Source organism: Hyla sarda, chromosome 8 (genome assembly GCF_029499605.1).
Source record: "Hyla sarda isolate aHylSar1 chromosome 8, aHylSar1.hap1, whole genome shotgun sequence".
Classification (NCBI taxonomy): Eukaryota; Metazoa; Chordata; class Amphibia; order Anura; family Hylidae; genus Hyla; species Hyla sarda.
This window is the reverse complement of record NC_079196.1, coordinates 5,294,570-5,366,658: the sequence shown is the minus strand read 5'-3', so window position 1 is coordinate 5,366,658 and position 72,089 is coordinate 5,294,570. Positions and strand designations below refer to the sequence as shown.

General features: G+C 41.4%; 1 long non-coding RNA gene across 1 annotated transcript; it reads right to left on the bottom strand.

Moving 5' to 3' along the window:
* Nucleotides 1–33,767: 33,767 nt before the first annotated feature.
* On the bottom strand, nucleotides 33,768–45,928 carry LOC130284365 (uncharacterized). Its single transcript, XR_008847002.1, has 3 exons — nucleotides 45,720–45,928; nucleotides 34,723–34,888; nucleotides 33,768–34,092 (listed from the first exon to the last, which is right to left on the bottom strand). It is a non-coding gene; the product is annotated as an uncharacterized LOC130284365 (long non-coding RNA).
* Between the last annotated feature and the right edge of the window lie 26,161 nt (nucleotides 45,929–72,089).

Genomic DNA, 72,089 nt, shown 5'->3' with positions numbered 1-72,089 from the left:
GGTAATTTGTGTTTTCAGCCGGAGCTGGTGTATGTTTGGGGACAGTAATCTCGTTATTCGCAGCTTTTTGTCTACATCAGGCTTCTCTTTCTTCAGAGCTACCATTTTATTCCTAAGAGACGGCATTAAGTGGAACTCTACGTGTAACCCGTGATTACAGCCGAGCGGTTAACTGTCTTTGTGTCATGTCTGATGCCAATAGAAAGTCTTATCTACTGTTCATCTCTAGTCACATTCCCCTCCCACAATAGAAAATACTTTTTACAAATGATAAGTCTGCAGACAAGTTAAACAATTATCTATGGCTTTTCAAATACCATCTAAGTGGTTCTAAAGACAATCATTATGTTGGTGCTAGTGCGTGCCGCGGTTCACCATAATATTACAACCTCACATAAATGTCGCTGAACTGTATGAATTCTACTCATAAAAACATAATGAAAAAAATTAGGACATTGTGGCCCCTACCAAATGGTGGCAATACCTTAGATGCGAAGCCGCCCCACACATGAATGGTCTCAGGAGCCTATACTGGTGGCGACACAGGACTAACCCTTACTTCTCTCGACAATCTTTCGTCCAAATGTCCCAAACAGTGTGTAGGCTTCACCAGAGACAATAAGTACACCTCAGTCCTCTGCAGCCCAATCCATGTGCAAAGTAAAGTTATTTTCTCTGTTGAAACCTCCTTAAGAATGATCTCTGTCCTATTAGGAACCTGTGGTTAATTCTCAAAAAGCAGGTGGGCAAATGAGAACCCAGAAATTGTGATAATCTACAAGCAGCGATGAAGTGAGAAAGTGTCCCTCAAAGAGATCTTCACCTAACATAGAAAATAACTGTACCTCAGTCCTCTGCAGTCGAATCCCTGTACAAAGTAAAGCTATTTTCTTTGAGGAAACCTCCTTAAGAATGATCTCTGTCCTATTAAGAACCTGTGGTTATTTCTCAAAAAGCAGGTGGGAAAACCAAGAATGCAGAAATTGTGATAAACTCCAAGCAACGATGAGGTGAGAAAGTGTCCCTCGCAGAGATCTTCACCTAACATCTGTTATCTCTATAATACCTGCTGAAGATTTGTGCATAGGCTTTTATAGTGACATCACCTCAAAACTGCCTTCTTATTGGCTGAGAAAGCTATTTGGAAGGGAATATGGGATTTCCTAAGGTCATGTGACACATTTTCTCCTTCTCCTTTCTGCTATGTGGCTGATGTTAGTGGGTTCTTCCAAACCTCCCGAAGTTTAAGCTGTAACTTAACAAAACTTTTAGCAAGGTTCTGACTAAACTTGGGTTCTTCCGGTTTGGTTCGCTCATCTCTCCTTGTCAGCAGTCAGGATTGGGTCCAGAAACCGAGATCCAGCATGAGAGGGTGAACTGCAGAAGTCTTGAAAAAGAAGAAGGGTTAGTTCTGAAAAACTTCATGTATTTGTCAATAAAAGCTTGAAAACATATGAAATACTTATAATTACGCTTCAGTAACCATGGAAACATCTGGTTAAAAGAGCTAAAATCGCTGAAACAGCAAACTTTGTAAAAAAACAAAACCTAAATTTGTGTTTAAAACTTTTGCCCTTGACATCATAATGTTGGAAAGGTTGTATAGAGCCAACTCAGAAATTGAGCGCCAAGCTGACACCGGTTCATAGTGGTAAGGATCAGAGATAACTCAGATCCCAGCAGCTTAATCTCCATGGATGTTGCAGTTAAAGGGGTACTCCCGTGAAAAACTTTTTTTTTAAATCAACTGGTGCCAGAAAGTTAAACAGATTTGTAAATGACTTCTATTAAAAAAATGTAATCCTTTCAGTACTTATGAGCTTCTGAAGTTAAGGTTGCTGTTTTCTGTCTAAGTGCTCTCTGATGACACGTGTCTCGGGAACCGCCCAGTTTAGAAGAAAATCCCCATAGCAAACCTCTTCTAAACTGGGCGGTTCTCGAGACACGTGTCATCAGAGAGCACTTAGACAGAAAAGAACAACCTTAACTTCAGAAGCTCATAAGTACTGAAAGGATTAAGATTTTTTAATAGAAGTAATTTACAAATCTGTTTAACTTTCTGGAGCCAATTGATATATATAAAAAAAAAGTTTTTTCCTGGATAACCCCTTTAATGCTTCCAGTACTTATTAGTTGCTGAATACTAAAGAGAAAATGGTTATCTTTTTGGAACACAGAGCTCTCTGCTGACATCACGACCACAGTGCTCTCTACTGACATCTCTGTCCATTTTAAGAACTGAGTAGGAGAAAATCCCCATAGAAAACATATGCTGCACTGGACAGTTCCTAAAATGGACAGAGATGTCAGCAGAGAGCTTTGTGTGCCAAAAAGAAAACAATTTCCCCTGTAGTATTCAGCAGCTAATAAGTACTGGAAGGATTAAGATTTTTTAATAGAAGTAATTTACAAATATGTTTAACTTTCTGGCACCAGTTGATTAAAAAAAAAAAGTTTTCCACGGGAGTATCCCTTTAATAGCCTCTAACTAGACGTGTAGGTTTAGGAAAACTGTGGTAATATTCCTATACATGTCTTTGTTTTGTGTCATAAGCGGCGCCTCTAGAAGGTGTCGCCTGCACTATTCTTGTAGTCACCATATTCGCATCCTTACAAATAGGGTTGCCACCTGGCCAGTATTTTACCGCCACAGCCGGTACATTGGCTAAAATACATAGATATTACATAGAATTTACATAGACATTACATAGACATTACATAGATATTACATAGACATTACATAGAATTTCCATAAACATTACATAGCAATTACATAGACATTACTTAGATATTACATAGAATTTCCATAGACATTACATAGCATATCCATAGACATTACATAGACATTACTTAGACTTTTCTCTGCTTCCTCTTTTCCCTGTCTGACCCACGTTATTGAAATATTTCTCTTCCTCCAGAACATTTCTCCAGAACGGATCCCTCTAAACCTCTACAAAAGGCCTCCTGATCCGTCCCCTGGGGAAGCTCTAATTTGTAAGCTCCTCATTGCGGTAGCTTCTATCTCCAGGAAGATTTCATCAGCTCCACTTACAAATCTACATTTACAAAATGCAATTATAGGATTTTGTACCGAGATAACTAACCAAAACACCGGGGAGTCATGTTGCATAACACCAATATCTAAAACAACTCGACACTGTATACTCTAATGCATTGTGATTTGATAATAGAGCGGAATCTTATTTCAATCCTTTTATCACCTATAATGCTTTCCTGCCTATTCTGTGTCATTACACCCTATCTGCGTCCTTCAAACACCGGCTGGAAAAAAAAAAAAAAAACATAATTCAGGGCAATTTGATCTCTTGATGTCTTTAACACCTCGAGCGCTGAGTAATTCTGCACCTTGAGCCAAGTTCACCATCGCAGTGAATCATTGTAATAGATGGATGCGATAAGGTTGACGCCAGGCGGGTAATTTGTGTTTTCAGCCGGAGCTGGTGTATGTTTGGGGACAGTAATCTCGTTATTCGCAGCTTTTTGTCTACATCAGGCTTCTCTTTCTTCAGAGCTACCATTTTATTCCTAAGAGACGGCATTAAGTGGAACTCTACGTGTAACCCGTGATTACAGCCGAGCGGTTAACTGTCTTTGTGTCATGTCTGATGCCAATAGAAAGTCTTATCTACTGTTCATCTCTAGTCACATTCCCCTCCCACAATAGAAAATACTTTTTACAAATGATAAGTCTGCAGACAAGTTAAACAATTATCTATGGCTTTTCAAATACCATCTAAGTGGTTCTAAAGACAATCATTATGTTGGTGCTAGTGCGTGCCGCGGTTCACCATAATATTACAACCTCACATAAATGTCGCTGAACTGTATGAATTCTACTCATAAAAACATAATGAAAAAAATTAGGACATTGTGGCCCCTACCAAATGGTGGCAATACCTTAGATGCGAAGCCGCCCCACACATGAATGGTCTCAGGAGCCTATACTGGTGGCGACACAGGACTAACCCTTACTTCTCTCGACAATCTTTCGTCCAAATGTCCCAAACAGTGTGTAGGCTTCACCAGAGACAATAAGTACACCTCAGTCCTCTGCAGCCCAATCCATGTGCAAAGTAAAGTTATTTTCTCTGTTGAAACCTCCTTAAGAATGATCTCTGTCCTATTAGGAACCTGTGGTTAATTCTCAAAAAGCAGGTGGGCAAATGAGAACCCAGAAATTGTGATAATCTACAAGCAGCGATGAAGTGAGAAAGTGTCCCTCAAAGAGATCTTCACCTAACATAGAAAATAACTGTACCTCAGTCCTCTGCAGTCGAATCCCTGTACAAAGTAAAGCTATTTTCTTTGAGGAAACCTCCTTAAGAATGATCTCTGTCCTATTAAGAACCTGTGGTTATTTCTCAAAAAGCAGGTGGGAAAACCAAGAATGCAGAAATTGTGATAAACTCCAAGCAACGATGAGGTGAGAAAGTGTCCCTCGCAGAGATCTTCACCTAACATCTGTTATCTCTATAATACCTGCTGAAGATTTGTGCATAGGCTTTTATAGTGACATCACCTCAAAACTGCCTTCTTATTGGCTGAGAAAGCTATTTGGAAGGGAATATGGGATTTCCTAAGGTCATGTGACACATTTTCTCCTTCTCCTTTCTGCTATGTGGCTGATGTTAGTGGGTTCTTCCAAACCTCCCGAAGTTTAAGCTGTAACTTAACAAAACTTTTAGCAAGGTTCTGACTAAACTTGGGTTCTTCCGGTTTGGTTCGCTCATCTCTCCTTGTCAGCAGTCAGGATTGGGTCCAGAAACCGAGATCCAGCATGAGAGGGTGAACTGCAGAAGTCTTGAAAAAGAAGAAGGGTTAGTTCTGAAAAACTTAATGTATTTGTCAATAAAAGCTTGAAAACATATGAAATACTTATAATTACGCTTCAGTAACCATGGAAACATCTGGTTAAAAGAGCTAAAATCGCTGAAACAGCAAACTTTGTAAAAAAACAAAACCTAAATTTGTGTTTAAAACTTTTGCCCTTGACATCATAATGTTGGAAAGGTTGTATAGAGCCAACTCAGAAATTGAGCGCCAAGCTGACACCGGTTCATAGTGGTAAGGATCAGAGATAACTCAGATCCCAGCAGCTTAATCTCCATGGATGTTGCAGTTAAAGGGGTACTCCCGTGAAAAACTTTTTTTTTAAATCAACTGGTGCCAGAAAGTTAAACAGATTTGTAAATGACTTCTATTAAAAAAATGTAATCCTTTCAGTACTTATGAGCTTCTGAAGTTAAGGTTGCTGTTTTCTGTCTAAGTGCTCTCTGATGACACGTGTCTCGGGAACCGCCCAGTTTAGAAGAAAATCCCCATAGCAAACCTCTTCTAAACTGGGCGGTTCTCGAGACACGTGTCATCAGAGAGCACTTAGACAGAAAAGAACAACCTTAACTTCAGAAGCTCATAAGTACTGAAAGGATTAAGATTTTTTAATAGAAGTAATTTACAAATCTGTTTAACTTTCTGGAGCCAATTGATATATATAAAAAAAAAGTTTTTTCCTGGATAACCCCTTTAATGCTTCCAGTACTTATTAGTTGCTGAATACTAAAGAGAAAATGGTTATCTTTTTGGAACACAGAGCTCTCTGCTGACATCACGACCACAGTGCTCTCTACTGACATCTCTGTCCATTTTAAGAACTGAGTAGGAGAAAATCCCCATAGAAAACATATGCTGCACTGGACAGTTCCTAAAATGGACAGAGATGTCAGCAGAGAGCTTTGTGTGCCAAAAAGAAAACAATTTCCCCTGTAGTATTCAGCAGCTAATAAGTACTGGAAGGATTAAGATTTTTTAATAGAAGTAATTTACAAATATGTTTAACTTTCTGGCACCAGTTGATTAAAAAAAAAAAGTTTTCCACGGGAGTATCCCTTTAATAGCCTCTAACTAGACGTGTAGGTTTAGGAAAACTGTGGTAATATTCCTATACATGTCTTTGTTTTGTGTCATAAGCGGCGCCTCTAGAAGGTGTCGCCTGCACTATTCTTGTAGTCACCATATTCGCATCCTTACAAATAGGGTTGCCACCTGGCCAGTATTTTACCGCCACAGCCGGTACATTGGCTAAAATACCGGCAATGCAATGACCAGTATTTATCCAATCAATCCTCCAACTCGCGGAATGTTGCACTATAACCTATGCAAGTGTTTTCCAAACAGAGTGCCTCCAGGTGTTGCAAAACTACAACTCCCAGCATGCCCGGACAGCCAACGGCTGTCCGGGCATGCTGGGGGTTGTGGTTTTGCAACAGCTGGAGGAATCCCTGGGTGAGAAACACTGACCTATACTAAATACTACTATATGGTCCAACATGCTGGGAGTTGCAGTTTTTTGCAACAGCTGGAGGGACCCCTGGTTGGAAATCACTGACTTATACCATATACTACTGTATAGTCCAACATGCTGGGAGTTGTAGTTTTTTTCATTTGGGCAGCTGCTTAGCCCACAGGCTGTATTAGGGCATGCTGCGAGTTGTAGTTAGTAACTAACCGCAACTCTTGAATTTAGTAAAACAAAAACAACAACAAAAAATTTTTTCATTTGGGGCAGCGGCCACAGGCTGTATCAGGGCATGCTGGGAGTTGTAGTTTTGCAACAGCTGGAGGCACCCCTGGGAGGGAAACACTGACCTATACTAAATACTACTATATAGTCCAACATGCAGAGAGTTGTAGTTTTGAAACAGCTGGAGGCACCTCTGGTTGGGAAACACTGACCTATACTATATACCACTATATAGTTGTAGTTTTCATTTGGTGCAGCTGCTGAGCCACAGGCTGTATCAGGGCATGCTGGGAGTTGTAGTTAGTAACTAACTACAACTCTTGAATTTAGGGGGGAAAAAATTGAACAAAAAGTCACATCAAAACAAATAATGGTACTTTTAAAAAACTACAGACCGGGCGCAATTTTTTTTTGCCTTAAAGGGGTATTATTTTTATTTATTTTTTTTAAATCAACTGGTGCCAGAAAGTTAAACAGATATGTAAATCCAAAACCTCAAGGAGAGTGTATATAGTATTTATAATGAATGGAACAGACCGTGCTTCAATTAACAGTAGTATTTATTATAATATCACATTAATTATAAATGAATTATAAAAATTGTGGTATGATAAAGAAGATCCCCCCATAGGGCCCTGTGAGGGGATCTTCTTTATCATACCACAATTTTTATAATTAATTTATAATTAATGTGATATTATAATAAATACTACTGTTAATTGAAGCACGGTCTGTTCCATTCATTATAAATACTATATACACTCTCCTTGAGGTTTTGGGTAAACATTTTTGCTACTGAACTTTTTCCTCTTGCACCTAGGGTATAGGTGCCTACCCAATTTAACCTCGGATCAGTGAATTAATTGTGAGCTGCACTTATCCTTTTTCTTTAGATTTGTAAATCACTTCTATTAAAAAAATCTTAATCCTTCAAGTTCTTTTTAGGGGCTGTATACTAAAGAAAAATCCAAAGAAATCCAAGAAATGCATTTCCTGTGATGTCCTGACCACAGTGCTCTCTGCTGACCTCTGCTGTCCATTTTAGGAACTGTCCAGAGAAGCATATGTTTGCTATGGGGATTTTCTCCAGTTCCTAAAATGGACAGCAGAGGTCAGCAGAGAGAACTGTGGTCAGGACATCACAGGAAATGCATTTCTTTTTGGATTTCTATTTAGTATACAGCCCCTAAAAAGTACTGGAAGGATTAAGATTTTTTAATAGAAGTAATTTACAAATCTGTTTAACTTTCTGGCACCAGTTGATAAAAAAAAAAAAAAAAGTTTCCCACAGTAGTACCTCTTTAATAAGGAGAAATATAAAAGTTATAGGGGTCAGAATAGCATAACATTTTCCCTGGTTAGGCTGGGTTCTCACCAGGTTTTTGCCATACTGTTTTCAATCAGTTTTTCTAAAGAAAGCCTTATGGCAAAAAAAAATGGATGGAACCATATGGGAAAGGGTAAACCGTATGTGTTTTCAAACTGTAAATTGTTTTTGAAAGTGCATACAGTTCCGTCAGTTTTTAATAAAAAAAAAAACATATGTTTTTGAAAATTTTATTTAAAATAAAAAAAAAAATGTTTCATTTTAACTTAAAGGGGTACTCCGGTGAAAACCTTTTTTCTTTTAAATCAACTGGCTCCAGAAAGTTAAACAGATTTTAACATTACTTCTATTAAAAAATCTTAATCTTCGTGTACTTATTAGCTGCTGAATACTACAGAGGAAATTATTTTCTATTTGGAATGCTCTCTGATGACATCATGAGCACTGCTGACATTATAATAATAATAAGTCTTTATTTATTGTTGTCCTTAGTGGGATTTGAACCCAAGGCCCCAGTGCTAACCACTGAGCCACCATGCTGCCCTTAGCATACATCTGCTATGCATGGTTGCTAAAATAGACAGAGATGTCAGCAGAGAGCACTGTGCTCGTGATGTCATCAGTGTTCCAAAAAGAAAGGAATTTCCTCTGTAGCATTCAGCAGGTAATAAGTACTGGAAGGATTAAGATTTTTTAATAGAAGTAATTTACAAATATGTTTAACTTTCTGGCACCAGTTGATTTAAAAGAAAAAAGATTTTCACCGGAGTACCCCTTTAAGGATGCAAATGCGCATGTGCAAAGTAAAAACCGCATACAGTTTCCCGTATGGAACCGTATGCATGTGAATTTCCCATTGACATCTATGTTAAAAAAAAAAAAATGTATGCAGTTGCATTACGGTTTTCAACCCGGAGACAAAACCGTGGTCAACCATGGTTTTGAGTACGGGAAAAAAATGTATTGCAATCAAAGCGTACGCAACTGGATGCATCCGGGGGCATAGGTTTTCAATTGTTTGTCTATGTAAACTGTTTTCAATACAGTTCCATACGTTTCTAATATGAAAACGTATACAGGAAACGTACTTGAAAAACCTGGTGTGAATCCACCGTTATGTGTGTCCTGTGACGTCACGCCTACATAATTAATTATGCAAATTAGCATGGCCGGTATTTTTTTTGCAAGAAAGGTGGAAACGCTACTTACAAATCCCAAGTCTGGACACAAATGTAACAAGTCCTGGTGGTCGATGTGCGGAGTTATATAAGCAGCGCCCGGTGGCATCGCTGACTGGCACCTCTTGCCATAGACACAGCTGCAGATATCCAGAGTTTGGGGACTTACAATCTTTTCAGGACCCGGAATTGATGTAAAGTTATATTGGAAGTGACAGAAAGAAGTGTAGACAACAATGAGAAGTGGAATGACCCTCTCCTAGGAATGATATTTTATGCATCAAAACTCTACAGTGTCACCTAATGTCATAAAGTCATACGTCAACTGGAGGCGCCGTTCTCTTTATACATTGTGATAACTCATTTACCTGCAGTTCTGTATAACCCACAATGCACTGTAATATCACAGCGCATACCGAGACCGGCTGCATTGCAAACACAGCTCTGCTATATCTGTCACCAGAGTCATCCCCATGAGAAATTTCTTCAATGTTTCCGCTCTGTTTACAATAACGTGTATGTTTCTTATTCATGCCTTCCCAAGCCGGGTTACAGCATCTGCCATGTTCTCAAAACTATGGGAAGCACCAAGTCAGGACCAAGGGCGGCTGAAGCTGCCACGACCTATGGCCTACACTGACCACCAACTGTGATCTCCACCACTATGCAGGCTCCATTGTGTCACTTCTTGATGCCTGCGCCAGATCGGAGGCAGCGACTCAGTGGTGCGGCTCTGTGTGGGAGAGGAGGTGAGTATTTTTTTGTAAGTTTTTTTTTGTGTTTTTTTTTTTTGTGGCACAAATGGGGATGTCCGTCTTTAGTTTGGGGGTTAGGGGAAATATAACTATAGACAAAAAGACCAAGCAGGAACCTCAGCACCGCTGTAGCTACAACTGTTGGACCCATGGTATCCAATCTTGCTGCAAAACCTTATTGGTGCACTGCTCGCATGAAAGACAGGTAATCTTCAAACAGGTACAAAGTAGAAAATACGGAGCACTCACCCGGTCAGTCACTTGAATATCTTGTTACTTTATTTCTTATTCAGATACATTCGTACAGGGGAGCAGACAGGAGTGGTAGCATGGGGGGTGGATGGGCAACACACCGTATCTCATTGTGTGGCGCAATATGGGGTCTGAGTAAGCGCCACGCCGCACGATACGGTCCGTTGCCCATCCACCCCCTACCTTACCACCCCTGTCTGCTCCCCTGTATGAATGTATCTGAATAAGAAATAGAGTAACAAGATATTCAAGCGACTACCCGGGTGAGTGCTCCGTATTTTCTACTTTGTACCTGTTTGAAGATTACTATACAAAAAACCTACCCTCTGGGGGATATTTTCTTTTTTTGCCTGCTTACTTTTTGTGTTAGTAATTCTTTTTAACCTTGATTGAACCTGTATTCTGACCTTTCTCCAGTTACCTGTTTGTCAGTCCTCTGTATATACCTGCTGTTATATCTTATTGGTTCCCTGTCTGTCAGTCCTCTGTATATACCTCCTGTTATATCTTATTGGTTCCCTGTCTGTCAGTCCTCTGTATATACCTGCTGTTATATCTTATTGGTTCCCTGTCTGTCAGTCCTCTGTATATACCTGCTGTTATATCTTATTGGTTCCCTGTCTGTCAGTCCTCTGTATATACCTCCTGTTATATCTTATTGGTTCCCTGTCTGTCAGTCCTCTGTATATACCTGCTGTTATATCTTATTGGTTCCCTGTCTGTCAGTCCTCTGTATATACCTGCTGTTATATCTTATTGGTTCCCTGTGTGTCAGTCCTCTGTACATACCTGCTGTTATATCTTATTGGTTCCCTGTGTGTCAGTCCTCTGTATATACCTGCTGTTATATCTTATTGGTTCCCTGTCTGTCAGTCCTCTGTATATACCTGCTGTTATATCTTATTGGTTCCCTGTCTGTCAGTCCTCTGTATATACCTGCTGTTATATCTTATTGGTTCCCTGTCTGTCAGTCCTCTGTATATGCCTGCTGTTATATCTTATTGGTTCCCTGTCAGTCCTCTGTATATACCTGCTGTTATATCTTATTGGTTCCCTGTGTGTCAGTCCTCTGTATATGCCTGCTGTTATATCTTATTGGTTCCCTGTCTGTCAGTCCTCTGTATATACCTGCTGTTATATCTTATTGGTTCCCTGTCTGTCAGTCCTCTGTATATACCTGCTGTTATATCTTATTGGTTCCCTGTCAGTCCTCTGTATATACCTGCTGTTATATCTTATTGGTTCCCTGTGTGTCAGTCCTCTGTATATACCTGCTGTTATATCTTATTGGTTCCCTGTCAGTCCTCTGTATATACCTGCTGTTATATCTTATTGGTTCCCTGTCAGTCCTCTGTATATACCTGCTGTTATATCTTATTGGTTCCCTGTCTGTCAGTCCTCTGTATATACCTGCTGTTATATCTTATTGGTTCCCTGTGTGTCAGTCCTCTGTATATACCTGCTGTTATATCTAATTGGTTCCCTGTTTGTCAGTCCTCTGTATATACCTGCTGTTATATCTTATTGGTTCCCTGTCAGTCCTCTGTATATACCTGCTGTTATATCTTATTGGTTCCCCATGTGTCAGTCCTCTGTATATACCTGTTGTTATATCTTATTGGTTCCCTGTCTGTCAGTCCTCTGTATATACCTGCTGTTATATCTTATTGGTTCCCTGTCAGTCCTCTGTATATACCTGCTGTTATATCTTATTGGTTCCCCATGTGTCAGTCCTCTGTATATACCTGCTGTTATATCTTATTGGTTCCCTGTCTGTCCTCTGTATATACCTACTGTTATGTCTTATTGGTTCCCTGTCAGTCCTCTGTATATACCTGCTGTTATATCTTATTGGTTCCCTGTCAGTCCTCTGTATATACCTGCTGTTATGTCTTCTTGGTTCCCTGTCAGTCCTCTGTATATACCTGCTGTTATATCTTATTGGTTCCCTGTCTGTCAGTCCTCTGTATATACCTGCTGTTATATCTTATTGGTTCCCTGTCTGTCAGTCCTCTGTATATACCTGCTGTTATATCTTATTGGTTCCCCATGTGTCAGTCCTCTTTATATACCTGCTGTTATATCTTATTGGTTCCCTGTTTGTCAGTTCTCTGTATATACCTGCTGTTATATCTTATTGGTTCCCTGTCTGTCAGTCCTCTGTATATACCTGCTGTTATATCTTATTGGTTCCCTGTCAGTCCTCTGTATATACCTGCTGTTATATCTTATTGGTTCCCTGTCTGTCAGTCCTCTGTATATACCTGCTGTTATATCTTATTGGTTCCCTGTTTGTCAGTCCTCTGTATATACCTGCTGTTATATCTTATTGGTTCCCTGTTTGTCAGTCCTCTGTATATACCTGCTGTTATATCTTATTGGTTCCCTGTCTGTCAGTCCTCTGTATATACCTGCTGTTATATCTTATTGGTTCCCTGTCTGTCAGTCCTCTGTATATACCTGCTGTTATATCTTATTGGTTCCCTGTATGTCAGTCCTCTGTATATACCTCCTGTTATATCTTATTGGTTCCCTGTCTGTCAGTCCTCTGTATATACCTGCTGTTATATCTTATTGGTTCCCTGTCTGTCAGTCCTCTGTATATACCTGCTGTTATATCTTATTGGTTCCCTGTCTGTCAGTCCTCTGTATATACCTGCTGTTATATCTTATTGGTTCCCTGTGTGTCAGTCCTCTGTACATACCTGCTGTTATATCTTATTGGTTCCCTGTGTGTCAGTCCTCTGTATATACCTGCTGTTATATCTTATTGGTTCCCTGTCTGTCAGTCCTCTGTATATACCTGCTGTTATATCTTATTGGTTCCCTGTCTGTCAGTCCTCTGTATATACCTGCTGTTATATCTTATTGGTTCCCTGTCTGTCAGTCCTCTGTATATGCCTGCTGTTATATCTTATTGGTTCCCTGTCAGTCCTCTGTATATACCTGCTGTTATATCTTATTGGTTCCCTGTGTGTCAGTCATCTGTATATGCCTGCTGTTATATCTTATTGGTTCCCTGTCAGTCCTCTGTATATACCTGCTGTTATATCTTATTGGTTCCCTGTCAGTCCTCTGTATATACCTGCTGTTATATCTTATTGGTTCCCTGTGTGTCAGTCCTCTGTATATACCTGCTGTTATATCTTATTGGTTCCCTGTCAGTCCTCTGTATATACCTGCTGTTATATCTTATTGGTTCCCTGTCAGTCCTCTGTATATACCTGCTGTTATATCTTATTGGTTCCCTGTCTGTCAGTCCTCTGTATATACCTGCTGTTATATCTTATTGGTTCCCTGTGTGTCAGTCCTCTGTATATACCTGCTGTTATATCTAATTGGTTCCCTGTTTGTCAGTCCTCTGTATATACCTGCTGTTATATCTTATTGGTTCCCTGTCAGTCCTCTGTATATACCTGCTGTTATATCTTATTGGTTCCCCATGTGTCAGTCCTCTGTATATACCTGTTGTTATATCTTATTGGTTCCCTGTCTGTCAGTCCTCTGTATATACCTGCTGTTATATCTTATTGGTTCCCTGTCAGTCCTCTGTATATACCTGCTGTTATATCTTATTGGTTCCCCATGTGTCAGTCCTCTGTATATACCTGCTGTTATATCTTATTGGTTCCCTGTCTGTCCTCTGTATATACCTACTGTTATGTCTTATTGGTTCCCTGTCAGTCCTCTGTATATACCTGCTGTTATATCTTATTGGTTCCCTGTCAGTCCTCTGTATATACCTGCTGTTATGTCTTCTTGGTTCCCTGTCAGTCCTCTGTATATACCTGCTGTTATATCTTATTGGTTCCCTGTCTGTCAGTCCTCTGTATATACCTGCTGTTATATCTTATTGGTTCCCTGTCTGTCAGTCCTCTGTATATACCTGCTGTTATATCTTATTGGTTCCCCATGTGTCAGTCCTCTTTATATACCTGCTGTTATATCTTATTGGTTCCCTGTTTGTCAGTTCTCTGTATATACCTGCTGTTATATCTTATTGGTTCCCTGTCTGTCAGTCCTCTGTATATACCTGCTGTTATATCTTATTGGTTCCCTGTCAGTCCTCTGTATATACCTGCTGTTATATCTTATTGGTTCCCTGTCTGTCAGTCCTCTGTATATACCTGCTGTTATATCTTATTGGTTCCCTGTGTGTCAGTCCTCTGTATATACCTGCTGTTATATCTTATTGGTTCCCTGTCAGTCCTCTGTATATACCTGCTGTTATATCTTATTGGTTCCCTGTCAGTCCTCTGTATGTACCTGCTGTTATATCTTATTGGTTCCCTGTCTGTCAGTCCTCTGTATATACCTGCTGTTATATCTTATTGGTTCCCTGTGTGTCAGTCCTCTGTATATACCTGCTGTTATATCTAATTGGTTCCCTGTTTGTCAGTCCTCTGTATATACCTGCTGTTATATCTTATTGGTTCCCTGTCAGTCCTCTGTATATACCTGCTGTTATATCTTATTGGTTCCCTGTGTGTCAGTCCTCTGTATATACCTGCTGTTATATCTTATTGGTTCCCTGTCAGTCCTCTGTATATACCTGCTGTTATATCTTATTGGTTCCCTGTCAGTCCTCTGTATATACCTGCTGTTATATCTTATTGGTTCCCTGTCTGTCAGTCCTCTGTATATACCTGCTGTTATATCTTATTGGTTCCCTGTGTGTCAGTCCTCTGTATATACCTGCTGTTATATCTAATTGGTTCCCTGTTTGTCAGTCCTCTGTATATACCTGCTGTTATATCTTATTGGTTCCCTGTCAGTCCTCTGTATATACCTGCTGTTATATCTTATTGGTTCCCCATGTGTCAGTCCTCTGTATATACCTGTTGTTATATCTTATTGGTTCCCTGTCTGTCAGTCCTCTGTATATACCTGCTGTTATATCTTATTGGTTCCCTGTCTGTCAGTCCTCTGTATATACCTGCTGTTATATCTTATTGGTTCCCTGTCAGTCCTCTGTATATACCTGCTGTTATATCTTATTGGTTCCCTGTCAGTCCTCTGTATATACCTGCTGTTATATCCTCTTTGTTCCCTGTGTGTCAGTCTTCTGTATATACCTCCTGTTATATCTTATTGGTTCCCTGTCAGTCCTCTGTATATACCTGCTGTTATGTCTTATTGGTTCCCTGTCAGTCCTCTGTATATACCTGCTGTTATATCTTATTGGTTCCCCATGTGTCAGTCCTCTGTATATACCTGCTGTTATATCTTATTGGTTCCCTGTCTGTCCTCTGTATATACCTACTGTTATGTCTTATTGGTTCCCTGTCAGTCCTCTGTATATACCTGCTGTTATATCTTATTGGTTCCCTGTCAGTCCTCTGTATATACCTGCTGTTATGTCTTCTTGGTTCCCTGTCAGTCCTCTGTATATACCTGCTGTTATATCTTATTGGTTCCCTGTCTGTCAGTCCTCTGTATATACCTGCTGTTATATCTTATTGGTTCCCTGTCTGTCAGTCCTCTGTATATACCTGCTGTTATATCTTATTGGTTCCCCATGTGTCAGTCCTCTTTATATACCTGCTGTTATATCTTATTGGTTCCCTGTTTGTCAGTTCTCTGTATATACCTGCTGTTATATCTTATTGGTTCCCTGTCTGTCAGTCCTCTGTATATACCTGCTGTTATATCTTATTGGTTCCCTGTCAGTCCTCTGTATATACCTGCTGTTATATCTTATTGGTTCCCTGTCTGTCAGTCCTCTGTATATACCTGCTGTTATATCTTATTGGTTCCCTGTGTGTCAGTCCTCTGTATATACCTGCTGTTATATCTTATTGGTTCCCTGTGTGTCAGTCCTCTGTATATACCTGCTGTTATATCCTCTTTGTTCCCTGTGTGTCAGTCCTCTGTATATACCTGCTGTTATATCTTATTGGTTCCCTGTCTGTCAGTCCTCTGTATATACCTGCTGTTATATCTTATTGGTTCCCTGTCTGTCAGTCCTCTGTATACACCTGCTGTTATATCTTATTGGTTCCCTGTCTGTCAGTCCTCTGTATACACCTGCTGTTATATCTTATTGGTTCCCTGTCTGTCAGTCCTCTGTATATACCTTCTGTTATATCTTATTGGTTCCCTGTGTGTCAGTCCTCTGTATATACCTGCTGTTATATCTTATTGGTTCCCTGTGTGTCAGTCCTCTGTATATACCTGCTGTTATATCTTATTAGTTTCCTGTCTGTCAGTCCTCTGTATATACCTGCTGTTATATCTTATTGGTTCCCTGTGTGTCAGTCCTCTGTATATACCTGCTGTTATATCTTATTGGTTCCCCGTGTGTCAGTCCTCTGTATATACCTGCTGTTATATCTTATTGGTTCCCTGTCAGTCCTCTGTATATACCTGCTGTTATATCTTATTGGTTCCCTGTCAGTCCTCTGCATATACCTCCTGTTATATCTTATTGGTTCCCTGTCAGTCCTCTGTATATACCTGCTGTTATATCTTATTGGTTCCCTGTCAGTCCTCTGTATATACCTGCTGTTATATCTTATTGGTTCCCCGTGTGTCAGTCCTCTGTATATACCTGCTGTTATATCTTATTGGTTCCCCATGTGTCAGTCCTCTGTATATACCTGCTGTTATATCTTATTGGTTCCCTGTGTGTCAGTTCTCTGTATATACCTGCTGTTATATCTTATTGGTTCCCTGTCTGTCAGTCCTCTGTATATACCTCCTGTTATATCTTATTGGTTCCCTGTGTGTCAGTCCTCTGTATATACCTGCTGTTATATCTTATTGGTTCCCTGTCAGTCCTCTGTATATGCCTGCTGTTATATCTTATTGGTTCCCTGTCTGTCAGTCCTCTGTATATACCTGCTGTTATATCTTATTGGTTCCCTGTCAGTCATCTGTATATACCTGCTGTTATATCTTATTGGTTCCCTGTGTGTCAGTCCTCTGTATATACCTGCTGTTATATCCTCTTTGTTCCCTGTGTGTCAGTCCTCTGAATATACCTCCTGTTATATCTTATTGGTTCCCTGTCAGTCCTCTGTATATACCTGCTGTTATATCTTATTGGTTCCCTGTCTGTCAGTCCTCTCTATATACCTGCTGTTATATCTTATTGGTTCCCTGTCTGTCAGTCCTCTGTATATACCTCCTGTTATATCTTATTGGTTCCCTGTCAGTCCTCTGTATATACCTGCTGTTATATCTTATTGGTTCCCCATGTGTCAGTCCTCTGTATATACCTGCTGTTATATCTTATTGGTTCCCTGTCTGTCAGTCCTCTCTATATACCTGCTGTTATATCTTATTGGTTCCCTGTCTGTCAGTCCTCTGTATATACCTCCTGTTATATCTTATTGGTTCCCTGTCAGTCCTCTGTATATGCCTGCTGTTATATCTTATTGGTTCCCTGTCTGTCAGTCCTCTGTATATACCTCCTGTTATATCTTATTGGTTCCCTGTCAGTCCTCTGTATATACCTGCTGTTATATCTTATTGGTTCCCTGTCTGTCAGTCCTCTGTATATACCTGCTGTTATATCTTATTGGTTCCCTGTCTGTCAGTCCTCTGTATATACCTGCTGTTATATCTTATTGGTTCCCTGTGTGTCAGTCCTCTGTATATACCTGCTGTTATATCTTATTGGTTCCCTGTCTGTCAGTCCTCTGTATATACCTGCTGTTATGTCTTATTGGTTCCCTGTCAGTCCTCTGTATATACCTGCTGTTATATCTTATTGGTTCCCTGTGTGTCAGTCCTCTGTATATACCTGCTGTAATATCTTCCTGGTTCCCTGTGTGTCAGTCCTCTGTATATACCTGCTGTTATATCTTATTGGTTCCCTGTCTGTCAGTCCTCTGTATATACCTGCTGTTATATCTTATTGGTTCCCTGTCAGTCCTCTGTACATACCTGCTGTTATATCTTATTGGTTCCCTGTGTGTCAGTCCTCTGTATATACCTGCTGTTATATCTTATTGGTTCCCTGTCAGTCCTCTGTATATACCTGCTGTTATATCTTATTGGTTCCCTGTCAGTCCTCTGTATATACCTGCTGTTATATCTTATTGGTTCCCTGTGTGTCAGTCCTCTGTATATACCTGCTGTTATATCTTATTGGTTCCCTGTCAGTCCTCTGTATATACCTGCTGTTATATCTTATTGGTTCCCTGTCAGTCCTCTGTATATACCTGCTGTTATATCTTATTGGTTCCCTGTCTGTCAGTCCTCTGTATATACCTGCTGTTATATCTTATTGGTTCCCTGTGTGTCAGTCCTCTGTATATACCTGCTGTTATATCTAATTGGTTCCCTGTTTGTCAGTCCTCTGTATATACCTGCTGTTATATCTTATTGGTTCCCTGTCAGTCCTCTGTATATACCTGCTGTTATATCTTATTGGTTCCCCATGTGTCAGTCCTCTGTATATACCTGTTGTTATATCTTATTGGTTCCCTGTCTGTCAGTCCTCTGTATATACCTGCTGTTATATCTTATTGGTTCCCTGTCAGTCCTCTGTATATACCTGCTGTTATATCTTATTGGTTCCCCATGTGTCAGTCCTCTGTATATACCTGCTGTTATATCTTATTGGTTCCCTGTCTGTCCTCTGTATATACCTACTGTTATGTCTTATTGGTTCCCTGTCAGTCCTCTGTATATACCTGCTGTTATATCTTATTGGTTCCCTGTCAGTCCTCTGTATATACCTGCTGTTATGTCTTCTTGGTTCCCTGTCAGTCCTCTGTATATACCTACTGTTATATCTTATTGGTTCCCTGTGTGTCAGTCCTCTGTACATACCTGCTGTTATATCTTATTGGTTCCCTGTCTGTCAGTCCTCTGTATATACCTGCTGTTATATCTTATTGGTTCCCTGTCTGTCAGTCCTCTGTATATACCTGCTGTTATATCTTATTGGTTCCCCATGTGTCAGTCCTCTTTATATACCTGCTGTTATATCTTATTGGTTCCCTGTTTGTCAGTTCTCTGTATATACCTGCTGTTATATCTTATTGGTTCCCTGTCTGTCAGTCCTCTGTATATACCTGCTGTTATATCTTATTGGTTCCCTGTCAGTCCTCTGTATATACCTGCTGTTATATCTTATTGGTTCCCTGTCTGTCAGTCCTCTGTATATACCTGCTGTTATATCTTATTGGTTCCCTGTTTGTCAGTCCTCTGTATATACCTGCTGTTATATCTTATTGGTTCCCTGTTTGTCAGTCCTCTGTATATACCTGCTGTTATATCTTATTGGTTCCCTGTCTGTCAGTCCTCTGTATATACCTGCTGTTATATCTTATTGGTTCCCTGTCTGTCAGTCCTCTGTATATACCTGCTGTTATATCTTATTGGTTCCCTGTCTGTCAGTCCTCTGTATATACCTCCTGTTATATCTTATTGGTTCCCTGTCTGTCAGTCCTCTGTATATACCTGCTGTTATATCTTATTGGTTCCCTGTCTGTCAGTCCTCTGTATATACCTGCTGTTATATCTTATTGGTTCCCTGTCTGTCAGTCCTCTGTATATACCTGCTGTTATATCTTATTGGTTCCCTGTGTGTCAGTCCTCTGTACATACCTGCTGTTATATCTTATTGGTTCCCTGTGTGTCAGTCCTCTGTATATACCTGCTGTTATATCTTATTGGTTCCCTGTCTGTCAGTCCTCTGTATATACCTGCTGTTATATCTTATTGGTTCCCTGTCTGTCAGTCCTCTGTATATACCTGCTGTTATATCTTATTGGTTCCCTGTCTGTCAGTCCTCTGTATATGCCTGCTGTTATATCTTATTGGTTCCCTGTCAGTCCTCTGTATATACCTGCTGTTATATCTTATTGGTTCCCTGTGTGTCAGTCATCTGTATATGCCTGCTGTTATATCTTATTGGTTCCCTGTCAGTCCTCTGTATATACCTGCTGTTATATCTTATTGGTTCCCTGTCAGTCCTCTGTATATACCTGCTGTTATATCTTATTGGTTCCCTGTGTGTCAGTCCTCTGTATATACCTGCTGTTATATCTTATTGGTTCCCTGTCAGTCCTCTGTATATACCTGCTGTTATATCTTATTGGTTCCCTGTCAGTCCTCTGTATATACCTGCTGTTATATCTTATTGGTTCCCTGTCTGTCAGTCCTCTGTATATACCTGCTGTTATATCTTATTGGTTCCCTGTGTGTCAGTCCTCTGTCTATACCTGCTGTTATATCTAATTGGTTCCCTGTTTGTCAGTCCTCTGTATATACCTGCTGTTATATCTTATTGGTTCCCTGTCAGTCCTCTGTATATACCTGCTGTTATATCTTATTGGTTCCCCATGTGTCAGTCCTCTGTATATACCTGTTGTTATATCTTATTGGTTCCCTGTCTGTCAGTCCTCTGTATATACCTGCTGTTATATCTTATTGGTTCCCTGTCAGTCCTCTGTATATACCTGCTGTTATATCTTATTGGTTCCCCATGTGTCAGTCCTCTGTATATACCTGCTGTTATATCTTATTGGTTCCCTGTCTGTCCTCTGTATATACCTACTGTTATGTCTTATTGGTTCCCTGTCAGTCCTCTGTATATACCTGCTGTTATATCTTATTGGTTCCCTGTCAGTCCTCTGTATATACCTGCTGTTATGTCTTCTTGGTTCCCTGTCAGTCCTCTGTATATACCTGCTGTTATATCTTATTGGTTCCCTGTCTGTCAGTCCTCTGTATATACCTGCTGTTATATCTTATTGGTTCCCTGTCTGTCAGTCCTCTGTATATACCTGCTGTTATATCTTATTGGTTCCCCATGTGTCAGTCCTCTTTATATACCTGCTGTTATATCTTATTGGTTCCCTGTTTGTCAGTTCTCTGTATATACCTGCTGTTATATCTTATTGGTTCCCTGTCTGTCAGTCCTCTGTATATACCTGCTGTTATATCTTATTGGTTCCCTGTCAGTCCTCTGTATATACCTGCTGTTATATCTTATTGGTTCCCTGTCTGTCAGTCCTCTGTATATACCTGCTGTTATATCTTATTGGTTCCCTGTGTGTCAGTCCTCTGTATATACCTGCTGTTATATCTTATTGGTTCCCTGTCAGTCCTCTGTATATACCTGCTGTTATATCTTATTGGTTCCCTGTCAGTCCTCTGTATATACCTGCTGTTATATCTTATTGGTTCCCTGTCTGTCAGTCCTCTGTATATACCTGCTGTTATATCTTATTGGTTCCCTGTGTGTCAGTCCTCTGTATATACCTGCTGTTATATCTAATTGGTTCCCTGTTTGTCAGTCCTCTGTATATACCTGCTGTTATATCTTATTGGTTCCCTGTCAGTCCTCTGTATATACCTGCTGTTATATCTTATTGGTTCCCTGTGTGTCAGTCCTCTGTATATACCTGCTGTTATATCTTATTGGTTCCCTGTCAGTCCTCTGTATATACCTGCTGTTATATCTTATTGGTTCCCTGTCAGTCCTCTGTATATACCTGCTGTTATATCTTATTGGTTCCCTGTCTGTCAGTCCTCTGTATATACCTGCTGTTATATCTTATTGGTTCCCTGTGTGTCAGTCCTCTGTATATACCTGCTGTTATATCTAATTGGTTCCCTGTTTGTCAGTCCTCTGTATATACCTGCTGTTATATCTTATTGGTTCCCTGTCAGTCCTCTGTATATACCTGCTGTTATATCTTATTGGTTCCCCATGTGTCAGTCCTCTGTATATACCTGTTGTTATATCTTATTGGTTCCCTGTCTGTCAGTCCTCTGTATATACCTGCTGTTATATCTTATTGGTTCCCTGTCAGTCCTCTGTATATACCTGCTGTTATATCCTCTTTGTTCCCTGTGTGTCAGTCTTCTGTATATACCTCCTGTTATATATTATTGGTTCCCTGTCAGTCCTCTGTATATACCTGCTGTTATGTCTTATTGGTTCCCTGTCAGTCCTCTGTATATACCTGCTGTTATATCTTATTGGTTCCCTGTCTGTCAGTCCTCTGTATATACCTGCTGTTATATCTTATTGGTTCCCCATGTGTCAGTCCTCTGTATATACCTGCTGTTATATCTTATTGGTTCCCTGTCTGTCCTCTGTATATACCTACTGTTATGTCTTATTGGTTCCCTGTCAGTCCTCTGTATATACCTGCTGTTATATCTTATTGGTTCCCTGTCAGTCCTCTGTATATACCTGCTGTTATGTCTTCTTGGCTCCCTGTCAGTCCTCTGTATATACCTGCTGTTATATCTTATTGGTTCCCTGTCTGTCAGTCCTCTGTATATACCTGCTGTTATATCTTATTGGTTCCCTGTCTGTCAGTCCTCTGTATATACCTGCTGTTATATCTTATTGGTTCCCCATGTGTCAGTCCTCTTTATATACCTGCTGTTATATCTTATTGGTTCCCTGTTTGTCAGTTCTCTGTATATACCTGCTGTTATATCTTATTGGTTCCCTGTCTGTCAGTCCTCTGTATATACCTGCTGTTATATCTTATTGGTTCCCTGTCAGTCCTCTGTATATACCTGCTGTTATATCTTATTGGTTCCCTGTGTGTCAGTCCTCTGTATATACCTGCTGTTATATCTTATTGGTTCCCTGTGTGTCAGTCCTCTGTATATACCTGCTGTTATATCTTATTGGTTCCCTGTGTGTCAGTCCTCTGTATATACCTGCTGTTATATCCTCTTTGTTCCCTGTGTGTCAGTCCTCTGTATATACCTGCTGTTATATCTTATTGGTTCCCTGTCTGTCAGTCCTCTGTATACACCTGCTGTTATATCTTATTGGTTCCCTGTCTGTCAGTCCTCTGTATACACCTGCTGTTATATCTTATTGGTTCCCTGTCTGTCAGTCCTCTGTATATACCTGCTGTTATATCTTATTGGTTCCCTGTGTGTCAGTCCTCTGTATATACCTGCTGTTATATCTTATTGGTTCCCTGTGTGTCAGTCCTCTGTATATACCTGCTGTTATATCTTATTAGTTTCCTGTCTGTCAGTCCTCTGTATATACCTGCTGTTATATCTTATTGGTTCCCTGTGTGTCAGTCCTCTGTATATACCTGCTCTTATATCCTCTTTGTTTCCTGTGTGTCAGTCCTCTGTATATACCTGCTGTTATATCTTATTGGTTCCCTGTCAGTCCTCTGTATATACCTGCTGTTATATCTTATTGGTTCCCTGTCAGTCCTCTGTATATACCTGCTGTTATATCTTATTGGTTCCCTGTCTGTCAGTCCTCTGTATATACCTGCTGTTATATCTTATTGGTTCCCTGTCAGTCCTCTGTATATACCTGCTGTTATATCTTATTGGTTCCCTGTCAGTCCTCTGCATATACCTCCTGTTATATCTTATTGGTTCCCTGTCAGTCCTCTGTATATACCTGCTGTTATATCTTATTGGTTCCCTGTCAGTCCTCTGTATATACCTGCTGTTATATCTTATTGGTTCCCCGTGTGTCAGTCCTCTGTATATACCTGCTGTTATATCTTATTGGTTCCCCATGTGTCAGTCCTCTGTATATACCTGCTGTTATATCTTATTGGTTCCCTGTGTGTCAGTTCTCTGTATATACCTGCTGTTATATCTTATTGGTTCCCTGTCTGTCAGTCCTCTGTATATACCTGCTGTTATATCTTATTGGTTCCCTGTCAGTCCTCTGTATATGCCTGCTGTTATATCTTATTGGTTCCCTGTCTGTCAGTCCTCTGTATATACCTGCTGTTATATCTTATTGGTTCCCTGTCAGTCATCTGTATATACCTGCTGTTATATCTTATTGGTTCCCTGTGTGTCAGTCCTCTGTATATACCTGCTGTTATATCCTCTTTGTTCCCTGTGTGTCAGTCCTCTGAATATACCTCCTGTTATATCTTATTGGTTCCCTGTCAGTCCTCTGTATATACCTGCTGTTATATCTTATTGGTTCCCTGTCTGTCAGTCCTCTGTATATACCTGCTGTTATATCTTATTGGTTCCCTGTCTGTCAGTCCTCTGTATATACCTGCTGTTATATCTTATTGGTTCCCCATGTGTCAGTCCTCTGTATATACCTCCTGTTATATCTTATTGGTTCCCTGTGTGTCAGTCCTCTGTATATACCTGCTGTTATATCTTATTGGTTCCCTGTCTGTCAGTCCTCTCTATATACCTGCTGTTATATCTTATTGGTTCCCTGTCTGTCAGTCCTCTGTATATACCTCCTGTTATATCTTATTGGTTCCCTGTCAGTCCTCTGTATATGCCTGCTGTTATATCTTATTGGTTCCCTGTCTGTCAGTCCTCTGTATATACCTCCTGTTATATCTTATTGGTTCCCTGTCAGTCCTCTGTATATACCTGCTGTTATATCTTATTGGTTCCCTGTCTGTCAGTCCTCTGTATATACCTGCTGTTATATCTTATTGGTTCCCTGTCTGTCAGTCCTCTGTATATACCTGCTGTTATATCTTATTGGTTCCCTGTGTGTCAGTCCTCTGTATATACCTGCTGTTATATCTTATTGGTTCCCTGTCTGTCAGTCCTCTGTATATACCTGCTGTTATGTCTTATTGGTTCCCTGTCAGTCCTCTGTATATACCTGCTGTTATATCTTATTGGTTCCCTGTGTGTCAGTCCTCTGTATATACCTGCTGTAATATCTTCCTGGTTCCCTGTGTGTCAGTCCTCTGTATATACCTGCTGTTATATCTCATTGGTTCCCCGTGTGTCAGTCCTCTGTATATACCTGCTGTTATATCTTATTGGTTCCCTGTCTGTCAGTCCTCTGTATATACCTGCTGTTATATCTTATTGGTTCTCTGTGTGTCAGTCCTCTGTATATACCTGCTGTTATATCTTATTGGTTCCCCATGTGTCAATCCTCTGTATATACCTGCTGTTATATCTTATTGGTTCCCTGTCTGTCAGTCCTCTGTATATACCTGCTGTTATATCTTATTGGTTCCCTGTCAGTCCTCTGTATATACCTGCTGTTATATCTTATTGGTTCCCTGTGTGTCAGTCCTCTGTATATACCTGCTGTTATATCTTATTGGTTCCCTGTCTGTCAGTCCTCTGTATATACCTGCTGTTATATCTTATTGGTTCCCTGTCAGTCCTCTGTATATACCTGCTGTTATATCTTATTGGTTCCCTGTCAGTCCTCTGTATATACCTCCTGTTATATCTTATTGGTTCCCTGTCTGTCAGTCCTCTGTATATACCTGCTGTTATATCTTATTGGTTCCCTGTCTGTCAGTCCTCTGTATATACCTGCTGTTATATCTTATTGGTTCCGTCTGTCAGTCCTCTGTATATACCTGCTGTTATATCTTATTGGTTCCCTGTCAGTCCTCTGTATATACCTGCTGTTATATCTTATTGGTTCCCCATGTGTCAGTCCTCTGTATATACCTGCTGTTATATCTTATTGGTTCCCTGTCTGTCAGTCCTCTCTATATACCTGCTGTTATATCCTCTTTTTTCCCTGTGTGTCAGTCCTCTGTATATACCTGCTGTTATATCTTATTGGTTCCCTGTGTGTCAGTCCTCTGTATATACCTGCTGTTATATCTTATTGGTTCCCTGTCAGTCCTCTGTATATACCTGCTGTTATATCTTATTGGTTCCCTGTCTGTCAGTCCTCTGTATATACCTGCTGTTATATCTTATTGGTTCCCTGTCAGTCCTCTGTATATACCTGCTGTTATATCTTATTGGTTCCCTGTCAGTCCTCTGTATATACCTCCTGTTATATCTTATTGGTTCCCTGTGTGTCACTCCTCTGTATATACCTGCTGTTATATCTTCCTGGTTCCCTGTCTGTCAGTCCTCTGTATATACCTGCTGTTATATCTTATTGGTTCCCTGTGTGTCAGTCCTCTGTATATACCTGCTGTTATATCTTATTGGTTCCCTGTGTGTCAGTCCTCTGTATATACCTCCTGTTATATCTTATTGGTTCCCTGTGTGTCACTCCTCTGTATATACCTGCTGTTATATCTTATTGGTTCCCTGTCTGTCAGTCCTCTGTATATACCTGCTGTTATATCTTATTGGTTCCCTGTGTGTCAGTCCTCTGTATATACCTGCTGTAATATCTTCCTGGTTCCCTTTGTGAGGAACCTGCATTTTAGTCCATCACAGGGACCACTGCCCAATAAAGAGCCCGGCAACCTAGGTCAGATTGTCAAGTAGACAGGGACAGTGATCTGCGTCAGAGCAGGGCGGCCATATTCCCTTCCCAACGTCCCAGCATATGAGGCTGTGATACCTGTAAATGTAGCATCGCATTTTTCTCTGTAATATATTACTCCATAAGGACAGATGTGCGCAGATTACGAATCATAAACTATTACTATTATTATGTAACTAACACAAACTTTTATAGACACAATCCTTATAATTTCTCAATGAGATTTATTTGTAATTACATTTAAATAAAGGCATACATAGATTTTGTCCCCAAATGCTCAGTATGCCAAGAATTCAAGCATAAAAAAATAAACTTAAAGGGGTACTCCGCCCCTAGACATCTTATCCCCTATCCAAAGGATCACGGGGGTCCCGCGTCTTACCAACCCACAGAATGCAGATGACATGCCATATGTACAGCAGGGGGAAAAACAAAAAGGGAAATTAAAAACCATGACAGAAATAGATATTTTTTTTAAATCTGAGGATGTGGAATCATTGTGGGTAGAATTACAAAAGGAGGGAAATACTGAAAAAATAGTATTTGGTGTAATCTACAGACCCCCTAATATCACTGAAGAGATAGAAGTTCGGCTTCATAAACAAATAGAGAGGCCGCCCGGGCAGGTACAGTGGTAATAATGGGAGATTTTAACTATCCAGATATAGATTGGGGTCCGGGGTTGGCTAAAACTACAAAGGGGCGACAATTCCTAAATTTATTGCAGGATAATTTTATGGGCCAGTTTGTGGAGGACCCAACAAGAAGTGATGCCTTGTGGGATCTGATCATTTCCAACAACGCAGAGCTGGTTGGTAATGTAACTGTGCGGGAAAACCTTGGGAATAGCGACCACAATATAGTTACTTTTCACTTAAAATGTAGAAAACAAAGACAGGCGGGGAAAGCAAAAACATATAACTTTAAAAAGGCAAATTTCCCTGGGTTGAGGGCTGCACTACAGGACATAGACTGGGGGGAGGGGTTCTCAAATACTGATACAGAAGGTAAATGGGACATCTTTATATCAACTCTAAATAACTATACAGCTAAATATATACCAAAGGGGAACAAATATAAACGATTAAAACTAAATCCTACATGGCTGACACATGATGTTAAAAGAGCAATAAACAACAAAAAAATAGCCTTCAAAAAATACAAATCTGATGGGTCAGCTATAACATTTAAACAGTACAAGGAGCTTAATAAAATCTGTAAAAATGTAATAAAAACAGCAAAAATTCAAAATGAGAGTCAGGTGGCCAAAGAAAGCAAAACTAATCCTAAATATTTTTTTAGATATATAAATGCAAAAAAACCAAGGACAGAGCATGTAGGACCCCTTAATAATGATAATGGGGAGGTTGTCACAGGCGATCAAGAGAAGGCGGAGCTACTGAATGGGTTCTTTAGTTCTGTATACACTATGGAAAAAGGAGCTGACATTGGCCAGGTCAGTGCTGGTAACACATCATGTACAGGTCAGTGCTGGTAACACATCATGTACAGGTCAGTGCTGGTAACACATCATGTACAGATCAGTGCTGGTAACACATCATGTAATGTACTGAACTGGCTTAATGTAGAGATGGTACAAGGTAAGTTAAGTGATATAAATGTAAGCAAATCCCCAGGACCGGATGGACTACACCCAAGAGTTCTTAGAGAGGTAAGTTCAGTAATATCTGTACCCCTGTTCATGATATTTAGAGATTCTCTGGTGTCTGGTATTTTGCCAAGGGACTGGCGCAAGGCGAATGTGGTGCCAATCTTCAAAAAGGGCTCTAGGTCTTCCCCAGGAAACTATAGACCGGTAAGTTTAACGTGCATTGTGGGTAAATTTTTTGAAGGACTTATAAGGGATTACATACAGGAATACATAGGGGATAATTGTATTATAAGTGATAGCCAGCATGGGTTTACTAAGGATAGAAGTTGTCAAACCAATCTAATTTGCTTTTATGAAGAGGTGAGTAGAAGCCTTGACAGAGGAATGGCTGTGGATATAGTGTTTCTGGATTTTGCTAAAGCGTTTGATACTGTCCCTCATAGACGTCTGACAGGTAAGTTAAGGTCTTTGGGTTTGGAAATTTTAGTTTGTAACTGGATTGAACACTGGCTCATGGATCGTACCCAGAGAGTGGTGGTCAATGATTCGTACTCTGATTGGTCCCCGGTTATTAGTGGTGTACCCCAAGGTTCAGTACTGGGACCGCTGTTGTTTAATTTATTTATCAATGATATAGAGGATGGTATTAACAGCTCTGTTTCTATCTTTGCAGATGACACCAAGCTTTGTAGCACGGTACAGTCTATAGAGGATGTGCATAAGTTACAAGATGACTTGGATAGACTAAGTGTCTGGGCATCCACTTGGCAAATGAGGTTCAATGTGGATAAATGTAAAATTATGCATCTGGGTACTAATAACCTGCATGCGCCGTATGTCTTAGGGGGGATTAAACTGGCAGAGTCACTGGTAGAGAAGGATCTGGGGGACTTGTAGATCACAGACTACAGAATAGCATGCAATGTCAGGCTGCTGCTTCCAAAGCCGGCAGGATATTGTCATGTATAAAAAGAGGCATGGACTCGAGGGGCAGGGACATAATACTCCCCCTTTATAAAGCATTGGTACGGCCTCACCTGGAATATGCTGTTCAGTTTTGGTCGCCTGTCCATAAAAGGGACACTGCGGAGTTGGAAAGGGTGCAGAGACGCGCGACTAAACTAATATGGGGCATGGAACATCTTAGCTATGAGGAGCGATTAAAGGAGTTACAATTGTTTAGTCTTGAGAAGAGACGTTTAAGGGGGGATATGATAAACGTATATAAGTATATTAATGGCCCATACAAAAAATATGGAGAAAAACTGTTCCAGGTTAAACCCCCCCAAAGGACGAGGGGGCACTCCCTTCCGTCTGGAGAAGAAAAAGTTTAGTCTCAAGGGGCGACACGCCTTCTTTACCGTGAGGACTGTGAATTTATGGAACGGTCTACCTCAGGAACTGGTCACAGCAGGAACAATTAACAGCTTTAAAACAGGATTAGATACATTCCTGGAACAAAATAAGATTAATGCTTATGAAGAAATATAAAATCTCATCCCTTCCCCAATATCGCGCCGCACCCCTACCCCTTAATTCCCTGGTTGAACTTGATGGACATATGTCTTTTTTCGACCGTACTAACTATGTAACTATGTAACTATGTAAATATAAAAGCCTCTCAAAATAAACTAGTCCCTAAAATAATTTATTTTTATTTTTTATTTTTAAATTTGTTGCTACCATTCTAAGCCCTCTTATGTGATATGACCTCATTTCTTAAAAGCAGAGCATTTAAAATTCCTAAAGAATGCAGATTTTTTAAGATGTTTGCTAAATTATAAAGTTTTTCACAATAAATAGCTGAAGGTATCAACCAAAATTCACTAGTAACAAAGTAAAATGTGACCTGAAAAAACAATCTCAGAATCACTTGGATAAATTAAACCATCACCACCCGAAATTCCGAACAGTATGTTTAGAACACTGAGTTTCCGTGGCGGGGGTCATGATGTCACACCACGATAACTTGTGACATCACACCCCCTCTATTCATATCTATGGGAGGGGTGTGACTGCCGTTACAAATGGAGGGGGCGTGGTGTTACATAACATCAGGGACATGGTGTGACATCATGCCCCCTGCCCCCAGAACCCAGTGTTCTAATCATACTGTTTAGAATGCCGGTTGCTGCTCGGAGATCACTGGGGGTCCCATCAGTAGGACCTCTGCAATCAGACATCTTATCCCCTATTCTTTGGATGGGGGATAAGATGTCTATGGGTGGAGTATCCCTTTAAGGGATAAGAACTCTTTTTTGAAAATATCTCGTAAAAGTACAATATAATGCAGTTGCTTTGATACAGCTCGGAATGTTACCGCTCTTTAGGACAGATGAATAGATATTTGGTCACTGTCCCTTTAAATAGCTTCTTAGCCCGTGTACATGTAATGACTAATTCAAATGTGAATGTTCATTGGTAAATATGTTCTCAGTACAAATTTACTAAAACTATCAATGAGGATTCTCACACGTTGGCTTATTGTAGTGCAATATGTAGACTTTTCTTTACTCATAACTCATGTCTGCCACATGACACATGGAAGGACGTGGCAGGAAAACTTCTCATAACTTGACAGTCAAGCAGCACTAACTCTGACGGGAGCCAACAAGGAGTTTAGTGTATTGCAGAGAGGTCCTTGTTCAGCCTTCTTCTCTCTGTAGACAGGGACTTGATTGTAAACAGGATTTTACAAGTGACAAGTGATCTTGGTGGGTTTGCCTAGCAGGAATAGAAGAGATGTTGCAAAGGCCAAGCCTAGACTGGTGCTTACTGAATTGTGGTCACCCCTTCTACTGGGAGAAGGAGGTTGGACCATGGACCTCTGCTGCAACAATTGGTTGGGAGGATCATGTGACCAAAGCATCTGTGTACAGTAATGAAAAAATATTAACCTTTAAAGGGGTTCTCCGGTGCTTACACATCTTATCCCCTATCCAAACGGCACCCCATTTATAATCAGTCCCCGGAGTCAGAACACAATTTATTGGCACGCGATATATACAGTACTAACAGGGAGGCAAACAAACAGAAAGGATAGTCAGCACACCAGATCAGAAAGCCAAGAGGACAACAGCAGTACCGAATCGAATATCAAAGGGTTATCCAATATCAGAGTCAAAGTCACAGAGCCAGAACACAGAATCAAATGCAGGATATAGCTAGCTACACAAGACAGAATAGACCACGGCGTCGCCACAGGAACCACAAACTAGAAAGAGGCTAGAAAGGTTTAACCCTTTAGGCAAAATTAGGTCAGGTCAGTACATATGCAAAAGCTTTTCTCTCACTCACACGACAACGTCTTTAAAAAGTAGCTGGAACAGGGGTAGTGAAAAACTACAGATACCCCTGCTGCACCCTCCTTCTACCACTAGGTGTAAAGGTGTAATGGAAATTTGCTTCTCTATTAGAACACTGGCAAATGACTAAACACTTTAGAATTCATTACACCCGCTGGATACATTTTCCTAATTATAACATGATTATGCCAAAGGATAGGGGATAAGATGTCTGATCTCGGGGGTCCCACCGCTGGTGCACCCGGCGTTTGTTTAGAGAATCAGGTGCAGTGCTGAAGGCCGGCCGCACAAAACTCATGACGTCATGGCCACGTCCCCTCAATGCAATTCTATGGGAGGGGGCGTGACGGCCATAGACTTGCATTGAGGGGGCATGGCTGTGACCTCAAGAGCGGAGTGTGACCACGACATCACGAGCCTCCTCCCCGCATCACCAGTCATCTGGCACAGAGCAAAGTTTGCTCCATGCATCGAATGTTTGGGGTGCCGCAGGCGAGATCGCAGGGATCCGCAGTGGCGGGACACCCACGATCAGACATATTATCCTCTATCCTTTGGATAGGGAATAAGATCTCTAGGGGCGGAGTACCCCTTTAAGGACTATAGATCAGAACCATGTCTGCTCTGCGGTGTTTGCCTTCTAATAAGAGAACAATAAAATTTTGAATTTTATCTATTGAACCAGAAAGGCACTTTATTTGTATTTTGGTCTACATATACCCTTTTGGGGGAATTTTGGGGGAAATTAGTGGCTGGACATTAGTGCTGGAATTTCTCTCTATCACAGTTCTCTCCTAGTTTCTCTTTTGGCGAGGAAAGCAAATTGCTGTAAAGATGGAGCATTGCGGAGCTGCCTGGGATAATACATCGGGACGCTGTGTGTGTTCCCGGCCTCGCATACACCCCACTGACAGTAATGAGTATTTATGTGGCCTCAATAAAACAAAGGAAAGGATATTACTCTTAAGATTAAATTGCGCACAATCCCTTTCAGGCTGAGGTGCTTTTCACGTTTTTGACGCTTTCGGTGCTTGCAGACTGGAAATGATTGCAGTTCTTCGGAAGCAGGGAACACTAAACCAATTCTGTTCTGTTTATATTCATGCTTGTTGATATATTTTGTCTAGCGCAGATATACTTAATGTTGTTTACTAAAATAATAGGCGAAAATAAACCAAACTAAGTAAGCCGAACGTTCGGGGCTTGTTTTGCAGGGTGAATTTCTTCTGCATTTAGAGAGTAAATGAGGTGATCTGGGGGAGGGGTATATATGTCCAGAGATTTAAAGGGGTACTCTGCCCCTAGACATCTTATCCCCTATCCAATGAATAAGGGGTAAGATGTCTGATCACAGGGGTCCCACCACTGGGGACCCCCGCGATCTCCCTGATGCACCCGGCGTTCGTTTAGAGTGTCGGGTGCAGCGTCGGAGTGCCGGAGCACCGGAGACTCATGACATTACAGCTGCGCCCCCTCATTGCTAATCTATGGGAGGGGGCGTGAGCGAACTTCGCTTTGTGCCGCATGACTGGCGATGTGGGGCGGAAGCTTATGATGTCATGGTCACGCCCCGCCCATGCCCTGCATCACCAGTTATTTGGCATGGAGCGAAGTTTGTTCCGTGCACTGGATGTCTGGGGTGCCGCAGCCGAGCAGAGGGACCCCCGTGATCAGACGTCTTATCCCCTATTCTTTGGATAAGGAATAAGATATCTAGGGGTGGAGTACCCCTTTAAAGAAAGGAGCAAAATGCTAAGATATAACTATTACAGGGACATAATTATAGTGAATGATATTCAATGTACTTATAGTGCTTGTTCTGAGTTTAAGTGGGGGCAAAAGAACCTTGTGTCCCAAATAACAGGACCAGGACTGTAAATGAGAGATAAGGACTCAATAACAGGTTTTACATTTGGGATCCTGAGCTGAACATTACACCATGCAGACATGAAGCCCCATGAGGGCGTACCACTGGGATATGTTATTAATTCCTAAAGGGCAAACATATTCGGCTGGTACCTGCAGCAAGACTTTAAATGAGCTCAGGAGCTGATCTGGCATCTAAGCTGGTGAGTAACGGCTGCTATCAGCATCCAGGACTCACCACTAATGCCGGCTAATGGCAATCACGACCATGTCAGCATTAACTCTTAAGATAAAAAAATCAAGATCTTAAATGTTTAACAGTAATAAAATGACACAATGAATGGTGTAAATGTAAAAAAGAAAAAAAAATGCTGATTTTTATTCACTTCATATACCTGAATAAAATAATTAAAAACAGATCAAAAATTCCAATAAAAAAAGGTGGCAATAGAAAATACAGATCAGAAAAAAATTAGGAATCATAGCGTAAAACAGTCAGCCCATATACAGCCTTTTATATGAAAAAATGAAATAATTATGGGGGTTAGAAGAGGACAATTCTAACCATAGACATGAATGGAGGGTACTTGGTGTGATGTCATGAGGGGACGTGGCAGTGACATCACAATCACAGCTTCCGTCTCTTTCAGAACGCTGAAGCACCTGAGTACTCGTGAGTTCAAGTTTTTATTATATTAGTAGACAGGCTGGGGACAATCCCTTTGAGCATACAGGGATTTTTAATTTTTGTATTTTAACTTTTTCCTGGGCAATTCTTTCCTTGACAAATTTACTGAGACATTGTGACAAATCTGCTGCCATCTCCCAGGATGATGAAGATGAAAGGACATTTAAGGAGGAAAATGATCCCAAACACACAGGAAACTCTCAAATGGTTTTACAGAAAGAAAATAAAAATCACCTGACATATCATAGAATCTATGGAAAGAACTGAAGATCATGATACATAGAAGAGGCCCATGGAACCTTCAGGATTTGGAGACTGTTTATGTGGAAGAATTGGCAGAATCCCCCCCAGAAGAATGCCGGACACTAGTGTCTCCATACAGGAGGCGTCTTGAAGCTGTAATTCCTAACAAAGGCTTCTGTACAAAGAATTAGAGAAATAACAGGAAGTGTCTTTAATATTCTATCCCTGCATCATGTCACATTGTTACACAATCATTTCTGATCCTACTTGTTTTGGTTTCTTTATCTGTATTACTGGGGTTGATACCAATTTCTGGGGAAAAAAATGTCATGTCAATAGAACCTGGAAATATATTTAGAGAGAAAAATGGGGATGTGTTCAATACTTATTTACCCCACTGAATGTCAGATGCTCCAGAGCAGTAGAGACTATTTTAGTATGTTCTTCAATCCAGATGATACATTCCGTAATAGAAAATGTAGAAAATAAGTCCTGGCTTTAGGGGAAAGGTACAAAGTAGCCTCTCGGAGGAAGTCACATTGAACCTGTTTGAGTGGATAAAATATTAACATTTTCTGATCTGATTATGGGAAAATACATTTTCTGTTTGAACAGATCAAAAAAATCTATATACCCCAAAATTTGACTAAATTACTTATCTTCTGTATTGAAATTTTAATGAACATTAAAGAAAAAAATGAAAAGTTAACAACCATCGTCCTATATTCCGGCACCAGATGATATGCAGTGTTTCTCTCTCGCACATCTTGACTTCTCTAATGGAAATGTCCTTATAATTTCTCACCGCTCTTTGATGTCTTTCTTCGCTGTCCAGTAATCACACGCTAATCCAGTCCAGTCAGCCAGAAGAAAGGTGACTAACCCCAACGCCTGCCGCCTCGTAACTCCGCTCTTCACTGTCCAGCACGCACCTTCATGTCTATATCTCCTGCAGGTCGTTGGTCTACAATCTGAAAAAATAACTAAAATGTTAGAAGAAAATATAGTATAAACTGCAGAATATGTAATGACAGCAGCCGAAAACACAGACGAGAAAAAGAAAGATCTATAATCTCTGCGCAAAACACTGTAAGAATAAGAGCCCTGAAAAAAAAAACATTTGTAATAAAAATATAGTGATTATAGTGTATATGTCATATATGTAATATAACTACTATAATACTGATCCTATATACACTAATATAACTACTATAATACTGCTCCTGTATACAAGAATATAACTATTATAATACTGCTCCTATATACAAGAATATACCTACTATAATACTGCTCCTATATACAAGAATATAACTACAATAATACTGCTCCTGTATACAAGAATATAACTATTATAATACTGCTCCTGTATACAAGAATATAACTACTATAATACTGCTCCTATATACAAGAATATAACTACTATAATACTGCTCCTATATACAAGAATATAACTACTATAATACTGCTCCTATATACAAGAATATAACTACTATAATACTGCCCCTATATACAAGAATATAACTACTATAATACTGCTCCTATATACAAGAATATAACTACTATAATACTGCTCCTATATACAAGAATATAACTACTATAATACTGCTCCTATATACAAGAATATAACTACTATAATACTGCTCCTATATACAAGAATATAACTACTATAATACTGCCCCTATATACAAGAATATAACTACTATAATACTGCTCCTATATACAAGAATATAACTACTATAATACTGCTCCTGTATACAAGAATATAACTACTATAATACTGCCCCTATATACAAGAATATATCTACTATAATACTGCTCCTATATACAAGAATATAACTAATATAATACTGCTCCTATATACAAGAATATAACTACTATAATACTGCTCCTATATACAAGAATATAACTACTATAATACTGCTCCTATATACAAGAATATAACTACTATAATACTGCTCCTATATGCAAGAATATATCTACTATAATACTGCTTCTATAAACAAGAATATAACTATTATAATACTGCTCCTATATACAAGAATATAACTACTATAATACTGCTCCTATATACAAGAATATAACTACTATAATACTGCTCCTATATACAAGAATATATCTACTATAATACTGCTCCTATATACAAGAATATAACTACTATAATACTGCTCCTATATACAAGAATATAACTACTATAATACTGCTCCTATATACAAGAATATAACTACTATAATACTGCCCCCTATGTACAAGAATATAACTACTATAATACTGCTCCTGTATACAAGGATATAACTACTATAATACTGCTCCTATATACAAGAATATAACTACTATAATACTGCTCCCTATATACAAGAATATAACTACTATAATACTGCTCCTATATACAAGAATATAACTACTATTATACTGCTCCTATATACAAGAATATAACTACTATAATACTGCTCCTATATACAAGAATATAACTACTATAATACTGCTCCTATATACAAGAATATAACTACTATAATACTGCTCCTATATACAAGAATATAACTACTATAATACTGCTCCTATATACAGTAATATAACTACTATAATACTGCCTCCTATATACAAGAATATAACTACTATAATACTGCTCCTATATACAAGAATATCACTACTATAATACTGTCCCCTATATACAAGAATATAACTACTATAATACTGCTCCTATATACAAGAATATAACTACTATAATACTGCCCCCTATATACAAGAATATAACTACTATAATACTGCTCCTATATACAATAATATAACTACTATAATACTGCTCCTATATACAATAATATAACTACTATAATACTGCTCCTATATACAATAATATAACTACTATAATACTGCTCCTATATACAAGAATATAACTACTATAATACTGCTCCTATATACAAGAATATAACTACTATAATACTGCCCCTATATACAAGAATATAACTACTATAATACTGCTCTTATATACAAGAATATAACTACGATAATACTGCTTCTATATACAAGAATATAACTACTATAATACTGCTCCTATATACAAGAATATAACTACTATAATACTGCTCCTATATACAAGAATATATCTACTATAATACTGCTCCTATATACAAGAATATAACTACTATAATACTGCTCCTATATACAAGATTATAACTACTATAATACTGCTCCTATATACAAGAATATAACTACTATAATACTGCTCTTATATACAAGAATATAACTACTATAATATTGTTCCTATATACAAGTGTGGTGTCCTGGTACAGTCCCTCCATGTCAATAGAGCTCTCCTGTAGGACAAACCCCCTGCTCCTATATACAAGAATATAACTACTATAATACTGCTCCTATATACAAGAATATAACTACTATAATACTGCTTCTATATACAAGAATATAACTACTATAATACTGTTCCTATATACAAAAATATAACTACTATAATACTGCTCCTATATACAAGAATATATCTACTATAATACTGCTCCTATATACAAGAATATAACTACTATAATACTGCCTCCTATATACAAGAATATAACTACTATAATACTGCTCCTATATACAAGAATATAACTACTATAATACTGCTCTTATATACAAGAATATAACTACGATAATACTGCTTCTATATACAAGAATATAACTACTATAATACTGCTCCTATATACAAGAATATAACTACTATAATACTGCCCCTATATACAATAATATAACTACTATAATACTGCTCCTATATACAAGAATATATCTATTATAATACTGCTCCTATATACAAGAATATAACTACTATAATACTGCTCCTATATACAAGATTATAACTACTATAATACTGCTCCTATCTACAAGAATATAACTACTATAATACTGCTCTTATATACAAGAATATAACTACTATAATATTGTTCCTATATACAAGTGTGGTGTCCTGGTACAGTCCCTCCATGTCAATAGAGCTCTCCTGTAGGACAAACCCCCTAGTCGCCTCATATAAATGGTATTTAATGTATGTATGTGTATATATATATATATATATATATATATATATATATATATATGATGTTATATAGGAATACCTCAGTATAGGACCTTAGAGGTCACGTGTCTTTAATTAAATTGTACTATGGTTTAATGACCTTTAGGTCATGTGATACCCAGAGTTCACTGGGTCAGGACTGACAGGTTTAGCTGACCAATGAGCTTTGTCCCACCCCCATAGTATATAATGAGCTGCAGCCGCTAGATTCGCTCTCTTACTCTCTTGAGACCTGTACATGAAAGCAAGCACATCATCAATTCAAGCCAGGCCCAAAGCCTGAGAATCCGCAGCCACCAAACGAGAGTTACTCAAAGCTCAAACAACTGAATCCTGTGAGACTACTAGAAACTCAAATCTCCTAAAAAATAGTAGCACAGCGGCTAGCATCAAAGCTCATTGATCCCGGTGTCCCGGCAAACCTGTGAGGAACCTGTACCCCGGTTCCCTCTCTCATAGACTGTTATGTTCCATGCCGTTGCATAAAATATGCAGTAAAGTTACTTCAAGTTTAGTTCATAAAATCTGCTATGGACATTCTGTTATTTCTCCCTGCCGGTTGTGGGACGGTTAGCGGTAGGACCATTACATTAAGGAAACCCCACCCTGGCGCCACAACAATTAAAGGTTAACACCAATGTACCTTACACTATCCCAGAAACACCTAAGACCACCACACAAGAATATATCTACTATAAATGGCTCAACCTTTAGGCTAGTGTTCTTAACGTGTGGCCCCTCCAGATGTTGCAAAATTTCAACTCCCAGCATGCCCGGACAGCCGTTGGCTGTCCGGGCATGCTGGGAGTTGAAGTTTTGCAACATTTGGAGGGCCACACTTTGAGACCATGAGCCTAGATGATGAGTGTCTCTAATCTCCCATTTGGATTCAGTGGAGGTTGATCCCTTTCGCTCCATATTATGTCTATTGGACCATGTATGTCTATATCCGATCACATTGTTTTGTGGTAGAATGTGACATTTACTTTTTTTAGGTTATTTTTTTTAGGTCTTTTCAATGACTCCGATGCCGTATTTTGATTCTCCGCCATCTCATCATTCATCATTAATTCTATTACCCCATTAAATCCACCGTCACGGATCCTGTGCAGTCGGAGGCCTCTGTGGCTGGAGGAGTTTTCGTGTTGCGTCTCTTCGTAATGAACGCGGTTTATGACCCTTCGCTCGGTTTAATTAGCGAGTTCTTTAATGAAGGGAGAGGATCGGAGTAGACGATGTTTTGGGCTGATCAGCAGGAGACCACAGTCTACCGTAACCTTCTTCTTCTGGGTCCCACGTTACGACCGTGAATCAACTTTACGAGGCAGAGTTTCCGATGTAATTAATATTTTAATTACTTTAGCATTGTCTATAAATTAAGGAACATATTGGGAAGGGATTTAATGAATCAGGGAAGTGCAGAGGCGATTACAGTAGGAGACGGTCTATAATTCACGGCTGGTGACAACTTTCTGCCGGTTTAAAGACTTTGGTCGAAAATGCTACCTAAAAATTCTGAATGGAAACTCTTTATCTAATGGTTTTCCCACTGTGTATTCTAAGTAAAAGCCCAATATATGTCCTAGTTCCCCCAAAGCATGTCTACCCAAAGTATAACCTACAGCTACTGGGTTACATCTCCAAATTTGTGGTACACCCCCCTCCCCACCCCCAACTACTGTGTGCCATTATATTATGGAACTTGGACCATATCAGACACCAGGACCCGGATGCTACTTCTGCCCGTCTTATAGCTGCGTCTCTGCTCCTTCCATTTCAGTAGGGATATAGAAACTAAACAGTTAATGGGTAGACATCTTATCAACTATTCAAAGGATAGGGGATAAGATGTCTGATCGTGGGGGTTCCGCTGCTTGGGACCCCCGCGATCTTAGTTGCGGCGGTGAATGTATCGAACTTCGCTCTGTGCCGGATGACTGGTGATGCGGGACGGAGGCTCATGATATGAAAAATGATTCAATGAGTTTCCCCCCTTAAGTGTCAGTATCTCTGGTAGACTTGTGGTGGCCCAGTACAGTATCTGTTTTTCTGTACACCTGCCCGTCCTGTGTGGTGGCTTCTTGTTCCCCTGGGTCCACATCCCTCCTAAGGACTATAAAACCTCAGGTTATATATTGGTTAATCTTCTGAAGTGTTTGTCACTTTAAATAATGTTCTTAGTAGCCATGTTGTCAAGGGGAGTATGCAAGGTATACAGGTGGCTTGTCAGTGACCAATGGGATCTCTCTAAACTGTTCCCCTTATATAGTGAGGTCAGGGCTCAGCTCGTTCTCTTGCAGCTGTAATACAGTGAAGACAATTCTGAGGAGTCTGTGGAGTGTTCCTGAAGGAGGCCTCGTCCAGCCACCACGCATCTACTGCAAGTTAACCCTTGCATCTGTAGTGAAAGTCAAAGCTGCAAGGTAGGAACTAAACCTGTAACTAAATCAGTGGTGAAACTACAGAAGTCCAAGTAGTCAGTCAGAGTCAAGCCTTTCAATTGCTAAAGTCAAGCGTGGCTGCCTCAGTCCAGTCAATTACAACTACAAGTCCCAGCAAGCCGATAAGCTCCCCTAAGTTACCCCTGAATCTCCCTAGTGCCAATCTGAGCTGTATAGACTTTACTTTCAATAGTTTTTTTTAATAGAATTTTACCATAGTAGAAAAACATAAACATATATAAAGGACAGACGCAGCTGTCAACTCATCATCTTATGAAGACAAACACAGGGAACAGTTGTTTACTGCATATAAGTAGACTTGATTGTCGACTCGATCTTACATATAAGATAGGCCGTTCTTTTTACCAAACCAAAAGGAAAACAGAAATAAATGTAAAAAAAAATAAATAAAAATAAAGGAAATATAACATCTCCGACATAACATACATAGTAATATGCGTGCGTACCAATAATGTTACATATTTTCTTTTTTTATCTTTATTTGTCTGATGCATAATGAAACGCAGTAGAAACGTGCAAATGCCACGACAATATTTATAGAAAAAGATGATTATAGGATAAGGATTAACTCTAATGTGCCTCTTGTAACATAATGGCCCTTATTTACTATTGCAAACCCGACATGTTTTGTGCGCCAGATTCTGTTGCATTGCGCCAGAAATTCTGTCTGTGCCAAATTTTGCGCCAGAATTTGTGCCAGAATTGAAAAAACCCTGACTAACTCTCCATTTTGCTGTGAAAACCTGAAAAGGGGCGTGATCATCGGGGAAAGGGGCGTGGTCTCAGAAAGGGGGGCTGATGTCTTAGTGTAAGTATAATTTCAGTAGAAAAATCACTGCTGTATGGACTTTAACACCTTGTCTACCTCAGTAAAGCATACCAATTAACCGTAACCTTGTGTCGGAGTTATTATTTGCCTCGTGCCTGGCACAGGTGAAGCTGGTCTACCTCGAGTGGTGTACAGGTCAACCACGCCCTGGCGTTACGATCACAAAGGGTTAATAACATCTGCCCTTCTATACCCATCGCCACAGACTTGGGCCCTAACAAACACAAGAATTAAAGGGGTACTCCACCCCTGGCATCTTATCCCCTATCCAAAGGATAGGGGATAAGATGTCAGATTGCCGGGGTCCCGCTGCTGGGGACCCCGGGGATTGCTGCTGCGGCACCCCGCCATCATTACTGCACAGAGCGAGTTCGCTCTGTGCGTAATGACGGGCGATACAGGGGCCGGAGCAGCGTGACGTCATGGCTCCGCCCCTCATGACATCACGGCCCGTCCCCTTAATGCAAGTCTATGGCAGGGGGCATGACGACCACCACGCCCCCTTCCCATAGACTTGTATTGATGGGGGCAGGCCGTGACGTCACGGGGGGCGGAGCCATGACGTAACAATGCTCCGGCCCCTGTATTGCCCGTCATTACGTGCAGAGCGAACTCGCTCTGTGCAGTAATGATGGCGGGGTGCTGCAGCAGCGATCCCCGGGGTCCCCAGCAGCGGGACCCCGGCAATCTGACATCTTATCCCCTATCCTTTGGATAGGGGATAAGATGTCTAGGGGCGGAATACCCCTTTAAGGGGCTTTGACTGTTTTGGATTTTTCCTTGCACAAGACTTATCTCTACCAGGAGCTGCACCAAGAAATCCCAAGAGAGTCCCCTGTTGCCGCTACCACATCCAGATGTGACCAAATCCACACCGTGGCCAGTGGCTGCACTATTTGTAATGCTGCCCTATTACTGGCAAACTCAATCGACCATTGGGGACCACGTGTCAATGGTTTTGTCTACATTCGATAGCTGCAACGTGCGGCCATATCCCTTTACTGAGTCTAGTGGCGCAGCGTCTATTTATTGTCAGGTATCCGGGAGGTCCGACCATCGCCAACCACTCGACATGGTGCCGTGTATTCGCTTTATGAGGAACTAAAACCCCTTTTATTTTGAAATTCTTTCCACACATTCTTTATATCACCGGGGACTTTTCTAGGTTGGAAACTTTTTATTTGAAGTTCTGATTTTATATATTTTTTTTTCCAAAATTGGAAAGAGTTCCAATCCCGGAAGAATTTTTTTTCCTCTTTTTCTTTTAAAGTTCTTTGTATTATTACATTTTCAATAAAAGTGAAGAAGGATAAGAAAGAGAACATTGTTAGTACAAAGAGTTCTTGCCATGGGGAGGAAGTGGAAGTTAATCTAAAGTCGGGGCCACCAGAGATGGTGACCACAAAAATCAGGATCCGGTGTTACAGGGGCCCCAAATAAACATAGAGAACCAGCTCTGGGGGACATAAAAAAGAAGGGTAAAAAGGGTCCGAAATTCAAGTATAAGGAGTGATGGGATGGAGGGTCAGGTCTGTTTTACCCAAAAACAACCCACGTGGCCCAGGAGACCCTTAGGTCCAGGTCATGTTGAATTGTATCCCATAATGCAGTAGTTACACGTATCACCACTATGAACGTTGCCAGATGCTTTATCCACAGATTTTTCTATGGATTTTATGTGTTTTTTGTAGTTTATGTTTTGATTTAAAAAATAAAAAAAATGAAAAAAATATTTTTGGGGATTTTTAATCCTTTTTTCTTATAACTTAATAACTTACTTGAGAATATAGACTAATACTAATGTATTGCAGTGTACTGACATTCTGACAATCTCTTCTTACAGGGTGTAATGGAAGTAGATTCATGGCAGCCGGGAGGTCATCAGAAGGCTGCGGCGGCCATGAACCATGGTTTGTCACCAGATAATTGAGATGTTGGAGACCAGCTGCTTATAACCTATCTAGAGAGAAACAAAGGGAAAAAGTGAGGTCCCATCTGCAGCTCTCCCGCTATAGGAGATGACGGAGCAACAAGGACTTCTAGGCGAACTGCAGGATCAATACAACGCTGAATGCGCAGTGAGATGTGCTGCATGTTGGTGAATAAACTATTGACATGGTGGGTCCCTTCAGTGTTGTGTGGATCCTGCAGTTCACCTTCAAGTCCACAATGCTTTGAATCTATCTATCTATCTATCTATCTATCTATCTATCTCATATCTATCTATCTATCTATCTATCTATCTATCTATCTATCTCATATCTATCTATCTCATATCTATCTATCTCATATCTATCTATCTATCTATCATCTATCTCATATCTATCTATCTCATATCTATCTATCTCATATCTATCTATCTCATATCTATCTATCTATCTATCTCATATCTATCTATCTATATATCTCATATCTCTCTATCTATCTATCTATCTCATATCTATCTACCTATCTCATATCTATAAATCTCTATCTATCTATCTATCTATCTCATATCTATCTATCTATCTATCTATCTATCTCATATCTATCTATCCCATATCTATCTATCTCATATCTATCTCATATCTATCTATCTCATATCTATCTCATATCTATCTATCTCATATCTATCTCATATCTATCTCATATCTATCTATCTCATATCTATCGATCTCGTATCTATCTATCTATCTATCTATCTATCTATCTATCTATCTATCTATCTATCTCATATCTATCTCATATCTATCTATCTCATATCTATCTATCTATCTATCTATCTATCTCATATCTATCTCATATCTATCTATCTCATATCTATCTATCTATCTATCATATCTATCTATCTATCTATCTATCTATCTATCTATCTCATATCTATCTATCTATCTCCTATCTATCTCATATCTATCTATCTATCTATATATCATCTCATATCTATCTATCTCATACCTATCTATCATATCTATCAGATCTATCTCATATCTATCATATCTATCTATCTATCTATCTATCTCATATCTATCTATCTATCTCATATCTATCTATCTATCTATCTATCTATCTATCTCATATCTATCTATCTATCTCATATTTATCTATCTATCTATCTCATATCTATCTATCTACCTATCTCATATCTATCTCATATCTATCTATCTATCTCATATCTATCTATCTATCCCATATCTATCTATCTCATATCTATCTCATATCTATCTATCTCATATCTATCTATCTATCTATCTATCACATCTATCGATCTCATATCTATCTATCTCATATCTATCGATCTCGTATCTATCTATCTATCTATCTCATATCTATCTCATATCTATCTATCTCATATCTATCTATCTATATCATATCTATCTATCATATCTATCTCATATCTATCTATCTATCTATCTATCTCATATCTATCTATCTATCTATCTATCTATCTATCATATCTATCTATCTATCTATCTCATATCTATCTATCTATCTATCTATCTATCTCATATCTATCTCCTATCTATCTATCTATCTATCTATCTATCTATCTATATATCATCTCATATCTATCTATCTCATACCTATCTATCATATCTATCAGATCTATCTCATATCTATCTATCTATCTATCTATCTCATATCTATCTCATATCTATCTATCATATCTATCTATCTATCTCATATCTATCTATCTATCTATCTATCTATCTATCTATCTCATATCTATCTATCTATCTCATATCTATCTATCTATCTATCTATCTCATATTTATCTATCTATCTATCTCATATCTATCTATCTATCTACCTATCTCATATCTATCTCATATCTATCTATCTATCTCATATCTATCTATCTCATATCTATCTATCTATCTATCTATCTATCTATCTATCTATCTCATATCTATCTATCTATCTCATATTTATCTATCTATCTATCTATCTATCTCATATCTATCTATCTACCTATCTCATATCTATCTCATATCTATCTATCTATCTCATATCTATCTATCTCATATCTATCTATCTATCTATCTATCTCATATCTATCTATCTATCTCATATTTATCTATCTATCTATCTCATATCTATCTATCTACCTATCTCATATCTATCTCATATCTATCTATCTATCTCATATCTATCTATCTCATATCTATCTATCTATCTATCTCATATCTATCTATCTACCTATCTCATATCTATCTCATGTCTATCTATCTATCTCATATCTATCTATCTCATATCTATCTACCAATCTATCTCATATCTATCTATTGCTGAACTCGGAGCCCAGTGGGGCTGTGTCCTACTCCTCCACATGTTAGTAGGTCATCTAGATGGGGATTTTCCACCCATCTACTGGATAAGATTTTGGGCATTAACCCTTCAAGCTCCTTCCACATATAATTCTCGCCCCGTTTTCCAGGTTTATTAGATTGTGTTCCGGAATCATCGCCTCCTCTCACCTCCTCCCAGGCCGATGAATATTTCTTCTCCCGCATTAAGTCACTTTTTGGTCTGAAGAAACATCTTGACCCGGAATCATCCGGTAAACACGGAATTCTTCGCTTCCTTCATGAATTCGCCGTCTCCAGATAGAAAAACATCTGAAGTCACTTGAGAAGTTCTCTGGATTTAATTCATGCGTAGAATTCCCCTCAACACCGCAGGGAACCGATCCGCAACATGTTCCTGTTTGGTGCATTGAACTCTGCGTCCCTCCGCTCTGAAGAGGCAAATTACTTCTAGACATTGCGCAAGGCATTAACCCCTCAGTGTCTGAGGGATGAGAGGGAATTTTGTAAAATTAATCCTCTTCACTTTTTCCCTATGTAAGAGCTGCAAATCCTGAGCCCTGATGGCGGAAGAATCATGGAGGCCCCTGAGGAACATAAGAAATCTACAGTATCATGAAAAGCACATGGAAGATGAAGGGCCTATCTAATATCTATCTATCTATCTATCTATCTATCTATCTATCTACCAATCTATCTATCTCATATCTATCTATCTCATATCTATCTATCTCATGTATGTATATCTCATATCTATCTATATATCTATCTATCTATTATCTAATATCTATCTATTTCATATCTATCTATTTATCTCATATCTATCTATCTCATATCTATCTATCTATCTATCTATCTATCAATCTATCTATCTATCTATCAATCTATCTCATATCTATCTATCTCATATCTATCTATCTCATATATGTATATCTCATATCTATCTATCTATCTATCTACCTCATATCTATCTATCTATTATCTAATATCTATCTATTTCATATCTATCTCATATCTATCTATCTCATATCTATCTATCTATCTATCTATCTATCTATCTATCTATCTCCTATCTATCTATCTATCTATCTCATATCTATCTATCTATCTATCTCCTATCTATCTATCTATCTATCTATCTATCTATCTATCTCATATCTATCTATCTATCTATCTCCTATCTATCTATCTATCTATCTATCTATCTCATATCTATCTGGAGAGGAGACCTGTGGGGGAGGTAATAGCAGTGGAAAGGGAGATCCATGTGTTACAAACTAACGGGGAGAATAAATTCAGCCCCAATAACTCATAAATCCCATTAGTGATACTGAATGTGTAAAATGTAATGGGAATGTAAAGTGTATGTTCACAAATGCCAGAAGTCTAACAAATGGGGGAGCTGAGGCCTGGATACTGAAGGAACATATTGATATACAGTGGTCCCTCAACATACAATGGTAATTTGTTCCAAACGACCCATCGTTTGTCGAATCCATTGTATGTTGAGGGATTCGTGCAATGTAAAGTATAGGAAGTTATACTCACCTGTCCCCGCCGCTCCGGAAACTGTCCCAGGGGCTCCCGATGCTGTCCCAGGGGCTCCCGATGCTGTCCCAGGGGCTCCCGATGCTGTCCCAGGGGCTCCCGATGCTGTCCCAGGGGCTCCCGATGCTGTCCCAGGGGCTCCCGATGCTGTCCCAGGGGCTCCCGATGCTGTCCCGCTGCTCCGGTGTCTTCTTCGGGATCCTCCGGTGTCTTCCGCATCTTCTGCAGGGTCCGGGCCTCGCTTTCTGGTGACGTTATTACACTGTTGCGCAGGCGCGGCGTGCGTAGTGACATAATAACGACGCCGAAAAGCGAGGCCCGGACCCTGGAGAAGATACAGAAGACGCCGGAGGATGGCGAAGTGGACCCGGAGCAGCGGGGATAGGTAAGCGAACCTGTCCGGGATGCTTAAACTGCTATACGACAGAAGCTTAAGCATTTTGCGCTGCCGGATAGCAGTTAATGCGATGGTCCCGACATATAAAAGCATCGTATGTCGATTTGATCATATGTCAGGGCCATCACATGTTGGGGAGTGACTGTAGTTGGGGTCACTGAGATATCGCCCACTCCTGACTGGTCTGTCAGTCTGCAGGGGGTTCACACTGTATATAGAGAATATGGTAAACAGGAAAGGGGGTGGAGTCTGTCTGTATGTTAGAAGTGGTATGAAAGTCAGTGTGAACAATGCCATAGTGTGTGATGATTATGTGGGTATAGACCCCCAACACCACTGATATCTATAGATCCCCCAACACCACTGATTTATCTATAGACCCCCCAACACCACTGATATATCTATAGACCCCCCAACACCACTGATATATCTATAGATCCCCAACACCACTGATATCTATAGACCCCCAACACCACTGATATCTATAGACCCCCCAACACCACTGATATATCTATAGACCCCCCAACACCACTGATATATCTATAGATGCCCCCAACACCACTGATATCTATAGATCTCCCAACACCACTGATATCTATAGACCCCCCAACACCACTGATTTATCTATAGACCCCCCCCCCAACACCACTGATATCTATAGACCCCCCAACACCACTGATTTATCTATAGACCCCCCCAACACCACTGATATCTATAGACCCCCCCAACACCACTGATATCTATAGACCCCCAACACCACTGATATCTATAGACCCCCCAACACCACTGATATATCTATAGATCCCCCCAACATGACTGATATATCTATAGACCCCCAACACCACTGATATATCTATAGATCCCCCCAACACCACTGATATATCTATAGACCCCCAACACCACTGATATATCTATAGACCCCCCCAACACCACTGATATATCTATAGACCCCCCCAACACCACTGATATATCTATAGATCCCCCCAACATGACTGATATATCTATAGACCCCCAACACCACTGATATATCTATAGACCCCCCCAACACCACTGATATATCTATAGATCCCCCAACACCACTGATATATCTATAGACCCCCCAACACCACTGATATATCTATAGACCCCCCAACACCACTGATATATCTATAGACCCCCCCAACACCACTGATATATCTGTAGACCCCCCCAACACCACTGATATATCTGTAGACACCCCCAACACCACTGATATCTCTACATCCCCCAACACCACTGATATATCTATAGACCCCCCAACACCACTGATATATCTATAGACCCCCCAACACCACTGATATATCTATAGACCCCCAACACCACTGATATATCTATAGATCCCCCAACACCACTGATATATCTATAGACCCCCCCAACACCACTGATATATCTATAGACCCCCCAACACCACTGATATATCTATAGACCCCCCCAACACCACTGATATATCTATAGACCCCCCCAACACCACTGATATATCTGTAGACACCCCCAACACCACTGATATATCAGTGGTGTTGGGGGGATCTATAGATATATCAGTGGTGTTGGGGGGATCTATAGATATATCTATAGACCCCCCCAACACCACTGATATATCTATAGACCCCCCAACACCACTGATATCTATAGACCCCCCAACACCACTGATATATCTATAGACCCCCCAACACCACTGATATCTCTATAGACCCCCCAACACTACTGATATCTCTACATCCCCCAACACCACTGATATATCTATAGACCCCCCAACACCACTGATATATCTATAGACCCCCCAACACCACTGATATATCTATAGACCCCCCAACACCACTGATATCTATAGACCCCCCAACACCACTGATATATCTATAGACCCCCCCAACACCACTGATATATCTATAGACCCCCCAACACCACTGATATCTATAGACCCCCCAACACCACTGATATCTCTATAGACCCCCCAACACTACTGATATCTCTACATCCTCCAACACCACTGATATATCTATAGACCCCCCAACACCACCGATATATCTATAGACCCTCCAACACCACTGATATATCTATAGACCCCCCAACACCACTGATATCTATAGACCCCCCAACACCACTGATATATCTATAGACCCCCAACACCACTGATATATCTATAGATCCCCCCAACACCACTGATATATCTATAGACCCCCCCCCCAACACCACTGATATATCTATAGACCCCCCAACACCACTGATATCTCTACATCCCCCAACACCACTGATATATCTATAGACGCCCCATACACCACTGATATCTATAGACCCCCAACACCACTGATATATCTATAGACCCCCCCAACACCACGGATATATCTATAGACCCCTAACACCACTGAGGAGATAGAAGGTCAGCTGCGTACACAAATAGAGAGGGCTGCCCGGGCGGGTACAGTGGTAATAATGGGAGATTTTAACTATCCAGATATAGATTGGGGCCGGGGGTTGGCTAAAACTACAAAGTGGAGACAATTCCTAAATTTATTGCAGGATAATTTTATGGGCCAGTTTGTGGAGGACCCAATAAGAAGTGATGCCCTGTTGGAACTGGTCATTTCCTACAATACAGAGCTGGTTGGTAATGTAACTGTGCGGGAAAACCTTGGGAATAGCGACCACAATATAGTTACTTTTCACTTAAAGTAACAAAGACAGGTTGGGAGGGAAAAACATATCATTTTAAAAAGACAATTTTCTCTGGGCTACGAGCTGCACTTTAGGATATAGACTGGGGGGGGGGATGCTGTTCTCAAATACTGATACAGATGATAAATGGGAAATTTTCTAATCAACAATGAATAACTATGCAGCTTAATATGTTCCTAAGGGGAACAAGTAAAAATGATTAACACTAAATCCTACATAGCTGACAACTGATGTTAAAAGAGCAATAAACAACAAAAAAAAAATTGTTGGTGGCCAAAGAAAGCAAAACAAATCCTAAATATATTTACTTTTTAATATATATATATATATATATATATATATATATATATATATATATATATATAAATGCAAAGAAACTAGAAATGAGCAAAACAAATCAGAAGAATCAGAATTAGTTACGAATTTCATGAAAAATTTGATTTGCTTCATTAAACTCCATTTAGTGTGGTCCAGGCTCCAGGGCATCTAAAATGGCGCATCCACAAGTGAGGACATGGGTCAAGGAACTTTGGGAAGACGGGAAGGCAGGATGACCCTGAATCACATGCAGGATGCAGCCTATCAGCAGCCAGTCACCCCTGTGATGTCACAGCCCTATATAATCGGCAGCCATATTGCGGCCAGTCACTTGCACTGCAGAGAGATAGGACATCGCTGTATGTGTGTTTCACAGAAAAGCTTTTTCCAGCAGCGTTTCACCTCCTAGTCACATCAGCGTTCTGGTGGACACAGAACAGTGCATTTTTCACAGAAAATTATTTTTACGTCAGACATTAACTTCCCAGTCACTTTCTTCAGCATTGTATTACAGAGAGGGGCAGAGAGCTGTGTGTTGCCTCATACATCTGAACAAGCTGCATCAACTTCATAAACCTTAGCAGAGGATGGAGAAATAATTGTTCAGCGCAATTCTGTGTCTTTGTTCCACAACAAATGGTCTGCTGGTTATACTAGTCTGTTGACGGTATAATACATACCCAGCAGTCCGTTCCTAATAGCCTTTGACATAGTGACATTTTGGGTTTAGTACACTGCGACTGTGTGCTACAGCACTGTTGTGTACTGCTGGTGTTGTGCAAAAATAAATTTTTTAAGTGTACTGTAGCAAATTTTTCTGCCCTCATAAGTGCATACCACATACGTACATCTAAGTGGTGTACTATTTTGTACCTGTTCATTTGAAAAAGGGCCTAGATACTGTGAAAATCCAGGCAAAAGTAACCACCAGCTAGTCTTGTACTCAAATACTTTTTTAAGCGTAATGTAGCACATTTTTCCTCATAAGTGCATACCACTTCCCTACATCTAAGTACTGTACTATTTTGCACCTGTTAATCTGTCAAGGGCCTAGATACTATAAAGGGACAGCCAATAGTAAACACCTGCTTCTGTTCTAGACAAATACTGTTTTAAGCGTATTGTACTCCCCTCATATACACACTAAGTATGCCAGGCAGAGAAGTGCCAGGACGTGCACAGAGGAGTGACAGAGGCCTAAATTCATCAGGCGCAGACAGAGGCCTGATGAAGCTGCTTTCCTGCAGCGAAACGCGTTGAATCTTGGGAAATTAATTACCTCGATTTTATCTGATCTCCATTCCTTGTGTATCCTGCACCACGTGGAGCCAGTGTTCTCCTTGAAGCCAAACCGATTGAAGTGGAGGAGACATGTGCTGCTTCCTCCACTAGACGGCCAAGTAGTGATGTGGAGAGTGACATGGGAGGCAGTGTTGCGAGTGTTCAGGGTCCTGAAGCAGACACTGTTGAGGAACCTGAGGAGGACATCAGTGACAAGCAGACACTTGTTGATGATGATGAAGCCGATCACATTTGGGAGCCGGGGCAGAAGGGGCTTCATCTGCAGCAGCAGAAGAGGGTTGCAGGTTGCCCGGGAGGCAGCAGCTGAGCCAGCAAGGTGGTAGCATGGTTGGAAGTCAGCATAGTGGCAGAAGTGGAAATTCTGGAGCCAAACGTGCCCGGAGGAGACCACCTGCTTCATGGCAGCCCACCTTGCCAGGAGGTAAATAGTGGAACAGGGGTTCCTGGAGACGGCATCAGTAGCAGTCAATCAGTGCTGACTGTTGGTGGGAAAATCAGCTACTCGGCGGTGTGGAAGTTTTTCATCAAGCATCCGGAGGGGCATTATATGTGAGGGGAGCATGATGGGGGCATTGTATGTGAGGGGCACATGATGGGGGCATTATATGTGAGGGGCACATGATGGGGGCATTATATGTGAGGGGCACATGATGGGGGCATTATATGTGAGGGGCACATGATGGGGGCATTGTATGTGAGGGGCGCATGATGGGGGCATTGTATGTGAGGGGCACATGATGGGGGCATTATATGTGAGGGGCACATGATGGGGGCATTATATGTGAGGGGCACATGATGGGGGCTTTATATGTGAGGGGCACATGATGGGGGCATTATATGTGAGGGGCACATGATGGGGGCATTATATGTGAGGGGCACATGATGGGGGCATTATATGTTTGGGGCACATGATGGGGGCATTATATGTGAGGGGCACATGATGGGGGCATTGTATGTGAGGGGCGCATGATGGGGGCATTGTATGTGAGGGGCACATGATGGGGGCATTATATGTGAGGGGCACATGATGGGGGCATTATATGTGAGGGGCGCATGATGGGGGCAATATATGTGAGGGGAGCATGCGGCCCAGCCTCAGCCAGCCTCTACCTCCAGTGGCCCCCAGATAATTTGAGTTTGAGACCCCTGCTTTACAGTGTCTAAACATTGGATCCATGATATCACTTACACGTTTCGAACACAATGACCGGATTTGTAACGTATCCAGGACTGGACTGTTTGTCATTGACTTTGTTGATTGCAGGAAGAACATTGTGAAAAGAACTCCGCAGCCTCTGCTGGTCCCGACCTTTATTCTCGCCCTCCCACCGCCACTCAGAGCCCTTGAGAAATTTAGTGTCTTTTGTTCACAAATTATCCAGCAGTCATTCTACATTTCACAATATTTTGCATTACATTCCCATTCTGCTCTTGGAGCCAAATTACGCCGGGTGCGAGTATATTTTACTTAATTTAAATGACTTACTTTGGCCGTGAATTTCAGATTAGAAACAAATACAGTGATTTGCAAAGTGCCATAAAAAGCTGTGATAGCAATCAGGACGTGCGCTAAACAAATCAAGACTCTATGAGTAATTTAAGGCTAAAGATGTAGCGATGAAGCTTAATTTCCTTTGTTTTGCTGAGATATGAGGAGTCGTTGAGACAATAAGTTATCGGCTCGGAGATCTGACACGCTGCAGTCTGCGCATTCTAGAAGACACAATCATATGAATCAAATGGACAGCTTCCCTCTCCTATACGACTCAATGTTTATTCTCCCTCTCAGCGGTAAATTGTGCCTGAAACTCACTTCCATTTGTCCTTTATTGCTCAGGTAATGTCTAAGAAAAATGTCGGTTCTCTGTTCCCAAATGGAACTTAATATACCGTATATACTCGAATATAAGCCGAGGCCCCTAATTTCACCCCAAAAACCCAAGAAACGTTATTGACTCGACTATAAGTCTAGGGTGGGAAATACATCATCCCCCCATGTAATCATCCAGACCTCCGTCATTAACACCCTCATCATCATCCCCCCTTCATCATCACCACCTGTCATCATCACCCAGTCATCATCCCCCCCCCCCTTCATCATCACCTTGTCATCATCCTGCGGACCTCCAGATGTTGCAAAACCACAACTCCCAGCATGCCCGGACAGCCATCGGCTGTCCGGGCATGCTGGGAGTTGTAGTTTTGAAACATCTGGCGGTCCGTAGGTTGAAGACCACTGATGGGCCTTTGTCATCATCCAGACCCCTCTTTAGTTTTCTACTCACCTCCCCTCGGTGGGAAGGAAGGATGAGCTGTTCCGGCCATCAATGCTGCAGGGACCGTCCGGTGGGGAGGGTTAGTCGTTCCAGGCTGTCCATTTTCACCGGGAGGCCCTCTTCTCCGCTCCGGGCCAGCCCTGGATTAGTTACGTTGCCTTGACGACGACGCACAGGGACGTCCGTCCATGCGCATGAACGTCCCTGTGCGTTGCCGTCAAGACAACGTCACTAATCCGGGGCCGGCCCGGAGCGGAGAAGAGGGCCTCCCGGTGAAAATGGACAGCCCGGAACGACTAACCCTCCCCACCGGACGGTCCCTGCAGCATTGATGGCCCGGACCAGCTCACCCTTCCTTCCCACAGAGGGGAGGTGAGTAGAAAACTAAAGGGGAGTCTGGACGATGACAAAGGCCGCAGGGGTCTTCAACCTGCGGACCTCCAGATGTTTCAAAACTACAACTCCCAGCATGCTGGGAGTTGTAGTTTTGAAACATCTTGAGGTCCGCAGGTTGAAGACCACTGAGAAGGGATTGACATGCGGAGAGAGTTCACTCGAGTATAAGCCGAGGGGGGCGTTTTCAGCACGAAAAATCATGCTAAAAACTCGGCTTATACTCGAGTATATGCGGTAAGACGGTATTACAATGTATTCATTCGGCTTGGAAGGCCAACTCCACCGTATCTATGTGGACCCTTGGGTCATTGGTGGCCCTCTGGTTAGTTAATCCCAGCTTGACAGCAATAAAGTATATTTATGCCAACAGGGACTCAGGGGCGTACATACAATCCATGGGGCCCCATAGCAAAAAATCCCTGTCTGTTCACACAGACATATTCTGGTTTGGACATCCCTTCCAGAAAGAGCCTGGCACCAATCAAGGGCCAAGCAAGGGTGGCAGCCTCCACTTCTTCTACCTTGGCCAGGTACCCATATGTGCACCGCAGCCATATGGCTAGGGCATTAAGACTGAGCACATGCCGTCAGTTCTGGGCCACAAAGTTGATCTTATGGTGAATCCACAGCCAGGCCCAACTTGGTAACAGCCAGTCCCAACTCCAGTAGCAGCGCCCCTAAGGAGGGCACAAGAGGGAGGTAGCGGCCCCAGGCTGCCAATTGGCTCCTTGCCCCTTCATATATTCCCACACCTCTATGGAGGTAAGTAATGTGACATCACATGAACCCTATGACAAAATATCTGTCAGTGCATACATAACCTGCTCCAGAGAGGCCCATAGAGGCATGCCATGCAACCACAGTTGGGTTCCCCTATCTAATGGGCATCAGAGAAGTTATACGGTGTCCATTTTAGGACAGCATCAGCCGTCAAGCTGTACCTCGCTCATCCTTCAGCCAAAACGGCGTCCCGCCTCCTCCCTCCTCTGTCAGGCGTCAGGCAAAACCTTTGTCATGCTTAAGTCTGTCATACCTCAGATGAAAATGAAAGTGCTGAGTCAGCAGAGCTTCGGCAGACCTGCTAGCACAGACAGTTTGTGATTGGCTGCCAGCAAAGATACTGTGATTGGATGATGGAAGCATAGGTGTGTGCAGTCCAGCTCCACTGTTTAGACACACTTCTTTACAAACCCTAATCCTCTAATGTACCCAGCTTTTCCAGATTCCTGCAAAACAAACCTGCGCTCTCAGCTTTTCCCCTATTCCTGCAAAACCTACAGTTATGTAGTCAGCTGTAGGTTTATCAGGAATTGCTAAAAGCTGAGTACATAACTGGAGGTTTTGCAGGAATCGGGAAAAGCAGAGTACATAACTGTAAGTTTTGCAGGAATCGAGATAAGCTGACTACATAACTGTAGGTTTTGCAGGAATAGGGGAAAAGCTGAGAGCGTAGGTTTGTTTTGCAGGAATCGGGAAAAGCTGGGTACGATAGAGGATTAGGGTTTGTAAAGAAGTGTGTCTAAACAGTGGAGCGGGACTGCACACACCTACGCTCCCATCAACCAATCACAATATCTTTGCTGGCAGCCAATCACATTCTGTCTGTGCTAGCAGGTCTGCCGAAGCTCTGCTGACTCAGCACTTTCATTTTCGTCTGAGGTATGAGAGAGTTTAGGTTGACAAAGGTTTTGCCTGACGCCAGACGGAGGTGGCGGGACGTAGTTTCGGAGGAGGCGGGATGCAGTTTTAGCTGGAGGATGAGGGAGGTTCGGCTGAAAACTGACAGCGATTTGTCTGAGGGAGGAGCCGGGACGCCGTTTTGGCTGAAGGATGAGTGAGGTACGGCTGACGGATGATGCTGTCCTAAAATGGACACCATACAGTTGTATGTTCTGGCTCTGTGGGTAGTATGCCACTAATGGAACCCACTGCTGATTGGTGTAAAGTTGGCCGCACATATTAGACAAATGTCCGAACCTGTTGATTTTGTCAGGATTAGCTGACCATCTAATGTGAATTGGGGCATCTCGACAATTTCCTGACAGCAGATATCAGAGGAGACAATCAGACTTTTTGAAGCTTACACAACTTCTGTGGATGTTAAACAAATTAAAGTGGTACTCTGCTGGACAGCGCTGTTTTCGAGCTGCAGGGGAGGGGGGGAGGGTTCGTTCAAGCCCCTCATGACATCACGGCAACCCCCCTCAATGCAATTCTATGGGAGGGGGCGTGGCGGCAGTGATCTCAAACTATGGCCCTCCAGATGTTGCAAAACTTCAAATCCCAGCACGCTGGACAGCCAATAAGAAAACACATCAAAACTGCACATAATGTGAACTGACACCAACCCAGTTATCAGTCTAATCAATTCACCTGGCTGATCTTCAGCACCCGCGGGCAGATTAGTTGACCAGGTGCAGTTATGAGACTCTACCCCCTCTCTCTGCAAAGCCAGAGGAATTATGGAAATGTAGCCCGCCTCAATGCAAGTCTATGGGAGGGGGCGTAACAGCCGTCACGCCCCCTCCCATAGACTTGCATTGAGGGGGAGTGGATGAGATATCACAAGAGGCATGGCGGACCCCTGCAGAGCGAAAACAGCGTTCAGAACATTTACTTCCGAATGCTGGCCAGTGGAGTACCCCTTTAATGGAAAAGAGAAAAAATAAAAAAATAAAAATAAAAGATAATTTTAGAAAGATTTGAAAGTCATCCCCAATACAGCGTATAGTAAGAACAAGTCATCTAAATATCATAGTGAACTCCTGTCATAATAAAAGTCTAATGATAACTAGAGGATGTTTAGCTCCATTCTGACACTTATAGTGTAACATTGAGCTGATCTGCTGATTCATGATCAGGTCATTCATCCATATCCCAAACACGGACCCTTTCAGAAGAAGAGTAATGCCTCATCTAGGCCTTACAAGTGCCATGGACCTCTAGGACCCTCTATGTTGACGGTATCCAGATCCAAAAACCAAAGCCCCTTCCATCTACTGTCACCCCTCTTTGTTTGTTGTCCCGTGGATTAGCATCTTTTTGTGGCCCCATTCATAATTCTCTCTAAATTGCCATTATACATGGGGATACCAGCGCAAAGGCATGCCAATGTATACCGTCGTGATGCCACCTGTGATGAGCCAAGACTGTAATGGACAGAATGTAGGTTATTGGTTTATTGTACTTGTTACGCCGAGCGCTCCGGGTCCCCGCTCCTCCCCGGAGCGCTCGCTACACTTCCCTCACTGCAGCGCCCCGGTCGGTTCCACGGACCCGGGGCGCTGCGTTACCACCTCCGGCCGGGATGCGATTCGCGATGCGGGTAGCGCCCGCTCGCGATGCGCACCCCGGCTCCCGTACCTTACTCGCTCCCCGTCAGTTCTGTCCCGGCGCGCGCGGCCCCGCTCCCTAGGGCGCGCGCGCGCCGGGTCTTTGCGATTTAAAGGGCCACTGCACCGCTGATTGGTGCAGTGGTTCCAATTAGTGTTTACACCTGTGCACTTCCCTATATCACCTCACTTCCCCTTCACTCCCTCGCCGGATCTTGTTGCCCTAGTGCCAGTGAAAGCGTTCCTTGTGTGTTCCTTGCCTGTGATTCCAGACCTTCTGCCGTTGCCCCTGACTACGATCCTTGCTGCCTGCCCCGACCTTCTGCTACGTCCGACCTTGCTTCTGTCTACTCCCTTGTACCGCGCCTATCTTCAGCAGCCAGAGAGGTTGAGCCGTTGCTAGGGGATACGACCTGGTCACTACCGCCGCAGCAAGACCATCCCGCTTTGCGGCGGGCTCTGGTGAAAACCAGTAGTGACTTAGAACCGATCCTCTAGCACGGTCCACGCCAATCCCTCTCTGGCACAGAGGATCCACTACCTGCCAGCCGGCATCGTGACAGTAGATCCGGCCATGGATCCCGCTGAAGTTCCTCTGCCAGTTGTCGCTGACCTCACCACGGTGGTCGCCCAGCAGTCACAACAGATTGCGCAACAAGGCCAACAGCTGTCTCAACTGACTGTTATGCTACAACAGTTACTACCACAGCTCCAGCAATCATCTCCTCCGCCAGCTCCTGTACCTCCTCCGCAGCGAGTGGCCGCTTCTGGAATACGACTATCCTTGCCGGATAAATTTGATGGGGACTCTAAGTTTTGCCGTGGCTTTCTTTCCCAATGTTCATTACACTTGGAGATGATGTCGGACCAGTTCCCCACTGAAAGGTCTAAGGTGGCTTTCGTAGTCAGCCTGCTGTCTGGAAAAGCCCTGGCTTGGGCCACACCGCTCTGGGACCGCAATGACCCCGTCACTGCCTCTGTACACTCCTTCTTCTCGGAAATTCGAAGTGTCTTTGAGGAACCTGCCCGAGCCTCTTCTGCTGAGACTGCCCTGTTGAACCTGGTCCAGGGTAATTCTTCCGTTGGCGAGTATGCCGTACAGTTCCGTACCCTTGCTTCAGAATTATCCTGGAATAATGAGGCACTCTGCGCGACCTTTAAAAAAGGCCTATCCAGCAACATTAAAGATGTTCTGGCCGCACGAGAAATCCCTGCTAACCTACATGAACTCATCCATCTTGCCACTCGCATTGACATGCGTTTTTCCGAACGGCGTCAGGAGCTCCGCCAGGATATGGACTCTGTTCGCACGAGGCGTTTCTTCTCCCCGGCTCCTCTCTCCTCTGGTCCCCTGCAATCTGTTCCTGTGCCTCCCGCCGTGGAGGCTATGCAGGTCGACCGGTCTCGCCTGACACCCCAAGAGAGGACACGACGCCGCATGGAGAATCTCTGCCTGTACTGTGCTAGTACCGAACACTTCCTGAAGGATTGTCCTATCCGTCCTCCCCGCCTGGAAAGACGTCCGCTGACTCCGCACAAAGGTGAGACAGTCCTTGATGTCTACTCTGCTTCTCCACGTCTTACTGTGCCTGTGCGGATGTCTGCCTCTGCCTTCTCCTTCTCTGCTGTGGCCTTCCTGGACTCTGGATCTGCAGGAAATTTCATCTTAGCCTCTCTCGTCAACAGGTTCAACATCCCGGTGACCAGTCTCGCCAGACCCCTCTACATCAATTGTGTAAACAATGAAAGATTGGACTGTACTATACGTTTCCGCACGGAGCCCCTTCTAATGTGCATCGGATCTCATCACGAGAGGATTGAACTGTTGGTCCTCCCCAATTGCACTTCTGAAATCCTTCTTGGACTTCCCTGGCTTCAACTCCATTCCCCAATCCTGGATTGGTCCACTGGGGAGATCAAGAGTTGGGGGCCCTCTTGTTCCAAGGACTGCTTAAAACCGGTTCCCAGTAAACCTTGCCGTGTCCCTGTGCTTCCTCATGTAACCGGTCTCCCTAAGGCCTATATGGACTTTGCGGACGTTTTTTGCAAAAAACAAGCTGAGACTCTACCTCCTCACAGGCCTTATGATTGTCCCATTGACCTCCTCCCGGGCACTACTCCACCCCGGGGCAGAATCTATCCTCTGTCCGTCCCAGAGACTCTTGCCATGTCTGAATACGTCCAAGAAAATTTAAAAAAGGGCTTTATCCGTAAATCCTCCTCTCCTGCCGGAGCCGGATTTTTCTTTGTGTCCAAAAAAGATGGCTCTCTACGTCCTTGCATTGACTACCGCGGTCTTAATAAAATCACGGTTAAGAACCGCTACCCCCTACCCCTCATCTCTGAACTCTTTGATCGTCTCCAAGGTGCCCATATTTTTACCAAACTGGACTTAAGAGGTGCTTATAATCTCATCCGCATCAGAGAGGGGGATGAATGGAAAACGGCATTTAACACCAGAGATGGACACTTTGAGTATCTGGTCATGCCCTTTGGTCTATGCAACGCCCCTGCCGTCTTCCAAGACTTTGTTAATGAAATTTTTCGTGATCTACTATACTCCTGTGTTGTTGTATATCTGGACGATATCCTGATTTTTTCTGCCAATCTTGAAGAACACCGCCAGCATGTCCGTATGGTTCTTCAGAGACTTCGTGATAATCAACTCTATGCCAAAATAGAGAAATGTCTGTTTGAATGCCAATCTCTTCCTTTTCTAGGATACTTGGTCTCTGGCCAGGGACTACAAATGGACCCAGATAAACTCTCTGCCGTCTTAGATTGGCCACGCCCCTCCGGACTCCGTGCCATCCAACGTTTTTTGGGGTTCGCCAATTATTACAGGCAATTTATTCCACATTTTTCTACCATTGTGGCTCCTATTGTGGCTTTAACAAAAAAAAATGCCGATCCCAAGTCTTGGCCTCCTCAAGCGGAAGACGCCTTTAAACGACTCAAGTCTGCCTTTTCTTCGGCTCCCGTGCTCTCCAGACCTGACCCATCTAAACCCTTCCTATTGGAGGTTGATGCCTCCTCAGTGGGAGCTGGAGCTGTCCTTCTACAAAAAAACTCTTCCGGGCATGCTGTTACTTGTGGTTTTTTTTCCAGGACCTTCTCTCCGGCGGAGAGGAACTACTCCATCGGGGATCGAGAGCTTCTAGCCATTAAATTAGCACTTGAGGAATGGAGGCATCTGCTGGAGGGATCAAGATTTCCAGTTATTATTTACACCGATCACAAGAACCTCTCCTACCTCCAGTCTGCCCAACGGCTGAATCCTCGTCAGGCCAGGTGGTCTCTGTTCTTTGCCCGATTTAATTTTGAAATTCACTTTCGGCCTGCTGATAAAAACATTAGGGCCGATGCTCTCTCTCGTTCCTCAGATGCCTCTGAAATTGAACTCTCTCCTCAACACATCATTCCTCCTGACTGCCTGATTTCCACTTCTCCAGCCTCCATCAGGCAAACTCCTCCAGGAAAGACCTTTGTTTCTCCACGCCAACGCCTTGGGATCCTCAAATGGGGTCACTCCTCCCATCTCGCAGGTCATGCGGGCATCAAGAAATCTGTGCAACTCATCTCTCGCTTCTATTGGTGGCCGACTCTAGAGACTGATGTGGTGGACTTTGTGCGAGCCTGCACTATCTGTGCCCGGGATAAGACTCCTCGCCAGAAGCCCGCTGGTTTTCTTCATCCTCTACCTGTCCCCGAACAACCTTGGTCTCTGATTGGTATGGATTTTATTACTGACTTACCCCCATCCCATGGCAACACTGTTATTTGGGTGGTCGTTGATCGATTCTCCAAAATGGCACATTTCATCCCTCTTCCTGGTCTTCCTTCAGCGCCTCAGTTGGCTAAACAATTTTTTGTACACATTTTTCGTCTTCACGGGTTGCCTACACAGATCGTCTCGGATAGAGGCGTCCAATTTGTGTCTAAATTCTGGAGGGCTCTCTGTAAACAACTCAAGATTAAATTAAATTTTTCTTCTGCATACCATCCTCAATCCAATGGACAAGTAGAGAGAATTAACCAGATCTTGGGTGACTATTTACGACATTTTGTTTCCTCCCGCCAGGATGACTGGGCAGATCTTCTACCTTGGGCCGAATTCTCGTATAATTTCAGAATCTCTGAATCTTCCTCCAAATCTCCGTTTTTCGTGGTGTACGGCCGTCACCCTCTTCCCCCCCTCCCTACCCCCTTGCCCTCTGGTCTGCCCGCTGTGGATGAAATTTCTCGTGATCTTTCCACCATATGGAAAGAGACCCAAAATTCTCTCTTACAGGCTTCTTCTCGCATGAAGAGATTCGCAGATAAGAAAAGAAGAGCTCCTCCCATTTTTTCCCCTGGAGACAAGGTATGGCTCTCCGCTAAATATGTCCGTTTCCGTGTCCCGAGCTATAAGTTGGGACCACGCTATCTTGGTCCTTTTAAAGTTTTGTGTCAAATTAATCCTGTCTCTTACAAACTTCTTCTTCCTCCTTCTCTTCGTATCCCTAATGCCTTTCACGTCTCTCTTCTTAAACCTCTCATCCTCAACCGTTTTTCTCCTAAATCTGTTCCTCCCACTCCTGTTTCCGGCTCCTCGGACATCTTCTCTGTTAAAGAGATTTTGGCCTCTAAAAAGGTCAGGGGAAGAACTTTTTTTTTAGTGGATTGGGAGGGTTGTGGTCCAGAAGAGAGGTCCTGGGAACCTGAGGACAATATCCTGGACAAAAGTCTGATCCTCAGGTTCTCAGGCCCCAAGAAGAGGGGGAGACCCAAGGGGGGGGGTACTGTTACGCCGAGCGCTCCGGGTCCCCGCTCCTCCCCGGAGCGCTCGCTACACTTCCCTCACTGCAGCGCCCCGGTCGGTTCCACGGACCCGGGGCGCTGCGTTACCACCTCCGGCCGGGATGCGATTCGCGATGCGGGTAGCGCCCGCTCGCGATGCGCACCCCGGCTCCCGTACCTTACTCGCTCCCCGTCAGTTCTGTCCCGGCGCGCGCGGCCCCGCTCCCTAGGGCGCGCGCGCGCCGGGTCTTTGCGATTTAAAGGGCCACTGCACCGCTGATTGGTGCAGTGGTTCCAATTAGTGTTTACACCTGTGCACTTCCCTATATCACCTCACTTCCCCTTCACTCCCTCGCCGGATCTTGTTGCCCTAGTGCCAGTGAAAGCGTTCCTTGTGTGTTCCTTGCCTGTGATTCCAGACCTTCTGCCGTTGCCCCTGACTACGATCCTTGCTGCCTGCCCCGACCTTCTGCTACGTCCGACCTTGCTTCTGTCTACTCCCTTGTACCGCGCCTATCTTCAGCAGCCAGAGAGGTTGAGCCGTTGCTAGGGGATACGACCTGGTCACTACCGCCGCAGCAAGACCATCCCGCTTTGCGGCGGGCTCTGGTGAAAACCAGTAGTGACTTAGAACCGATCCTCTAGCACGGTCCACGCCAATCCCTCTCTGGCACAGAGGATCCACTACCTGCCAGCCGGCATCGTGACAGTACTGTTTATGCAGGATTCTAAAGTATATGTTCTGAAAATAAAAATGATCACTAGTACCTTAAAGGGGTTCTCCAACATTAGTAAGCAAGTGTCATACAGTAATGGACCAAGGATCTGTGCTTGTGTTGGTGGTAAATGGCCATGTCCTGTGTCCCCCGTCAAGCTGACGTGTTGTCTTTGGAAACTGGTTACTTCCTGTTTCGTTCCACCTACTGCAGCACTCCCTTTGATCACATGACACAAGCTGTGGATCTGTGTAATAATGAATGCACGCACATGTGCGCCGGTAACATCATCAGGGGGCTGCGCAGCCAAGCCCCCTTTCAGCACCTGACTTGTGATGTAATGTCTCGGGCCACACAGCAAGTTGTGAAAGGTCTGAGACAACACGTGTTTTGTAGGCTGCAAAGAATAACTTTCCTGGGAGAACATAGACAAATTAATTTGATACCAGCCACCAAACACAGGTAAATAAAGTATATAAGTAATTAGACTGACTCTGCTGCCCCAGTCCCGGAATACCCCTTGAAAGTCAGAGTCTGTTGTGAGTACTCCATGGTGTGTGTCGGCATGCTTTTTTAGCCATTATCTAAACATACACTATTGACATAGAGCAATAAGAAGATGTGTACAGTCTCTGCAGCCCATACAGGACCTCAGCGCACGTGTGTGGCCCCAGCCAGTCAATTACACCTGCACCTAAGGCGACACCGCTGACACCTTTGTGATAAACAATCAGAAAACAGACGGAGGGAGATATTTCTCCCATATTGATATGCAGAACCAGCCTTGATTTAGAATACAAAACTGGTAAGTCATTACTGGCAGGCTGCCTGCTGTTACAGGAGAGCGCGCCGATTCTACGGTGATAATTACCTGATTTCATCCTCTCGTCTCGCGGCAATCTTACTCACATTTGTAGCTTTATGTTTGCAAGCAGATGACGAATTCATATTTAATGCAAGGGCAGAAGGGATTAGCTCGCGGAATAAATGCATTTTCAATATGTTTTCAGAATCTGAGCACCTTCAATAACTATTTTCTATGATTTACTACGACATCGAGAAAGGAATAGAATGAGGCGGTATGAAGAGTGATGATGGGGTGTAGAGCTGTGTGCACTATATCAATGGAGTCCCTACGGCAGGAGAGGTAGGGATACATCTGTGCTCCTCTCCAGTGTGCCTGTTAATCCTCGCCAGCTTGCGTGGGGTTGTCTCTCTTTTTTTTTTACAATCATCCTTTTCATGTGTTCCATCCTAGGAGGGTCGGGTCCGTATTTTGTGACCCATGTCCATTATGTAAGAGTTCATGACGTAGAAACCATGGCACTTACCCATACATAGGAATCTTTATTTCAATTGTACAAAAAACAAAAGTGCAGTGGTAGAACAAAGAGAAGGACACCAGGAAAGATACCAGGTGGCTACAGCTGTTTCTTGCGCTGGCATGTCCTTTTCAGGCCGACAGTCTGAAAAAGGTGTGTGCTGATGCAACAAACTGCTGTAGTTGCCTAGTATTGCTCCCAACAGCCCTAAAAAGTGCATTGTGATGCAAGAAATGGCTGTAGCCATCAGGCATAGCACCCAATGGTCTGATGAAGTTCATGCTGATGCAAGAAATGGCTGTAGTCTCCTTGTATCGCTACCATGGGGCCAAAAAAGTATGTTATGCTGCAAGAAATGGCTGAAGCTGCCTGGTAATACTCCAGACAGCCAAAAGAAGTGGGTGATTATGCAAGAAACTGCTGTAGCCACCTGATATCGCTCCTGACTGCCCAAAAAAGTGCATGCTGATGCAAGAAACGGTTGAAGATGACTGGTATAGTTTCCGAGGGCCCAAAGAAGTGCATAGTGATGCAATAAACAGCTGTTTCAATTACTTCTGACGGCCCGAAGAAGTGTGTGCTGATGTAAGAAACTGCTGTAGCCACCTAGTATAGCTCCTAATGTCCCAAAAAGTGCCTGGTGGAGCAAAAAATAGCTGTAGCCATCTGGTATTCCTCTCAATGGCCCAAAGAAGTGCGTGCTGAAACAAGAAACGGCTATAGCTGTTTAGTATTGCTCCAATGGCCCGAAAAAGTACATGCTGATGCAAGAAAACAACTGTAGCCCCCTTGTATGGCTCCCATCAGCCTGAAGAAGTGCATACTGACGCGAGAAACAGCTGTAACTGCCTAGTATCGCTCCTGCAGTACCAGGCCCTGGATATGGTGCCCCAGCAGTCCTCTGATTACCGGACTCCAATTGCATTGAGCTGCTCCCACTTTGGATGTATGTTGCCCCTATGACAGTTCTTCATGTATGTGATACGATAGATACATTTCTGTGCATCCGTCTAATAACTAACAGTAAAACAAGCCCCGTATGTTACTGCTAATTCAGAGCATTGTGAGGGACAAGACATTTAGCAAAAGTTATGAGAAAATACATTTGTAATAAATCTGGTTAGTGTGGAGTTTTACAAAAATTTGGGATTCAGTCAAATCTGATTAAATTTGTTCTGCTATAGTGAAGCATTATAAGAGAATAGCGTAGAGGTTCTTGTGTATGTCTTGTACACTGCAGCGTAACGTCTGGCAATTTGCCCGCCTCCTGTGGGCGTCAGAGCGGGGCGGAGAGTGCTGACGTCACGCTTGGGCGCCAGGATATGACGCCAGACGCCGTCGGACCCGGAAGGTGAGCGCAGAGAAGCCGGTCTGACTTACTCCGGCTCCCCGCCATTGCGGGTTGCGCCCCCTCCGGGATCCAGTGATCGGCATGCTGTTCAGCCCACTGTAAGTAGCGTACTAGCGGCATATCAGCTAGTTTTCTTGCAGGAACAGTGGAACTTTTTTACAGGAGTATATTATTCCCTTCTCTAGGTATATGGAACCACGGAGAGTACTGTGAGTGGATACCTTAAAGAATTACACACAGTTATCAGAATATCATGCAATGGGGTATATTATTCTATAGATTTTTTCCCTAGATGGCATCTATAAATCTCCGGTGGACCTGCTGAACCTGATCACACCCTAGGGCGGCTTATAGTATCAACATGCCACCCAGTTAAACAGATACATTATCTCCTACTGGAGATTTCTGCATGTGATATCTGCTCTTATTTATACTTGTACCATCTCTATATCTATGGTTTCTCCTGAAGACGCCCTTAACTTGGGCAGAAACGCGTAGAGAACGTTTGATATATGGGAATTTATGATATATGAGTGTTTCTTGTGATAAATCCGCCGGATGGGTGGTGATCTCAATGATCTTGTGTCACAGCAATTTTATTGGTGATGGAATCACTATTTGGATGTATTTTTATTCTATCAATTAAAAGTTATGTCTTAATAGCACTCCCTCCTACCTTAAGATTATTTTGAGGTTTTTTCTAGTATGTCTTGTACTTACCTGTTTTAGCTGATGTACCGGGCATGGATTTTACTTTAATTCAGATGCAATTCCATCATTGATATGGATTCCTTAAAGGGGTACTCCACTAGCCAGCATTTGGAAGTAAAGGTTCTGAATCCTGTTTTTGCGCTGCGGGGTGACAGCACAGTCACATCCCTCAATGCAAGTCTATGGGAGGGGCCGTCACGCCCCCTCCCATAGACTTGCATTGAGGGGGTTACATTTCCATAATTCCTCTGGCTTTGCAGAGAGAGGGGGAAGAGTCTCATAACTGCACCTGGTCAACTAATCAGCCTGCAGGTGCTGGAGTTCAGCCAGGTGAATTGATTAGACTGATAAGTGGGTTGGTTTCAGTTCACATTATGTGCAGTTTTGATGTGTTTTCTTATTGGCTGTCCGGGCATGCTGGGAGGGCCACAGTTTTAGACCATTGATATAAAGGGTAATTACACTGCATTCAGCACTGATCTGTGGAGGTTCTGCCTGATATGAAGGTGAACGGTCTAATCCGCGGTGAATGTGCGCCAAATATAACAGTTACCTGGTTAATACCAGCGAACAGATTTATTAGAGAGAAGAGCAAAATGTTGTAATTGTGATAATTACAGCTCAATGTCATCGACTGTCACCGAGATGAGAGGACGAGCAGAGATGAGTCAGCGGAGCGCGGCGCTAATACGCAGGAAACGTGCTGCAAACGGTATACACAAATATTTACATCACTGCTGACACCCACACATTATATACAGAACACAAACACTATATACAGAATATATACACTATATAAAGTATACATACATCACAGTATATACAGAGTACGTACAATATATACAGATAACACACATTATACACAGAATATATACACAATATAAAGTATACGTACATTACAGTATATACAGAGTACACACAATATATACAGATAACACAAATTATATCCAGAATATATACACTATATAAAGTATACATTCATTACAGTATATACAGAGTACACACAATATATACAGATAACACAAATTATACACAGAATATATACACAATATAAAGTATACGTACATTACAGTATATACAGAGTACACACAATATATACAGATAACACAAATTATACACAGAATATATACACTATATAAAGTATACATACATTACAGTATATACAGAGTACACACAATATATAGATAACACACATTAATACACAGAATATATACACTATATAAAGTATACATACATTACAGTATATACAGAGTACATACAATATATACAGATAACACACATTATATACAGAATATATATACTATATAAAGTATACATACATCACAGTATATACAGAGTACATACAATATATACAGATAACACAAATTATACACACAATATATACACTATATAAAGTATACATACATTACAGTATATACAGAGTACATACAATATATACAGAACACAAACACTATATACAGAATATATACACGATATAAAGTATACATACATTACAGTATATACAGAGTACACACAATATATACAGATAACACACATTAATACACAGAATATATACACTATATAAAGTATACATACATTACAGTATAAACAGAGTACATACAATATATACAGATAACACAAATTATATCCAGAATATATACACTATATAAAGTATACATACATTACAGTATATACAGAGTACACACAATATATACAGATAACACACATTATACACAGAATATATACACTATATAAAGTATACATTCATTACAGTATATACAGAGTACACACAATATATACAGATAACACAAATTATACACAGAATATATACACAATATAAAGTATACATGTACTATATACAGAATACACACACTATATACAGAATATATACACTATATACAAAATGTATACACTATATACAGAATATATACACTATATACAGAATATATACACTATATACAGAATACACACACTATTTACAGAATATATAAACTATATACAAAATGTATACACTATATACAGAATATATACACTATATACAGAATATATACACTATATACAGAATATATACACTATATACATAATATATAAACTATATACAGAATTTATACATTATATACAAAATATATACACTATATACAGAATATATAAACTATATACAGAATTTGTACATTATATACAGAATAAATACATTATATACATAATATAGACACTATATACATAATATATAAACTATATACAGAATTTATACATTATACACAGAATATATACACTATATACAGAATATATACACTATATACATAATATATAAACTATATACAGAATTTATACATTATATACAGAATATATACACTATATACAGAATATATACACTATATACAGAATTTATACATTATATACAGAATATATACACTATATACAGAATATATACACTATATACAGAATACACACACTATTTACAGAATATATAAACTATATACAAAATGTATACACTATATACAGAATATATACACTATATACAGAATATATACACTATATACAGAATATATACACTATATACATAATATATAAACTATATACAGAATTTATACATTATATACAAAATATATACACTATATACAGAATATATAAACTATATACAGAATTTGTACATTATATACAGAATATATACATTATATACATAATATAGACACTATATACATAATATATAAACTATATACAGAATTTATACATTATACACAGAATATATACACTATATACAGAATATATACACTATATACATAATATATAAACTATATACAGAATTTATACATTATATACAGAATATATACACTATATACAGAATATATACACTATATACAGAATTTATACATTATATACAGAATATATACACTATATACAGAATATATACACTATATACAGAATACATACACTATATACTACTGTATAGTGTATATATTCTGTAGGGGGAAAGCTAGTTATGCACAGCTTGCCACTCCATTAACGATATATTTTTATAATTTGGACATTTACGCATGCAGCGATACCACATATGTATTTATGTTTTAACCATATATTTATTAGGGAAGGGGTTAAATGATCTTTATTAACTTTTTTTTTCACCTTTTTTTTGCAATGTTATAGCTCTCATAGGAGACTATAACACTGCACACACTGATCTTTTACATTGATCATTGTTATCCCATAGGGGCTATAACACTGCACACACTGATCTCTTACACTGATCATTGTTATCCCATAGGGGCTAAAACACTGCACACACTGATCTCTTACACTGATCATTGTTATCCCATAGGGGCTAAAACACTGCACACACTGATCTTTTACATTGATCATTGTTATCCCATAGGGGCTATAACACTGCACACACTGATCTCTTACACTGATCATTGTTATCCCATAGGGGCTATAACACTGCACACACTGATCTCTTACACTGATCATTGTTATCCCATAGGGGCTAAAACACTGCACACACTGATCTTTTACATTGATCATTGTTATCCCATAGGGACCTATAACACTGCACAAACTGAACTTTTACATTGATCATTGTTATCCCATAGGGACCTATAACACTGCACACACTGATCTTTTACATCGATCAATGGTTTCTCATAGGAAACCCATGATCAATGATTCTGCCGCTTGACTGCTCATGCCTGGATCTCAGGCACTGAGCAGTCATTCGGTGATCGGACACCAGGAGGCAAGGTAAGGAACCATCCTGCTGTGTCACAGCTGTTAGGGATGCCGCGATTTCGCTGCGGACATCCCGAACAGCCCTCTGAGCTTAGTCAGCTTACCGGCAATGATTTACTTTCACTTTAGACGCGGCGTTCAACTTTGAATGCCGCGTCTAAAGGGTTAATAGCTTGCAGCACCGCGATCAGTGCCGCGCGCTATTAGCCACAGGTCCCAGCATGCCGTGGCCCCGCATTATAGAACTGGAGCGGACTCAGGGAGTACAGTAGGCCCTTGGTCCTTAACAGGTTAAGCTCAGAAATGATTTATTTATACCGTTATCGCTTGTCTGGGCACTAGTAATCATGGAATATTACATGAGATGTGTCCGCCAGAATTTTCTGGGATGTAAAATTTGGTGCAAAAATTTCAGCACCAAAATTGCCCATGTTGGAGCCAAACTCAAAAATTTTGGCGCAAAAAAATTCTATATGGTTGCAAAAAAAAATGTGGCGCGAAAAAAAAATCAAAAGTGGCGCAGAAATGAATTTTCACATATTTTTAAAGCAGCACAAGAGATCTTTGAAAATGTGAGGAGAAAAAAAGAAATGTAAATAATATCGCTGGAACAGAAATTACAGTAGTTTTTGTATTTATGATACTTTTTTTATTTTTTTTATTCTGTGAAGCATTTTACAGCCTGAAATGATATGTTAGATGCACAAGGACCTGACACTTTGTAACTTTGTATTTGTGCTACTTGTTCTACAAACCACAATAATGTTTCTCACTTAATATAATAATAACACTGTTGTTTATACTATTTGCAATTATTTACATGTGGTGAGCCACGAGGTGTGAGATGAGGTGTAAGGGGCAGATGGTGTTGCCCAGGTGTAGATGGTATTAACCCCTTCATGTTTGTGACGCCAGGATGTGGTTTGCCTATGTAACCACCCTAAGGTAGTACCGCTAGTCCTAGGTTAGGCAGGGGCAATAAAGAGTCCAAGGCCAGGTTAAGGGTAACAGCAGCCTTTACTGAGGTTAGACACGTGTTACAGTCTATACAGTTCAGCCATTATCCCAGAGAGGTGACCAGTAACACAGGGGGACCTCGCACGCTTGCTGGGACTTGCAGTAGGTAGACTGACTATAATGCAGGCTACGGTGACTAGACAGTAGACCTGACTTGACTGATTCGATGACTGACAATTAGATGACTTTAGCTTACTTGTAATTGACAGGTAGCTGCAGACTTTAGGCTTGAGGCCTCCAATGGCCGAACACAGGAACAGGGACAGATGTAACTCCTCCCCATCTTATATAGGGGGGCTGTGCAAGGAGCCCATAGGTCACTTGGGAGGTCACCTGGTCACTCTCTGGGTGACTTTAACATGTGGCAACAGTTATCATGTGACTAATAACCATGTGACCATATCAAAGGTCCTTTACATTCAATGTACAACTAATTACATTATGGGGGAAAACTGCAGGAGAGCTCAGGGGATGTACAGGGACTCAAACGGATAGGACTGTAGAATGATATCCTGTACTGGGACATCATAACCCCCCCCCCCCCCCTACTTAAGTAAAGTCACCCTCGATGTCCGTCCTGGACAGCTTTGAGGAGTGAAACGGCCATGGGGCCACATGCAGTCCTGGAGCATTGTATCCAACGTCCATTTCCAGGCTGTTTTTGTCGACAAGAACTGAGAACA